The sequence below is a fragment of the Corvus kubaryi genome, unplaced genomic scaffold (assembly GCF_017639235.1).
Source record: "Corvus kubaryi isolate FWS band 111438036 unplaced genomic scaffold, C.kubaryi_AGA036_p1.0 37398, whole genome shotgun sequence".
NCBI lineage: Eukaryota > Metazoa > Chordata > Aves > Passeriformes > Corvidae > Corvus > Corvus kubaryi.
Window position 1 is genome coordinate 36,410,112 of NW_024581137.1, and position 71,124 is coordinate 36,481,235.

General features: G+C 40.6%; 3 protein-coding genes across 7 annotated transcripts in view; all 3 read right to left on the bottom strand.

Moving 5' to 3' along the window:
* CDK14 (cyclin dependent kinase 14) overlaps window positions 1-5,078 on the bottom strand; it is a 331,737-nt gene extending 326,659 nt beyond the window's left edge. For 2 of the 4 annotated variants that reach the window (XM_042044160.1, XM_042044159.1), the window contains exon 1: window positions 4,616-5,078. In XM_042044160.1, coding sequence (XP_041900094.1) covers window positions 4,616-4,706 — 91 coding nt within the window. In that variant the 5' untranslated portion in view covers window positions 4,707-5,078. The remainder of the gene's footprint in view (window positions 1-4,615) is intronic. The other 2 variants (XM_042044158.1, XM_042044163.1) reach the window with 2 other exon arrangements.
* A 17,243-nt stretch (window positions 5,079-22,321) lies between these two features.
* On the bottom strand, window positions 22,322-48,375 carry LOC121671625 (pituitary tumor-transforming gene 1 protein-interacting protein-like). 2 transcript variants are annotated; one of them, XM_042043628.1, is made up of 7 exons: window positions 48,203-48,375; window positions 45,982-46,034; window positions 43,506-43,614; window positions 40,698-40,806; window positions 37,041-37,106; window positions 30,652-30,698; window positions 22,322-23,858 (listed from the first exon to the last, which is right to left on the bottom strand). In XM_042043628.1, exons 1-7 carry the CDS (start codon window positions 48,315-48,317, stop codon window positions 23,809-23,811), a joined length of 549 nt encoding a protein of 182 aa, XP_041899562.1. In that variant the 5' UTR covers window positions 48,318-48,375; the 3' UTR covers window positions 22,322-23,808. The 2 variants fall into 2 exon arrangements, with proteins under 2 accessions (XP_041899562.1, XP_041899561.1); XM_042043627.1 differs by having other exon boundaries at window positions 37,041-37,109; window positions 48,203-48,374.
* Window positions 48,376-62,627: 14,252 nt separating this feature from the next.
* Window positions 62,628-71,124, bottom strand: CLDN12 (claudin 12). Its single transcript, XM_042043581.1, has 3 exons — window positions 71,073-71,124; window positions 68,698-68,765; window positions 62,628-66,595 (listed from the first exon to the last, which is right to left on the bottom strand). Exon 3 carries the CDS (start codon window positions 66,571-66,573, stop codon window positions 65,836-65,838), a length of 738 nt encoding a protein of 245 aa, XP_041899515.1. The 5' UTR covers window positions 66,574-66,595; window positions 68,698-68,765; window positions 71,073-71,124; the 3' UTR covers window positions 62,628-65,835.

Below are 71,124 nucleotides of genomic sequence, written 5' to 3' on the forward strand. Positions count from 1 at the left end.
GGGAAAGAGGGGGAAAGAGGGGGAAAGAGGGGGAAAGAGGGGGAAAGCTCTCAACCTGTGGAACACTTTTTAAGAACACACTTTTAATCTTCTCAATTACCATTCAGGTCACAATGACATACAAGCTATAAATTAGTAAATGACACACCTAGGCCATGCTGACAAGCTTTTCTCCCTTACCAAAACACAAGATTTTCACATGACCAGAACATTACAGGAATACCCAAACAGATAGCTAAACAAAATTCACAGTCTAACAGAACAAGAAGAAATGGGAATCTGTGGCCCACTGCATATATATGGCTTGTCTTTAGCTTCTACCTTTGACTAAAAAAAGGACTTTTAAGAATCACCAAAAGAATATAAGCGTTCTGGCCACCCATTTAATGAAATTCTGCTTAATAATAATATCACTCTCAACCCATTCACTACATAGCATCTCCAAAAGAAGACATCAAAGACGTTTTAAATATTTTTTTCTCCTCAATGCAATCCTTTCCTTTTTAAACTGTTAAAAAAAAAGTTCTGCTGAACTTAAAAAAAAATAAACTGTTTACAAATGAACTTCTCATTATCTCAGGTATGTGAACTATGTGGATGTACATCAGAGGAGATTAGTGGAGATAACCTTTGCATCAGTGAGGAGCTAGTAACAAAGCCCAGGGATGCTCAGAAGGGCCACAGACTGCTCTCAGCACACTGTGATCAATCTCACCAATGTTTTCTCTCTTTCTTTCTTTCTTTCTTCCTTTCCTCCTTCCTTTCTTTGTAACCTGGTGTTAGTTTTTGACTAAAGAAATTGCATAAGAAAACAGAAGTTAAATGGCATGAGCTGAAGAGATCTCAAATATGATTCTGGTACTATACGAACTTCAACAAATGCATAGCTAAGAACTCTTCACATAACTAAAAGATCACTATTAATTTTATTAAATTATTCACTATTAATTTAATTACATAATTATCAAAGTGCAAAACTAAGAACCAAACCTAATAAAGGTTTAAATGCTAAATTAAACAATGACTCAACTGAATCTCTGAAAGTTGGTTAACATACAGTTATGGTGTGTTCATTTACATGGTCAATACAGTCTGTAAGCAAGGAAACCAAATTTTTAAACTAATATGGATGATGGTATAAAAATGGACAGGCTGACAGAAACTTATGAATGAAAAGAATTATGTATGTTTTTCAGATTCTTAGCAATATAAGTTCTTTATTATGAGATAACTTTTAAGAGGGACATTCCTTGAAACACCAGAAAATTTCTGCCAGGAGAAAGGGCACCTAAGTTGCAAAGATAGCTCATTTCTCTAGAACTGGAAGCATGTAATTTCTACAGCAAAGAGCCACCCTGTAGCACCACGGGCCACACACATTTCCTCCAGCACTCCACAGTGCTGTATCATCCTCTGCCAGATTTGCACATAATGGCACAAAGCGAATGCTCAGGAAAAGGCTCACTGAATGGGCAATTTCACACATCACATTTTTCAACTCAGCAAAATAAACATTTTCAGTACTAGATACTCTGAGAGTTACAGGACCAAGCACAGTTTTGCATGATGAGGCAGATCTTCATCACCCTCTTCCAGGAAAACCAGTGGCTGCAAAGCATCAGTTCACAGTTAAGAAAATGGGTCAAGTCTACTTGAGGCTGCTGTTAGTACCCTTTGGGCCTCTGCTGTGCCCCAGGAATAACTACACTGGTTTTGTCTAGAGGTGGTGGGGAAATAGCTTCAAACGTTACCTAACATATTTCAGTACACTGCAAAAAAAAAAAAAAAAAATCTTATAAATTAATTGCAGATATAACTTCTCAAATTGAGACAATTATTTGGTGGGGAGAAGAGGGTCTGAAAGACAGTTCATTGAGTGCTAACCTGCAAGCTCTAACAAAAAAAGCTCTCTGCCAATGACAATCAGGATACATTCCCACCACTCTTAGCCAAGAGGCTAATATAAACTTGGCTATCGAAATCTGGTTTCAAAGTTTGAGGTCTTGCAGTATTGAGAGAATTGCATTTGGTAGATGGAATACTGCCAACACTGGGGGAAGGTGTAGCAGTACTTTATCATTTCAAGAATGATCATCAGATCTTCCCTACTGCAACACATGAAGGTTTGATTTTAATGACTAATTATTTGATGCAAACACCATAGTACTCTCGCATTATTTATATGACTATGCTCAGGATATCATGTCATGTACTTAAACCTATGAAAACACAGAAATTGCAGCAGAACATAGAAAGTTAATACATCATCATTGATTTATAGAATCACAGAATGGTTTGGGTTGGAAGAGACCTTAAAGATCATCCCTACCGCCCTGTCAAGGGCAGGGACAACTTCCACTAGACCAAGTGGCTCAAAGCCCCATCCATCCTAGCCTTTGCCACTGTCAGGAATTTATTATTTATAATGAATCACAACTGAACAGAAGACCGACAAAATTATAGATTAAATATGTATTAAACTTGTAATTTGCTAACCATTCCAAGCAACCAGCTCTTACAAAAAGAGCTTTAAAACCCTGATGTCAAATACCCAGAAAGACTTTTTCCAATGAGGTTTTGGTTTTCCCTCCTTCACTTCAGTATAAGAGTTAAGGACAGCACATGCTTTAACCAAGGATTTCCTGGTATGCAAGTTTAGGGTTTCTTTGCTTGGGCTAATCTGTGGCTCTGGTATCAGGGAGTGGACTATGTCCAAACCTCATACAGATAAATTAGAAGGTTTTTTGCTCAAAGTGCAGTTACCAGAATGATGATCAATATATTTGAGCATCTGAAGATTGAACAAACTTGCTGGTAGCAGCTGTGTTTTAATCACAAATCAACCACAGCAAGCAAACACACCGCATACCAAACCACACTCCTACACTTCTGCGCGTATGCACATAGAACTGGAGGAGCTTTTAGACATAAAAATCCGTGTATCTAAAACCAGGCCAGAGCTCTCAAGGAAACTAAAAGCTTGTTTAATTTGTGCAAAATGACAAAAAGAGATGATCACCCAACCGAGCCAACTAAAACATGCAGAAATTACCAGCCAGAGGGGCCATGATCCCTAAAGGGCATTAACAGTCACTGTTACAACAAAGTAACTGTCACTGTTACAACAAAGCAGCATCCTCATTCAAAACATTTTCTTTGTTAATGACTTCCACCATTAGTAAAACCCTTTCACAGTTCTGTGGAAGAGTGTCTCTCTATTTATACATGTACAGAGACATATAACAGACCAAACACCTGACTGCTTTGGTTTTTTCTTCTAATCAAAGAAAGTTAAATGTATTTTACAAGTTTAAGACTGATGATAGGTAAAAGCTGTTTTCATATGGGGACAGAGATTTGTAACAGTGACTTGATATTTGTTTCACAACTGTAACTTTGCATTTACCCTTGAAACTCTTCTGGTTTTCAAGTAAGAATGAGCTTTTCTCAGTTTTTTTCTTCCTGGAGCAGGACAATAAAAAAAAAATTCAAATGCAATCATACATTTAAAAGCTTGCAGGCTTTTAAAGCTAAAGGTGGTACGCTGAATGCATACACAGCGTGTGAAAAATTAAAATGCCCAAATATGCCAGCACATCTCCTAGGTAGGGTTATTGGGGGAGAACCAAATGCCACAGCTCCTGTCTGTGGCACAGGCACTTCACATCCTCTCACTGGGACAAAGCAGCTCTGAGAGTTGACCCATGCCTGCCAGCCAGATGGGCTGTAAGGGAAGGCATCCCAATGGGACAAGACATGAGTAAGGACTGTGGAAGGGCCCATACAGAAGGTCTGCAAGGACAGGGGCTGCTGCATCTGCTCTCGTGTGTCACAGGACTAACTCCAGCTGCTCTGTCCCACCAGCTTGGGGATACCTCACAACTCCTCTGAGGTACCTTCTCTCCCTGCTCAGCTGCGTGTTGATGATGTCAGTAGGAATTAATGCTTTAAACAGTGAATTAAGCAATACAGTGTGCCAAAGACTAAGAGAAACACCAGTCAGAGCAGACCAAAACTCTTTGGCATTGTTCTCAATAACAAATTCAACTGCAAAATAAACTGGTGTCAAAACCAAACACGGTGTGGTGGCACCGGGAGGTAATACGCTTGGCAGTGGCATTCAGATGACACTACCTCAGGATGCTTTGTGTCAGTGACAGAGTGACAAGACTTCCCAGCAGATGACAGATAGACTTCTTTTGTCTGGCCCCCTAAATCACTGGGCCACTGTTACCTGCTTCAGCATCTCACACCACAACTAAAAACAACCTGCAGCCCGTACAAAAAATAAATTACCAGACCTGCAAAATTAAAATAACCTATTGCTTTCTGTCGAGGTTTCTCTTTCGCAATGGGGACACGTGAGCCAACTATCATTTACAGTTTGTTCTTCCCAGCCGATTTTGGGCTAACTCCATCACAGACACATGCAGCACTGCTAGGGCTTCCAGAGTTGTTTATTTCCCGAGCTTTCTTCCCAAGAAACGTTTTTCGGGGACGGTGTCGGCGCGGGTGTTTCCAGCCTGGCAGCGCTGAGCTCACCGCACCCCGTCCCCTCCCTGCCGGGACCCCCGGGTGCCGGGCAGCGCTGTCCGGGCCCGGGCGCGGGACTCACCTATTCGGCCGAAGCTCTCCGATAAAGTTCTCCGCAACTTTTTCATCCTGCTGATCTTCTCGGCGGACTGCGAGTCGATCATGTCACACATCGGGGGGAGACCCCCCCGTCCCGCCGGCCGCTACCCCCACTCCCCTGGCTCCGGGGGAGACACCCCTGCTCCGGCCCCGGGGCTCTCCCCGCTCCCCGAGGAGCCGCCGGGCGCCGCGGGACAGTCCCGGTCCCGCCCGGGAAAGGAGCCCTACGCCGCGGCCGCCGCTGCCGCTGCTGGTGCTGCTCGGCTCCGTGCCGCCAGCGCCCGGCTCATAGCCCCGTCCGCCCCTGCCCCGGGCTGCCCCGGCACGGCCGGACGCGACGGGCAGGGCGGGGGCGACGGGCAGCGCCGAGGAGAGATGGAGGAGTGGAAGCAAAGTCCGGCGAGGGGCTGCGGGCGCCGGCGGCGGGAGAGAGGGCGTGAGGAAGGGAGGGAGGGTGCGCTGAGAGAAAGGAGGAGGAGGAGCCTGGGCGGGCCGGGGAGCCCCGGGGAGGAAGGGCGGCGGCGGCGGGGGCGTGAGGGGGGCAGGCGAGGAGCGCTGGGGCCGGGCCGAGGGATGCGCGCTGTCTGCGGCGCGCCCCGGGAGCAGGGAGCGATGCGGCGATTCCCATCGGGAGCGCTCGGGGCCGGGGCAGCGCGAAGGCGCTGGCGGTGGCGTTCGGAGGGGCAGCGGAGACACCGTGTCCGCCCGGGGCTGTCCGTGCCCCCGCTGCTGCATCGCGGTCTCTGGGGACGCGCTGCGGTTCCCCCGGGCCGGCGGGGCCGGGGCTGACCGAGGGTTTGGCGGGGCAGGGAGGCCACCCCCGGGGCCGGCGGCGGGTGGGGCACTCTGGCCCCGCTGCTGCGGTGCGGTGGGTGGGGACAGGGTACCTCGCTCGTCGAGAGCACCCGGCCCGTCAAGTTGAAACTTGGGGTCTCGTGCGTCTCCAGGCACAGCCAGATAATGTGCCTTCAAGTGCCTTAGCCTGCAACTTAATGAGTGTTGGGAGCTTTTGATCTTGTTAACTCAATTGAACCAACATTATTGAAAAATAAATCAGTTTAACCCAACAAAATGGATGGTCATGTCTAGTCTAAAGTATAAAGTAAGTACTTTTCGAGAACAGTATGTTAGGTAAGATTTTCAAGCCCAGGGTTTTGTGGTTCAAATTGTATTTTAATGCACGTTATCTGGTTAAAATGAACTTGAGTTTTAATGAGGCTAGCTAACACAATTTACTGGGATTAGACGGTGTCTAAGCTCAGTTTTAGAAGCATATTTGTCTAGACAAGTGTTTAGGTGAGTTGGGTGCAAGCCATCTGCAACTCTGTGCTCTTGGATTGGGATTGAACCTTTCTATTACAGTGCAGCAGGGATGGACAGTATGCAGCATCTTGAGTTGGAAGTCTATTGCAATTACCTATTTTAATCTACTATATGTACATGTATCTCTTGTGGCGTACAAGATAAAGGGAACTTGTCCTGCTATATAGCAGTACAGTAATGCCGGTAAAATGTCTTATGCATAACCCCTGAATGTACAGACAGCTTGATAAAAAGGTTTTTGGAAGTGTGAATCCTCTTGACCCTGCTAGCATCTTTGAAACAGGAGCTAAAATGGCATTTTCAGTGTTGGCTATGTCATGTTATGGAAGGAAATTGAGAAAGGGTGGAAACTGGAACATTGCAGAGAGGAGTGCAGGGAAAAGGAGGAAAAATAAAAATTAAGAGGAAACAGAAAAGGGCACTAGAAGGAAAAAGGGAGGGAGGACACAAGTACTTAAAGATGTTTAACTCAATCACTTCAAAGAAATTACATTTAAGTCCTTAATAATAGCTGATGGTTTGATCTTTGTCTGAATCTGACATTACTACCCCTGTTCCGAGTGGAGAGAAAAATGCCATCATCATAAATAAAATATTCTGGTCCAGGCGATGAAACTGAGTTTAGCATTCGAGCCTTTTGCATTTTCTGTGTGCACCATTCACTCCAGGTAGCTCTGCTGTGTAGCTGAGACATGTACCAACACTGGTATAATTCAGTCTGTGACTTGCTTTCAGCAGTTAGGGATATCATTTCTGAGAGCTTCTCAGGAACCTGTAATTAACCATGCTTAATTGATAGATGCTGTCTTACCTAGTGAATTAGCCTAGATCCTAGCACCTAGTGAATTTGGAATGATATTCCCTTTTTCTCCCTATGTCTCAGTGAACTATCACTTTATCGCTTGTGAAGGACAAGTCTCTGCCAGGCTACTGCAGTGGGTTCTGCTTTCTTTTACAGAAAAACAAGCAACCCAAAATTTCTGAGAAGCATCTGGCTTTGCAGCTGCTTGGGAATGATCTATGAGCATATGTCAGGATCTTTCAAATCAATGAAAATTTTGCCTAAATTAGACACCAGTGTGGTGCCAAGCGAGAGAAACCTAGGTCTCGTCTTCTGAAAATTGTACAACCTCAGGATGCAGACATGTTACACAGATGTCTCCACCAGAGGAAGGACAAGCTTCCAGCTGTGCACAGATTTGCCAACTGCACCCTGCAATTTGTGTCATTCTTCCCACTGGGGTCTTTATTTGGCACAAATATTTCTGTGAAAGTCCTTCTTTTTCCTCTCCCCAACCCAAACTTCTTCCATATCCAAGGGCAATAATTCATTGAAAATTCATTGAATTCAGGAATGTGGAATCACTTTTGTAGCTTTGATCAAGCTCATAAGCTGGTGGTTCTTATTTCTTATGTCTGTATTTCCACCACCCATCTCAGGAAACCCGTAAAGCAGAAGCAAGCAATTAGCAAACCACAGAGATAGCAGCTACTCTGATGATGACGTTTTGCTTCCTTCTAGGGACAGGATTTCAGCTCTGTTTTAAGTCTTGCAGTTTGTGGCATAAAAAAATTAACATGAAAAACATTCAGAATGATATTGTTATTTGCTGCCTTCTTCCACAAACCTTTATCAAGTTAAAGCATGTTTGCATTTAATGGGGCATCTGTTTTATAAAAAGCCAGGCACATTATTTACAGCACCTTTTCTTACATCAACTCTCCAAAGAAACACCCTGAACGAAAACTGCTTGCAGTTACTTTATGACCCAAGCATCTCCTTGCCTAGCTTTGGTAAGAATTCACTACAAATCCTGGCCTCTGCTGCTGACACTGAGTCATGCTGAATCACTCTGCAAATATAAGTATTATCAAGTGCAGGAAAAATAGTTGCCAAGATATCACTTGCAAGTTGGACAAGAGCAAACATTCGCCTCAGTGTATCCTGCAAGCCAGGAGCCTCATCGTTTCAATGTTTCACACTGAGGTGTGGGTTATTTCCAAGGAAGTGGAGAGAGCAGGGCTGGCAGTTTGTTCATTATTGTGTAAAAGAACATATTGTTTGGAGCTCCAAGCAGCGTGGTCATGGGCCTGGAGCACAGGGTGTGCCAGCAGTCCCCTTGCCGCAGATGGAGCAGCCACGGCTGCGCTATTCATTACTTGCAGGGTAAGATGAAACGACAGAAAAATAAATCCGTGATGCATGGTGCAGATGGTGGCTCAGTGTGTAACACAGATCGGTGCACTCTCCAGATCTCAGGGCACTTGCTGTTGATTTTATGGGGCAATTTTATGTGGTCTGAGCCCTCTCTCAACCCCAGTGTTTGCCATGTGTCCCCCCACCCCACCCCCAGCCCTGTAACACTTCTCCTTAGGGGCTCTTGAAAGGCAGTATACTTAAGTTACATTCCTGGGCCAAGTGTTTGAATTTCAGAAACCTTAGGAGCACATAAACAAGCAGTGTATGTTTGTGGAAGAGGTAGTTAATGCCATTGATTTGGAGTGTTATGTGGGCAGAGTAAGGCCTTGCATGAAGTGGTCTGCTGGAGGAAAGCAGTAACGCTCTCTAGGGAGATGGAATAGTCAGTGTAACTTCTCTGGGGACAGCACTGTCTTGCCAGGCCTTCTGCTGTCAGTATAAAGTAGATTTTCATAAATCTCCTTGGCTGGAGACGTTCTCCATTAGGCCAGTCTGCTCACCTTGAAAAGATCTCTCTGCTGCAGCATCTGGGACCTGAGTGCTTGGAGCTGTGTTGCTTGTTAACACACAGCAATCCTTTCATGACCCTGCGGTGATGAAGATGGATGTAAAGTCACATAACACACCCCCCCCTCCTCTTCCCCCCTCCCCCAATCTCACTTTCACTTGTCCTCTAATAATACTCAATCCAAGATGACTATTATCTGAAGAGAAAGCCAGGCTCTGCTAACACAAATGGTGCCGTATCCTTAGGGACATGACCTTTAAGCTCTGCTAGCAAAATGCATTAGTGACAAAAATTAAACTTGGGCAATAGCAGAACAGTACCTGTGTAATCTGCATCCACATCATAACTTGTTCCTGCAAAAAGTTCTCAAAGCTGATGTATTTTATGTTGCTTTATTGGTGCTTGTCATTAAATCCCAGTTTTTATCAACCAGTGGAAATTTTCCCCTTGTTGATATTCCATGCGTCCCTGCTGATGAATGGAGGGCAAACAGGCCCAGGTATTGCCTCTCCAGCCTGGCTGCTGTTGCCAAAGCCTGCTCTGTGGGGTAAGAAGGGATGAGTTAAGGTTCACACACATGGTTCCAAAGGCATAACAGGAAGAAAGTGTTTCTCCTGCTGCCTTATATCCGACTGCTGGTTAGAGGTGACCTGCTGAGCCACCCGTGGTTTTACACTCTAGTACCCTCTCGTGGTCACTTTATTTCATGTATTAGCATATGGGGTGACTTGTTTTCGGTCTCATTCTTACTTTACACCATCGCATCAGGGGTGAAATGGCTGCAAGTGAAACACAACATCTTTAACCTTGATGTGTGTAGTTCCTGTCCCTGTTAGGCAGCTTCCTTGTGGTGTTTGTGAGCAGTTAATTTCCCACGAAGGTATGGATTCTTTTTGGTTTGGCCGTGACACGAAGTTGTGGGTTAACCCCTGTAGGCAGCTGAGCACTGCACATCTGCTTACTCACATCCACAGAACAGAAAAGTAATAGCAAACACAAGAAAACTCATGAGTTGATAATTTTATAAGCAAAGAAGTGGAATGAGAAAGAAAACAAAAGATAAGTGATGCAAAGGCAATCACTTGCCACCTCCCACAGACAGAGAGATGCCCAGCCTGTTCCCGAGGCAAAAGACAGCCGTCCTACCCAAACACCACTCCTCTCCACTATATTGCTGAACATATTGTTATATGGCATGGAATATCGCTTTGGACAGTTTGGGCTGTATCTGCTTGTATCTCCTCCCTACCTCTTGTGCACCCCTGATCTATTCAGTGGTTGGGCAGCAGGAGAAACAGAGGCAGCCTTGATGCTGTACAAATGCTGCCTAGCAATAGCAAAAAGAGTCTATATAGCAGCATTGTTTTGGTCACAAATCCAAAACCCAGCACCGTACAAGCTGCCATGAAGAGAATTAACCCCATCCCAGCCAGACCTAGTGCACACAGATGGAGGAAAAATCACACTGAGGATACAGCATGCAGAGAAAACAAATCATGAATGACAACGTATCAGAAACCTACCTACTTCAAACTAACAAAGTAGCATAATTATTAATTATGACCTAAATCTTTTGCACTATATGCTTCTGTATAAATTGTGTTATGTCAGAGATTCTTCTGGGCAAGTATAGGTATGTTAGATTTGCAGGAATAAGCTGAGGTGCTTTCCAGTTTAAAATCACCTGGCTACCTAGCAACATAGTATTGATGCTGAATGTTGTTCCTGTGAAATACGTGGAAACGCCTTTGAATGAGCTCATTTGCTTATGCCATCTCGATAAAAGTCTAGTAAAAGGGAAAATGGGATTTAGTATGTGGCCTCAACCACTGCGATTTTAGATCCCAATGTTTTGAAGTCAGAGAAATATTCAACAAATACTCATGAGGAAAATGATGCAAAATGAAACAGCAGGAGGGCTGAGGTTGATCCACTTAGATGCACTCAAAAAGCATATGTGAATCATGTCATTTTATCATAAACATTGAATAAAGGGTGTTTACTGTTACAACACAAGTTTTGTTTGCAGCAAAATCTCCTCAGCACTGTAGCATTATTAGTGCAACTCAAAGGTCTGTGCCTCTATGCATACAAAGCCCAACTGATTTGGGCTGGGAAAATATGATAACTGGCATACACAGCCTGGGGAAATTTCTCATGGGCAAAGGTCCTCTTGTAGATAACCCATGGTTTAGAAAACACATAGGCACACAAAGCCAGTTGTTTCTAGGTGTGAATATTTAAGCAACAGATGTAAAATTAAAAACCCATATACTAACATCTCTTGGAAACAAGCTTGAAATATTAACCCTACTTTATTTCTAAGATATCCCAACTTGTTCTTCTTCTGCTTTTGGATTTTTCTCCCCATTTCTTAAGTAGTTAAATCATTTGCAATGGCTATTAGAGAAGCATGCTGTAGAAGCAGCTGGAGTTCATTTACTCACATTTCTCTGTACCCTTTTGGACTGCTTGAATCTGTAGGACAGAGTATAATGGGAATGTTATCTCCCTGTGGAGAAAGAAACTCTCCCTCAAAACTAAAATTTTTGCAAGAATTACACATGAAAGGCTGCTTTGTCAAAATGGGGATCTGCCCTCTTAACATGAAAATCTAGATGGGCTTCAGGTATGCAGGAAAACATTGCTTGTTCTTTCTGCTCAGTTCTATCCCAAAATCAGCACCAAAGCCAGTTAAAAACAGTCCAGCCCACATGGTAGTCTGCTGAGGGAAGGTTTGAGAAACTGTACCTTACAGTTTTATTTAGTTCCTATCACTGTGGTAACGAAGTACTGCACAAATTAAGTGCCACAAATTCACAACAGAGTACTGTCTCTCACTACCAGCTTGCAATATAGTTGGTCTTCACAGAGTCAGCACAAATGAGTGCTCCTGATTTCTCAATCCAGGTCTTTCCTATGCTTTCCTACAGTGCAGCATAGGCTCTGTTTGCTGTTTAGGGAGCTTATATAGTGATAAGGAGCCTCAGAGAAGTGATATCTGTGCAAGTAATGCAGGTATGGTCTCTACACAAAATTGTTGCCATCAAAATTTACAATGGAGGATTGTCACAGTAGATGTGACAGTTGAAGGATGGCAGTACCCATCATCTGCAAAATGAGTCAGAAGCACAAGAAACAGCAAATTAGCCACTATGGAGTATAACTCCCAGGAAATACTTGATTTTGAGAAAGATGAAAGAGAAGCTTTGTGTTTGTTTAAAGCCCTGCTTCCAGGAGTTAGGGGGAAAAGTATAGACATTTTAAGGAAAATTCAACTAAAGAAGAGCTGGAAACACTAATTAGAGGCAGGGGTTGGTGCCACCACAGAACTTAGGAAGTGCAAGGATTTATGTAATTAGGAGTTTTAAAAGGAAAGAAAAGGTGGGGGTGTTTAATGCAGCAGAAGGTGGAGAGGCAGCAGAAAGAAAAAGTGGGAAAGAGATACTCAGGATCATAAGCTGAAAAGATGACCTATAAAACAGATTTTGGAAGCAGGATACAAAACCTTTGTCAAAACTGAAGGTTAGGAGCTTCTGGCAGCCAGCCTGTGAGATGAAGAGAATTTTAGTTGCATGGAGAAAGAGGAAAAGTCACTCTGCACAAGAAGGAGCTGCCAGATTTAAAGTGCCTGGACCTTTATGAAAATTAGATGTGACAATTTCCTCCATTTTTTTTTTAAATAATATATGAAGTAAATGCTAAAAGGTGAGACCACCTCCAAAATTAGGAGGAGAAAAGCCCAGGTTATTGCAATAAATTTGTGATGGTCTCCAGGCACACCAACTAATTATGGCACTTGTGACAGTCTTGTCAGGACAGTGCTGTGAAAACTCGTGGTGGCTGACCTATAAGCCAGTGGCAACACAAATTTTAATGAAGTGTTGTTTCATACAAACTAGCAAGAAACCAGTCAGAGCAGAGAGCATCTGCATTAGATTTAGTGGCATCTTCCTTCAGCTCACTCCTGTAGGCTGTGCTGCCCAGAGTCCCTTTCATGCATTGCCTGGGCACTGTTTGACCAGTGCTGCACAGCAACAGCCCCCACTGGGACCCCATTGCCTCTTGAAAGGGTTGTTTGTAAAACATACAGCTGTCCAAAGGCGATGGAAAATGGAATCATGAGCAAACATTGTTGGAGCATGGTGCTAATGACACCAATGCCAAGGTGGGTTCGATCCCCACTCACTTAAGAGCTGGACTCGATGGTCCTTGTGGGTCCCTTCCAACTCAGAATATTCTGTTACCCTGATTCTGTGAGATGTGCTGGATGGAGGGAGTGCTCTCCAAGGACTGAGCAGTCTCTTTGAAACATGCATTTTTGAGGTGCCAGAGCTGGATGCAACGAGGCACAACAGACAGGGGTGGGTGAGAAGATGATGTGAAGAGGAAGGCAGTGGACTAGGACGATTCAGCTGGACACACAAGAGGAGTTAACAGAAGCAGGTTCAGATCTGAGCTGAAGGAAGTCAGTCTGACACAGAGAGAAAGACCTTTGAGTCATCCCTGCAAAGCTGGTAACCAGAACTGCACAGTGTCTTCAGAATTTCGTGGTTAGAGGTCCTAGTATCCCACTGAACTCTCAAATTAATTATTGTTGTTGGTCTATATGTAACCACAGATTATTACAAGATAAATCTGCTTGCACCAGTAATTAATTGATCCCAAAACACATGCAATATTGCAACTAACTTTATTCAGAATTTATATCCTTTGATTACATATCTTACTGAGGATTTAAAGATCAGATTTAAAAACCCACAGATTTCAAGCCTGGGATACCCTCATGCCCACTCACCTCAAATTTGAAATTAAGTACTTAACGCCTTTGTCTAATTGATGAAAATAAGAAGTTGATTCACAGTCCCATTTTTATTTCTAAGTTTATATAATAAAAATTTGCTCTTCACAAGCTATTCTAGCAGGACTTCATTTACTTGTACAGAAATTTCCAGAATATGCAGACTTTATGTTTCTCCTTTATAAGAAGAAACATATAAAATGTGGTAAAATGGACAGGACTTTCAGTGTGATTCAGTTTATTACAGTAAGAGGTTAAGAAGTAAGTAATCCCACATTACTTGCTAAAGTATTCATAATATTTCTGAAATTCCTCTTGCAGTTACAGTCATCCAGAATGGATGTGTCATTAAGATTTATAAAAAGTGGTATACAATATAAATAAGTGCATATACCCAGGGAAAAAGGTCCCGGAGGAGTGATTTAGAAGATAAATTCACTGCAAAGTAATTTTTTTCTGGTGGAAGTTTCACTTGACAGAGTCCCTGCTAAGAGAAATCTCTTGCAAAAAAATAAAAATACAGTGATACAGTCCTAAGGAAAGCCCTGATAATTCCAGCTTCCTGAGTTCACAAAACAAGGCTCTCATAATTGCACATGGTGCTCCAGGCATCCCAAAGGAGGTGACACTAAGCCCTCATTCCTCCACACCGATTAAATGAAACAAAATCTCTACCATGTTAGATCCATCTTTTCACCTAGTGCCTCCAGTTCATAGACAGCTACTTTGCTACAGAAGAGCCTTATGCTGTATGAAAATATTTCAGTCAATTTTCTCAGTTGTCGTTTGGAACACGAAGGGTAAAGGTGGAAAACCAGTAAATCAGAATAACTGATGCTGTCACAAAAAACTCCTTTTAATAAGAGCAACTGCAGAGAAAAGAGACTATCAAGCAGAAGAGAGGGGAGCGTATTCTGAATATTCTTCAGGGTAAAACAGATTAGGAGGTGTAGGACAGGGTCATTCAAGGAGCAGGCAGATATCCTCAGCTGCATCAGAATGAAGAAAGGAACTTCTCAGCAGTGATATGTACCTCTTGGGTAACCTCTTGCTATTTATTTACTGCATGACAGAGATACTCCTGGTGCTGTCTCTCTCTAGACTGTGGGTCATTTTGGACTTTCAAACCAGCAGTGTTTGTGCCCAACCATCACAATAAACCAGATCCTTCTGCAGTGTGCTCCAAGGCACAGCAACCACAGACCTCCTGCTGCTCTCAGAGGGTTCACTGGATTCTGCAGCTCCAGATACTGTCCAGAGATTAACATTTTCTGTCATTTAACCAAGTTTAGTGTTGGGTGGTGTCTAAACTCAGGGGTTTTTTATTGTTTACTAAAACCAGGATGATTCCACAGCATCACTCTATTTTTTTTCAACTTTTACACCAAGGATCAGAGGCTGGCCTTGGGAAGTGATAGCTGGTGACCTAGCAGGGCTTTCTGTGGTGCAGTGTTGTTCAAAGATTATCTATCTTTTCAAATAAACAACTCAGCTGCTGTGATTCATGGTCTGTGTTTGATGTCAACAAGAACATTGGCCCCAGTAATGACAAACAGCTCAGGCTGCTTCCAGCCTTCTGCCCAGCTGAGCAGCTTTCATGATGAGTAAATGAGCACAGTTTTGTATCATAGATCTTCAGAGAATAACTTGAAGAGAAGACTTGCTTTACTATGTGCAAAACGAATTAAAAAGATACCTGATACTTTGTTTTTTGCTGCAAGTCCCAGTTCCCAAGTTATGCTCCTTGCTTCTTCAGTATTCTCCTTCATTAAGTGTATTTTTGTCTGTCTTAATTTGGCTGAAGCCAGGTATCTGTATTTTACAATAAGAGTTCATCAGGTAAGGCAACTAGGGAATAAAAGGAAAAATATATTTTTAATCTATTTGGTGTACTGAAAAGAATGTCAGGAAGGAAATTTGTAATAAAAGACAGTTTTATGGCTCCTTTTCTTGCTTCACAACGTGATCTAATTATGTACTCGTTCAAATGACAGTTCCCTTTTGATTCTCATTTAAGAGAAGTGCTAACCAGTGCAATGATCAAAACCAACACTGTAGAACAATTCCATCATATTCAGGATACAAGTCCATCACAGGACTGTCTGATCACCAGATTTGCTGGTGTCTAGCCTGAGGGCATTAAATACCTTCTCTGTCTGACACATTTATGTCTATTTGCAGAGTCTATCTATTCATGTTTTCCAAAGTTTAAAAATCTGTTCTTTTGAAAAGAAAAGTCTTGCCTCATGAATTTTCATTAAGCCAGCACCGTGCTTTTTTTCTACTGTCCAAGCATCCTGGTAGTGCAGCCAGGCCATGGGCAGGCAGCTGGAGCACCCCCTGCACGGCTGCAATCCAGCACTGGGGCTCGTGTGCCTGCCCCAGGAGCAGCAAATAGAGGACACTGGCTCAAGGTTCATAGACAGCAAAACTCACCTTAGAGTGTAGGTGAGCAACAGGAGTTGAAGGGTTTCATTTATTTACCTCCCTACTCCCCCAGTGGTTTCTGAACTCTATTCTCTGAGGGTGTTTGAGTTGCCAAATTCAGCAATATATGTCTGAAAACATCACTGACTTCTTGTACTCTACCAAATGAAAGCAAAGAGATTTCTATCTTCCTCTGTTTATATCTGATTCCTAATACAGTTTAACAAAGGATCTAGAAGCATTTTAAACGCCATGTGAATATGAGCCGAAATTCCTGTAATTCTTTGTGTTCTTTTTCATTCCAGTCTGAAAAGCTACACCGATAACATACTAAATAGATAACATTTTTAATTTATTCACTATATTCTGATAATTTTTCATGTAAGTAATTACATTAATAAACTCAGCATAGTCCTTTGAAGTTCAGTTTAGAAAGTATCATGTTATCTGCATGTAATAAACCTCGTGTATCTATCCTCCCTCTTCTACTATCATGTCTAGTGACTATTATTACAAGCTTTTTAAAATATTCCTCTGCTCAGTTTAATAGGGGTTTTTACAGTATCATTACACATTCTAATTGGGCGATTAGGGGTTTCATGCCACTAATCGAAATGCAGTGAGTGACTGAACTAGTGTAAATTATGTAAAAAGAAATGAGCCAAAAGGACAGTCCCAGTTTTACCTACACCGGGTAACAAAATCCAGAGTCAAGTGTCAGGCATGGCTGGCACTGCAGCCCAGAGCAGGTCAAAAATTAACCCATGGAAAAAGGGATTCTCCAAATTTCTCTGTGAAGATGGGTTTGTACCATCCCTCACTTTCAATTTTGAGGCCCAAACCCCCTTGTGCTAAAGGATTTACCGCATTCAACCATTTTATTGCCCATTTTGGAATATCTTCAGCATGGAGAGCTTTTGCTAACCATGATATCCTACATTTGATGAGGAGGCTAGCTCAGCATTGGGATAATCTTGAATTCTCCTTTTTCACTTTCATGGCCCCACGTTAGAGCACTAAACAGCCTCTTCATCTGACATAGGGGCCCATATGAATGGTAAGCTCTAGGGGAGAACATTCACTATTTTTTTGTAATATCAAGCACATTACAATCTAATGAAGCCGGTGCTTCCGATATTCCTAGAACCTGGACATTTAATAAAGACAAGAGTCATTGTGGCTGAGGGGTTCTACCTTAGGAATATAGTCCTATGTTGATCTGTTTGTTATTAGGAACACAACTTTTTTTTTCATATTATTTTCCTCACAGATGGGAATGGCAATTTTGATAACAGGGAAATTGGAGATGGGCTTGGATCCTGATTACCTCAGGATAATTTGGGTATTTCCCCCTTAGAAGTCACAGTCTATCTGATCCCACTGACTCAAATTCAACCTACACCCAGTTGATTCACAGTCCTGTGAATCAACTTCATTTTGAGGACAGAGCTGAGCACTGAAATGAAGTCTGTGTTTCAGCAGAAGCTACTCAGAGCATCAGCTAGTCATGACTTTAGCAACCCAGGACAGATGTTCAGTCTGTTTAAAAAGATAAAAAGCCACTTTCTAAATGTTTTTATTCTTTTTTATTCAGGTATGAAGCTCCCTTGCAGCAGCAAGAGACACTCAGGAGGATGACATTTGGATCTTTGCAAAAATTCCATCAGACCAACATTTACCCTTGAGGGAAAACTTGGGGATATAACTGAGACCAGGAAGTCTAAAACCCAGCAAGAAGTTGTCCCTCCTAATCCACAGCATCTGATCTCCGCTGGTGAGTATTGAAGAACAGAAATGCTTTTCCAGACCACAAAATCTATCAGGAGCCCACTCTGCACATGGTATTGCATCTATGGGGAGCCCTGAATGAGCCATCTCTTCACCAGCTTGCCCAGAAATGCAGCCTTTGTCCTGCTCGCTCTGGCCGTGTGCTGTTCAAATAAAGCATCAAAGCATTGCTCTGGTCTGTTGCAACAAAGTCAGCTCTGCCACAAACCATCTTTTTAAAAATAAGCTACTCAGTGCTCGTAAAGAAAATTAATTAGGAGTCAAATGGATTTTCCCTGTGTGCTCACTATCACCTTCTTACAGCCCAGGAGGCAGGATTTCCCTTTGCAGATGCCATGCTGACATGGCATGTCATGACATTCCACAGCAGGCTCAATTGTCCAGTGCAACTGATCTGAATTCACACCATAGTGATCTAGGTTATTGCAATTTCAAGAACACACGTGAAGAAGAATGCAGCATTAAAGAAAGCAAGGTACTGCAATACAACAGGAAAAATTGTCATCTTGGAGATCACCACCTTGAAATGCTGCAAGCCCTCTTTTGCCAGGACTGAGAACTTAGGTTATCTGGTAACAAGAATTGTGACTTTCATAAAAAGGAAAAAAAATGAAACAAAGTAATGGGAGCTTAAAGGCCTCTCCTTGAGGGCAAGAATGTGTGATTCCTGAATTGATGCATGGGAAATGAGTAACTAGGGCAGGTCTGCAAACACCAAGTGCCAGATACTATTTCAAGACAGGTGACCATCAGGGATATAGGAAAGGTTGCCCTTGGGATGCAAGTCAGAGAAGTATTGAGCTTAGTAACTCTGACAGAAACAGTGGTATGAAAATCCACATCAATTTGGGGTAATTAAACATTTCCTAATCCTTTTTGCCATGCTGCTACTTCACAACTCCTAGCAGAGATTGGACTGAAGGTCAAATTAAAAAGAATGAAAAACAACCACCAAGCCTCTGGACCAACTGTAAATATCTTTATCTTCTTCCTGCATCTTACTTCAGCATGTTAATACACAAACAGATTCAAGCTCCCAGTGACTTTGCTTAGTCTATCACCCATTTATCTGCCATGCCATCACTTTACTCAAAGTGACAGCTCAAAAACTCTGCCCTCTATTACTTTTTCTTGTTTAAAAGCAATTGCTATATCAGCAAGAGAAAAGTCACTCCATTTGATTAATAATACATACTGATGGTCGAGACATCCAGTCAGAAAACTGATAAATTGTTAAGCTGCTGAAATCCACCTGCAAGTTTCTTTAGGCCTAGACTTAGCTTCTGACCTTCCTGCTTTGTGGAAGCTCACTTAAGACACCACTAAATATTTTCTCTGTAAACTGTGTAAGATAGGAAAAAGGAAAGTTTGTGATTTTCAGCCAGCCTTCCTATAAACAAACACTAAGCCTGGTTATTGATGCAGCAAGTGAATCAACCTGGGAATTTCTGATGTAGCAATACAGTGTAGTTGCATATTTTCATTTCTATTAAAGTTGACAGTACATATGAAAATACAAAAAAGCAAATTTCATCAAAGGTTTGCAAAGGAGAACACCATTTGTTGATCACTGCTCTACTGTTTTCCCACTACTTGTTCCCTTTTGCCTCCCTTCACAACTCATAACTCTTCCAGTTTGTGGATGGTTTGGCTCATTTACTGCTTGCACATATCCCAGCCTTCACCACTTCACCACGGCTTAAAACAGCAACAAGGAGTCAAACTGGAACAAAGAATTTTGTTCTCATCTCTGATATTTAACATCTCTTGTAGGAACTCAGCATCAGAAAAGAAAGCAGAGATTGTTTTTCTTGATAACTAAGGAGTGTTGTTGAGGACAAACACACTTGAACTCACACAAAACCAGAGACACATGACAAGACCCAGCCAGCAGCTGATGCCAAGTTGACAAGATAAAACTCTGGGCTTGAGAGCCAATGTACACTTCTACACATTTAAACATTTGATCCTCTCATGCCAAGTCAAAAGCCATAATGATGCCACAATAAAGACTAAATGTATTTGCTCAGCCAGATATTGAGTATAAACCATGTGAAGCCATTAAAATAAAAAAAGGTTTCCAATGTTGTTTGAAGGTAGAATGAATCATGACCCTTTTTTTAAAGTTTGTGCAAAAAAGCATTTGAGGAATGGTCTCAGAGGATTCTGTCAAGTGCCACCAAGCAGAAACACAGCTTTAAGAATACTCTGGAGATATTTATACTTCAGTCCTGACATGCCACTTTCTACATACTTTTGACAAGTTCCTTCCTCTCTGCCCTTCAAGTGGCTGTTCTAGCACCCACAGAAAGGATACATCGATCAACAGCAAGCTTGGCCCTGCTGCTTTTGGAAAGATGAGAGAGAGCCTGTGTGAGCCTTGAAAAGCTTCCACCCATGTAACCTCCTCAACTCATGCTTTGAAGCACAGGCAGTCAGAGATGCTGGCTGATTAGAACCCCAAAACCAAAGGTGATAAAGCCCAGATTCAGACAGGAACTGTGGGCACAGCCACATGCAATTGCTGCCCACTTCACTGTCTCCCCAGACTATTGACTTCCCCACTCCCCATCATTTCTTCTGAAAGTGTCTTTCATCCTCTCTGTTCCCGTTTGGCCCCTGACACTCAGAAAGACTGCAAGAAAAGCATCCTAGCTGTTTCTGTCCCACTTCTCTCTGGACCAGCTCAAATCTAGGGAACTGCATGTTCAGCAGCTTGGCTGGTGCATCCTAGGGTTGCAAGCCACCAGCACACAGCCCAGAGCCACTCCTCATGCACCTGCTTGGCGTAACAAGAAGCGTTGAAAGGATACATGGTGAAATCTATGTATGGCAGTCTGAAACAGATACCCTAAGAAAAAAAAATTTACCATTTTCCAAAATTACTTTTGTACATCTACTTAATAATCAAATAACAATTAAAAAAGACATGGTAAAGACAACTAAATGGAGTCATCATCAAATCCAAGATTTCTGAAGTGACAAAAATGTTCCTGCATTAAGACAAGTTAAAACAGTATGCTTCAATCTACTAAAATTTTCTTTACTTATATAAATTACACCCAGCAATATAACTCTTATTAAACCTGTCCCACTTGAGTTTTGAGTATTGGGGGCTCTATTCTGCAGAAAGATAAACACAAATTTTAATTTTTTGCTTCCCAGACTTCTGCTGTTTTCAGAAAGCAATACCTTCACTACTAAAATTAACAAGCAGTAACCACTAAAAGTGCAAAAACAGAGGAAAGGGAATAGTTTGTGAATGAAGGGGCAATCAGAAAAACATGATAAATAGAGATACAGCTCTAAGGCCTAGGTTATGCCGTTACTTTTATTCTGTTATTATGTTGCATAGCTTTTCTTTATTGAAAAAGTGTGGAGGAGGGGAAGCTCACAGCGAAGATATATGCCTTTGTTCATACACCTGAGAAACAAAGATACAATGATACCTCTTTCTACAGCTGTTTTCCCAATTACTTGTGGCTACACTGAAATACAAAGGCAAGCAACACTTCTAGGGGTAAGCCAACATAAGAAATAGTGACATACAGAAAAGCAGAGAAGGTAATTAATATATTGAAATAAGGGTATTTTCCATCCAATTATTTGCTCCAATGAACACAGAAAAGAAAGGTTAAATAATCTGAAAAGTCTGGGGATTTTGTGAGGATTTTTTGCATTTTCTATTAAGCTCTAAGGCTGGTGTCCACAGGAGTCTCATTAAATAGTCTTAAACTGTGTAAGCAAAAATATACCATATTAGATGTCCAGGTTAACATTTTGTATAAGCTACAGACTAAAGTTAAGGCTTAATATAGGGTAAATTTGACCACAGTCGTTACCTTTTTATATCCACAACTGCAACTTAAGAATGTTAATTCTCCTGTTCTCTTTTCTCAAAATATTTTGGTTCTCTAAATACTTTACCATCTTTGAAATGGTAAGAAAGGTTGTCCCTCCTCCCCTTTTTGATAGAATATATGACAGCCCTTCATACATTGTAGCTGGGGCTGAAGAAAAATGCTTTTCTATTAAGTCAGGAATGTCACTACTTGGGTCATGAGACAGCAGGCAGACCTTCATCATATTTGCAAAAGTTATCTCCAGGGAAAACCACCAGCATGTTCCATTTCCACACTATCAACTCACTCTTATCACAGACCATCATTCTTCTAAGACAGGCATTTGAATAACACTTCAGATTTGACAACAGCTGACAGACAAACACAAAATTAAACACAGTGCGTACGAATAAAGTGCTAAATATGAGTTAAGGAAAAAAGGAAAAAGAAAAAACAGACCAATATTTCATTAACACTAATTACAATACAGATTCAGAAAGTGGGAACCTATTTCTAATATAAACTCTGTACAGAGAAACAGTTTGCAGAGGTAAAGCCAGTGAAAGAACACTGTAACAAACCAGTGGTAAGTGATATTTACTAAGCCTTAGTAGAGGCAGGTTCTTTGACATTGCAAGGAATGGCAATTTGCATCCTCACCCACAGGCATAATCTAATTCCTGCCACAGACTACCAGCAAAAACGCATCTTTTTCCTTCTCCCGAAGTCATACTGGGTAACTTCTTTGAAACCAAGCTAATTTAAAATGGTATGGAACAACAGAAATACACAGAATCATATTCAAGATGTTAAAAGAGTTTATTTTAGGAACGTGGACAAAAAATAACACAAACACCTTCAATACTGTACATTTGTTTAACAGATAATAAACAGCAAGGGAGGTGATTTAAAGTGTACAGAATAAATGGGAATGTACAATTAGACTGGGGGCACAGAGGAGCTCTTTGCTTGTCACATACTTGTAAGCTACTAAAAGTGCTCAAGGAAACACCTCTATGAAAAGAAAGACGGGAAGTAAATCACATTACGGAAATATCAAAAGAACAATAAAAGCTTAAAAAAATACTGCCTTCTTACTGTATTGGGTCTGGCAGGGACTGAGGTAACTTTCTTCATAGCAGCCCTTACAGTGCTGCTTTGCTTTGGATTTGTGGCAGGAACAGTGCTGGTAACACACCAGTGCTTTGGTTTTTGCTGAGCATTGCTTGCACAGCATCAAGGTTTCATTTTTCCCCCACTCTACCTGCTCCAGCAAGTAGGCCAGGGATAAGCAAGAAGCTGGGAGAGGACACAGTTGGGACAGCTGGCCAAAATTGACCCAAACTGACCCTACTGCAGGCTCACCAAGAAAAATGGAGGGGAGGCTGGGCAGAGGTCTGCTTCTGGGAGGTGGCAATTGCCTTTGCAGAGTTTGTTCCCACTACTCTCTCTCACTTACCGCGCCTTTATCTCAACCCTTTGCTGTTCCCATTCCCTCCCGCATCCAGGGAGGAAGCAGCTGGGCAGTGCTTAAGCTGCTGGCCAGGGTCAGCCCTGGTAAACTGCAGAATATGGGCAACTTAATACTTTTTTTCCAATATACATTAAGTTTGCAGAATAAAGTGTTCACACAGACTGATGTTTCTTAAATTTAGGAACACATAACTATGTTTGTTTCAAGAATGACCTTCTTCCAATTTTGCTAACTGGTTTCTCTTTCACATCAGTGCCATATCCAAAGTACTTATGAACATTCCCACAACTGAATTTAATTATTCAAAGACAAATATGCTCCTGTCAATCCTTACACATTACACTCTTGGAAGATCTTTTTCCAGGCAAAAAACCCTCCACCCACAAGAATGGGCATGATGTATTTTTCATCAACTATTTCTGCTATGTGGAGCTGTGCTTCCATGTTGCTTTTTATTAGATATATAATCTCTTTATTTAGGAACATGAGAACAACTGCTTTAAGTGGCAGTTAAGACTGAACTGAAACACATTATTGTAACTATTAACCACCTAAATCAAGTAATAAAATATAGATTTAAGAGCAGGAAAGATAACCAACATAAACTTCAGTAAACATTTATAAAAAATTAGTTCTATACAGGTAGAAGATAGAAACGTGTTATTTCAGAAAGTCTTCAGCTGCTTCTAGTTTTACAACCAGGAAAAAAAAACTTTGGAGACAAAAAAAATCAAAAGTGAAAGAACACAAAGGGCAAATGAAAACAGTCTTCCTGGATTCTGAAGTTACAGCTCTTGTGAAAGGTGCTCATTTTCATTCATTCTCAAATCTGCTGTAGGGGTTATCAGAATCCTGAAGAAGACCTGTAAAACCAAATGGGACAATATTTATCATTTTTTTACTACAGAAAAACTTTTGAGTTGCTGACTTCACTAAAATAGGAACTGCATGTAACAAATCCAAAAGGCAATTCTTGTAACAGTTGATCTATTACCTTAATACACAAGTATTACAATAAATTGAAAGTGTTCCTAAGCACTCTTACTTCTCAGACTATAATAATGCATAAGTATTTAATGATTTAGCAGGGAGAGAGCATTTGTCTATGAAAAATTACTATGGAAAAAGCATTTCTCATTTGTGAGGTATATTCCAAAAAATGCACTTGTGAGAATCAAGTGGACAAAAACCTAAGCATAGAGATGTCTCAAGAAGAACAGATTCTGAGCGGCCAGTTTATAAATGCAAGTGACTATAAGATCACCATCCTTTTAAAATGTAAGATGCTGCTACTTTGACTTAGTTCTACTTCAGTTATACTCAACCATCTGCCACATTCAGCCACTTACAGCTTTTCTGCAACAGGACAATAACCTCTAAGAAGAAATGAAGATCATTTCTTACATGCACTAAAACCTCCAGGGACCAGAACAAGAGCATCACTTAATCCAAGTTGCAGTATGTTTCCATCACAAAGATTCTTAATGACTTTATACTAGAATACTGTCACAGAAAGCACTGCAAAGCCATCCAATTATGGTGAGTGCCTGGATATGCAGAGCATCCTCTGTGAGGGTTAGCCAAGCAATCACGGTTACACACAGTCATTATTTCTGAGAGACTTTTAAACCACACTTAAACCTGAGGTAGGCAGAAGACTGAAAATAAAGGAGTCCTGTAAGAGTCCAGAGGCTGACCTTCTGGTGTGAAAGGAAAGGCCACTATTGCTATCTTTTCTGCCAAGATTTTTATACTGCTGTATGACAAGGACTCCTCTCTAGCTCATTTGTCTAGGCATGGAAACAGAAGACAGTGCAGCTGAGCAACCCCAAATCACAAATGTTCAGATACACAATAGTGAAAAAAATTTTTTTTCTAGTCACTGCCAAACCTTGTAAGAACTCCCCTCAGTCCTTTTCACACCATACCTGCTTTCCATGTGTGCCTGCACACAGACATTGAACATTCATTGTTTTATCTGAAAGTCAAAACCTAATGGTGCTGTAGGCGGACTACACTTTTTCCTACCTTGTGCAGTTGGTGAGCTTCATTTGAACTGCCAGGTTATTTTAAGATGTCAATCAAGCAGCACAACTGCTCAGTGCTGATTACTGTATCAGTTACTGCAACTAACTACCTGATAGGGAACAGTAAATACTTGGAATAAGAAATAAGTATAAAAAGTCCTATAATCACTCAAATAAACAAGATTACCAGCAGTCAACTCGTAAAATGTTAGTATCAAAGCTAGTCCTCATATATAATGACCCTTACTTGTCCAAGGAGGAAGCCAGTCACATTTATAAAGCTTCAGCCAGGTAACATGACATACAGTCTATTCACCTGATATAGGTGAATAGAGGTATCAGAGGTACTATCCCTTTCTGTAATTGTTTTTGAAAAAATAAAAATTTAAGCATTTGTGTAGTAAGAATATGCTTAGATGCATAATTGTCAAAAATAATCTACAATATTTTCAGATTTTGAAATTTTTATATTTTTAAACTTTTAGAAAGTGGTTACTTCTCAAATTTTAATCTTACCTTTCATGCATTTAAACAAAGAGCTGTGACGTCCACTAAGTCTATTCTAGCTGTCAAGTAAGCTAATACACAATAAAAAAACCCTGTTATCCTTGGCCTGCCATTCAACCTTTAGTGCCTTCAGGTAACATTCCTGCATTAATTTAACCGCAACCCAAAGATAGAAGAAACATGTATTTTACTCCCAGACCATCACCACCCCCTCTTCCCTCCTCCAGACTTGTTAATACTTTGGCAGTTAGGCTATATGGATCCTAGTATGGTTAGCTACCTGAAACACAACTGAGTAGTCCAATTTAAAAAAAAAATTGCAGTACTTCTGTATTTCACCCCTTTGAAATACAAAACACATTTACACAACATTTACAGAAAATCAGCATCAACAGTAGAAATTACCATTATTATTACAATTGCCATTGCATAAACTCCTGGCACTCATAAAGTTCCATTTACAAATAAATGCACCTAACTTCAAAAAGCTTTCCACAAAGTAGCAAGAAGTGGTACCAGATTCCCTGACAAAATGAACATAGCCTGCAGACTTTTCTCTATAGTCTGGCAAGTGCTTATTGCATTTTTTTGGTATTTCATTCAGGACACATACTCAACACTTCACAGGTCTGAAAGTAGCACAGTAAAACACTAGATACTGTTCTTTACAGCTTGAACAGCTGAAATGCAATGGAAAAGATTGTCCACATCCAGTAGTGCCAGTTTCAAATTAACCAGAGGATTGTGTAAGAGTCCTGATAAACCTTTCCTATACCATTCTGAGGAGTGAATATACTTTTCTCTTCCCCTACCCCAAAACACTCAGATAAAAGCCATTTTGGAAACTACTTCTCGTATTTCAAGTGAATGTGTCACTTTTACTCCTCACTGCAAATGCCATTCCCACTTTGGGAAGCACTTGCTTTAATTTCACTGAATTATGTCTAGGAGTGAACAGATATAACCACCACCAACCAGGCATTAGTATGCCTAACTTGAAGTACTCTCAACTGCTTCATCACAGAATACTGGAACTAAATGGGCTTTAAGAACTATGGGTCAATCCAGCACGAACACTATTGGTTCTGACTTCAGAAATCGATCTCCCAGAAAAATGGACTCCAAGAGAAATGGCAAGCCCTCCTTCCAAATGAAGATAACCAGGGGTTACAATACCTGATACACTTTGCTTTCAGCCTTGCTCTTGAAACTCCATCCAGAGTTTAAATTTCTTTTATCCTCAGCATTTTAAGTATGTCATACGATTACATTAAGTAAGAGGAGTGAGACAGCAGCTCATCACTTGCACCAATTCTTTCTGAAGAAGCATCAGGCTCAAGTAAATGGACAAAAACTATTTGGAGAGACATACAAAAAAAAAGGGGCATGACAAAAAGCTTCTGTCAGCTGCCACAGCTGCTCTGCCAGTGCCACTCCAAGGAACTGGCAGCCCATGCTAATGGGGCAGCATGTCTGGTTCAGCTGAAGCTCCTGTCCTGCCTTGAACCAGACAGGAGTTGCCTCTCAACTGTTTCCTGTCTGACATGAGAGCCACTGCCCAAGCTGTCATTTACCCTCAGGGGTTCAGAGAAACCAGATGTTTGTATCTTCAGGAGCCTTGTTTGCAATCAAGTCCATTACATATTACTGGTCAACTTGAATATTGACACACAGGTCACTTAAAAGTTCTTCTATTTATCCTCATTTTGAGGTTAGTGTTTGACCTACTTAGCAGTATCTAAGAAACACTCAAAAATTTGGAAGGTATAGTAGTCAAGTATCTTTCATTAGCTTGTATGAAATAATGAGGCATCTTATTAAATATGAAATGACAAAGCAATGGTCAAAAGAAATTAATACCTCTTTCCAGCATATTGATTTATATTGTATACCATCTAACTATGCAGGTCCCCAGTCATTGAGATCTAAATCTCATCATATATCAACACGGCCCAAAACAAGAATTAACCAGTGAAATACTAACAAGAGACTGTGTATGGCTGAAAAAAACCCCCAACCTAGTTTGTTGCATGTTTTCACCCCTTATTAAACTTTTCCTCCTTATTTTTAGCCCCCCCAGATTAACAACTATATTCTTAAAAAACAAACTAAGTAGCTTTCAGTGTTTGGCAATGCAAGGCTCTCCTGCCCTGCATTCAGAACACTAAAGAAGGTCAAGGCAAAGTATCTACCTTGAACAGAAGAAACATTTACTGTGATAACTATTGAATATAAAAATCAATGTCTCACACAAAATAAACGAGATAGGATTGCATATTAAAATAGCTGATCAAAACCTTTGCAGAACTAAAGCAATGAAATGGCAATCATTTTGCAAAAACTAAATGAAAAAAATCCTGCCACTGATACTAGGCAAAATCCTGAAATAAATAAATAATAAACCAGCTTCTCACTAATGCTATACTGAACACACAATAGAAGCAAATGCAGCAGGAATTAAATTGTAGCTCCTTTGTGTACTACACAAGCTGCAAAGTACTCTGAATTCTACTTTAAATTTTTCCTAAGAGTCAACGTATAATTTGTGTAATCATATTGCATTCATATATGTGAGCAAATGAAAAATACTATCAAATTGTGCAACAAAGAAATAATTGAAAGTGTGTACTCCTGGTTGCTAAAGCTCTCTATTGCCTCCAATGCTCCCAAAGGATTGTGGCTAGAGTGACACCTGCAGTGCATTATAAATGTGTAATTACCATTTAAATGGGGTATGGAAAGCTGTGGGATGAAATGGGAAAAGGCATTCCCTTACAGCCAACCAAATACTGAAATTTCAGGCATGATCATCTTAATCTACAGAGTCAGGTTAACAAAGTCATTGTCATTCTGCCACTCATCTATGCCTACTTAACTGAGAATCCTCTCCACAGTGTGTAAGAGTGCAAAATAATCTAGTGCCTCCATAATTATTTCCAGCAATTTTTATTAGATTATGTTTAATATGCTAACATCTGTATTTTCCAGACAGTAAAAAATGTGAACAGAAGATCCAAGTCTACTTTATGTCTCACTGAATTATTCTGACAATTATTTGCCTGCATATTATCAGAATGCAACCTTTATATACAACAGCAATTATATTTCTGGATTTCAAAATTTTTACATACTTTGTATTTCATTTTTCCTCAGTTACATACATCCTTTCAGGATGTGCTATTTGCTTACGTGAGACTTATATTTTTCTTTAAGACAAAAATTAACCATGAGATTCCAGGCCTCAAATTCATGTATATGATAATATAAATTAATCTTTGCTTAGGCAATATGGCAAACCTGTCAATCAACTTTATACAGAAGTTTGCTAATAAAATTTAAGTTTTATAGTCCAATTGCAATCTTGTGCAGGTAAGCTGCACTGCAAAACATAACTGCACGAAGGCGTAGGTCTGACTTCTTACCAGAAGGAACACTTTCCATTAACACAATGAACGTACAAACTTGTTTCTCATTAATTCATTGATAGTGGAGGAAAAATGACATGAGCTCTCCAATGACGGTGTGCACAGTACAGCTACAAGCAATACTTGATTTATTGAATGTGATGTATGTATTCCAGAGGCATTGCATTATACAGTTTTCAACTTCGGGAACTCAAGTACTCCAACGAGATCCAGCAAAGCACTCCACAAAGGTCTGAAAGTTAAGCACTGAACAGACAACTGTCTTCAGTAAAATGTAGGGCCATGCAGAGACAAGTGAACTGGTTTCACAAGCAGAACATAACTGAATGCAGCTTTCACATCACCAAACCCCAGTGCAGGGCTCTGATACAGGAACTGTGATACCACACCCAGGACCTGCACCTTGGCTGCATCCAGGAGATGCAAAGGTACGTCTGCACTGAGAGCTGCAAGTCATTGTGGGGACACAGCCATTGCCCTAAGTTCTTCACCGATCTTTCCCAATGATTCAAACTTGCTGAGATTGACTGTGAGGTCTCTTCTAAGGAGAATCAAACACAAAAAGCCTCTGTTGTTTTATGTTGCACTTGGATTTTGTTTGCTTTTTTTACATCTGGACTATTGCTGTCAACCACGCAAACACTTCTTGAAACTGAACTGTGGTTGAGATATAGGGTTAATTATCCTGTAAAATACCACAGAACAACTTCCATGACTGATGTTTAACAAAAATTACTTCCAGTTTCTACAACATTCTTTCTCCTGAAGCTCAAGCTTCACAGTGTAGTTTTCCTGCGTTACAGCAAAGGATTATTCTTTTACAAACGTTCTCCATGCAGAGAATTCCCTACAGAGTTTGTCCATATCACTTCTGCATCAGGCAAAGGGCAGGCTGCAGATTCATGAAGGCATTCCTAGACTGTGCCAATCAGTTTAACAAGAGGATGAAAATTAGCAGCTTTGACTGACTGTTCAGACCCCTAGAATCACCTTCTCTGACATTAGTGCAATTTGCATAATAAAAAATGCAGCAGAGTTTTAGCAGATCTGTCTCTGAATACGCAGTACTATTAACCCTAGGAACAAATCAAATGAAAAGTGCAAGCACTGACAAGCCTACATAGTAAGAGCCTTCTATACAACACAGCAGGTCCTACAGTCTTGTGATAATTCTTCTACAACTGGACCACAGCTCCACTTAAAAACAAAGAAAAAAATATTTTATCCCTACATGAGGCTGCATCTTCATCCCTTCTTTTTCAAGCTTGATTTAAAAAGCTTGCCATCTACTAGTCAGTCTCTCCTCCTTCAGTAGCCATGACTCCAGTAGCAAAGTTCAAGTAGGTTGATTTATCACATTCAATAACAAAAAAAAAAGCCCTCAAACTCACTCTTCTATTTTAGGAACAGATAGAATGAACCACTTATCTTAATCAATGTATTTAAATGCCCATCCCAAGCAAACACCCCATCCAGAACACTGTCTTCTTGCCCAGTTGGACAGTCAGTGCAGGAAGAGAACAGGAGTATAATGTGCTGAGATCAGGTGTTCAGGTGTCAGAAGACAGGCACCCGTAGAAAACTGGGCTTGATTACTTGCACCGCTCATAAAGAGGCTTATGTCTGCTGTGAATTTTAACAATAATTAGGGTAAAGGAATCAATTTAGACACAGTATCAAAACAAGATGACACATACCATACTTCTTACGTATTTCATCATGCTTCAGTTTTCTTTCATGTTTCCTGCAAGAAATAAAGGCATCAAAAGAACAGTCAGACTCTTCTGAGCTGTAAGCAAACTGTAATTACATCCAAAAAAACCAACAGCACTTTTTACATTAGTATTAGTAATTACACTACAGATTAAAAAAAAAAAAACCACTTAGCAGTTATATAATCTATTTACACTATCTGTGGGTATCTACATACACTGTAAGACTTCCCATAACTTCTCACTGATAATGTGAAAATAAGATGTATAACAATAAACAATAAGAAATACTTTTCTATATGAAAGTAATGCATCCACATATATGTTCACATACACACACTAAGGTGTTCATCTATACATAAGAAGCAAGGCACTACACTACACTGGAAGACTCCCTAATGCTTTCCAGCAGGGAGCATAATTGTAAAATTTAGCTGTGCACAGAACATACTTTGGAATACTAATTCAATGTAATAATTCTAAAAAGATAAAAGGTGCTATTTTGCTTAAGATGTAGAGCAAGTGTAAGTGAAAACTACTGCTTTCTAAAATCCAGCATGGCATCTAAGCAGAGAATAAATTAAAATATTGTGCTAAATATAAACTGGTTTTTATGTTTTCTGACCATAAGACAGTTTTCAAGGCTGTATCTAATATTACCAAACTTAAATTATTCACATAAACTAAGTGTCTGATGAGTCAATTTCTCCTTTCCTTCCGCAAAAGTGAAGGGGGGAAAAATGAAAGACATTTAAATGGAAAAAATTCCATCTTTTCTCAGATGGTTTTCCTGTATTACAAAGGAAGGATCTATTTTGCTTAGTTTAAAAACCAAACATAAAAGCTCCTACAGAACTACTTCATGAGTATGCTCCAGGATCTATATATTTTGAGGGAAAAACATAGAATTTGGCAAAAAAATGTTCCTCTAACAAAAATAAAAGAAAAAAATTAAAAATATAGCCTTTGCTACATGCTGTCAAAATTCAACCCAGTTAGACAAGTTGTGACTTTTGCCGGATTCCAATTTGCACGTATTCAGCAGAAAGCTGTAAAGCAGTGACAGCTTAATTCACCAAAGATCCCATCTGCCCTATGCATATTCCACCTACAAACAATTCCTACTGCTAATCAGATCCTGTGGGTCCTCAGAAGCAATTATCCTGCTTCCTACAGAGCTGAAGGGCTGAACTGGCCTTTTCCAGCAACTGCACTTCCAGAAAAGCATTCAGATAAAGCATGATGAGAAAAACCATACAAGACAGACAGACTCAAAACCTTCTACTGTTTCCCAGAGATACCCATGTCCATTACATCTCTTTGCATTATTAAGCCCAGACAGCATAGTAAACAAAGCAACCTGGCCAAAATGCAGGAAGAGGAACTGGAGAGTCAGGGTAATCAAATTCATGTAGAAGAAGAAAGTCAGGATTGAGATACTGAAGAGAACAGAAAAAAGAAGAGACAAATTTACCCATTGAAGGTAACCTGACAACAGGATTTCTCCTTTCTGTGGTACATAAGAGGAAGATATATGGGGCAAGGGATCTCAGGAAGAGAATAGAGAAATTCTGCTTAAAGCAGCCTTCTGTATAAAGCTAAACCTTTCTACTGTATAGTTCTCACGTGACCTCAAACCAGGTTTATTACTGGTGGTACTAAGGGCATTTCTTCATTGTTTTGCATACCCTGTCTGAAGTAATGGAGACTCCTTGCTGCAGTTTCAGCTACTGAAACCTCAGTACTTCAGCAGTCAGTGTGAATTAGTTCCAAATTCAGAAAGCGCCTGCTTGAGAAGGGCATGGGGCAAAATCAGGCTGTGTAGGCTCTAAACCTCAGAAAGACTTTAGGATACTTCCCCAGGCTATTCAAAACAAACCACTGAACAGCTAATTAAGTTTGAAGGGTAAAACCACTAATATCAGTGAAACATTCAAACTCTAACAGGCAGCCATGACGGCATCACTTCACCCATGACTAAATCCTTGCTCAGTTAAGTAAGGCTTAGGTACACACAAACCAGAAGAACCAGACACAGCTCTGAACACGCAGTCCCTGCATCAGCTACCCAGAATTACTGTACCACCCACATCTCGCATTAAGATCAGCTCAAGCCACTTCAGTCTTCCAGTTTGGTTCTGTTTCTTAATACTACTGCTATTACTCCATCTTATACATGATAAAGTCTTGGCTTCTCATGCAAGTTGTCCCCACTGCTGTAAACTGAGGAAGTATTTTTCCCAATACTAACAATTCACATAATAATTTTCCATACTTGGTTCTTCACAAATAAACTGCCATCCTTTCTTTCCGTGGCCTGTCTCCTTGTTCTCCCTTATCAGTACACTACCAAATTATACTTGGCACTGGATCTCATTGCTTAGCTTTTGTTTATAAACTTTTAAAATAAATAATGATTTATAAATTATATAAATCTAACATATAAATATACCATGTATTGGAAGTTGTAAATAATTTAGTGTATAGAAAACTCTTCACTACTCAATGCTATGTTTAAAAATGATTTTTCATGTTAGAGATGACGAAGTCAAATAAAGGACTAAAGCTATGCAATAAGATACCTGTTTTAAGTAAAAAATTAAACTCCAGACATTATTCTCCTCATGCACCTCACTATAAGTGCAAACTTTAACCACCACCACCAGTGATTTTCAACCCTCTTAGTAAACTGACAGCTAGTTTCATCCTTGTGTAGACAAGCAGAGAGCCAACATAATTAATTACCCTTACTTTTAATTTTACAGGCATCTTCCAAAGAGACACTTAAGTATCCATAATTAACTGAATTTTAATGCAAACAAATATTAAATTTAAAAAGCAGACTTTTACAGTGTACCTGAAAAGACAGAAAATACCAGGCGCTGCAATCATCTTAAACCTTCCACAAAAAACATTCCATGGAGCAAACTATGGAACTTAGGCCTCCTTACTTTGTTTTTACCATTCACTAATGGAATCATGAAATGAAGTCAGGCTAGTCCTGTTCACCTTCCATTGCCAACTGATATGAACATCTGTATTTGAAGTAGCTGTATCCCACAGGAAAAAAACAACACGTAAGGTGACAAGAAAAAAAGCAACGAAACCAGATAGACACAAGGTCAATGCTGTGCCTATTTTCCTCCCATGATATTTATCTGAACATCTGTTCAGCTATTTCCATAAACTATGTGAAAACTTCACAGTAAAAAGGAAGGACTACACAGTACAAGGTAGTGTCTTCCTCTGCAGGTTGCTTGTCCAAAATGGCTTGGTGAGAATATTAATTTGTTCTACAGCCTGCTACTAGCAATGCATCCTCCAAAGGTCTTAGAGGAAGCAAGCAGTGGGCAGCATGAGGTGCTCTGATTGCTGGAAGTGGCTCACTCCTTGTGTTTTCCCATGACCCCCAGCCACACACACAGTATGTGTGCGTGTTCAGACCATGGAAATACCCCAGGGCTGCTGCTAAGCTCTCTCCTGCAATTAAAACAGTTTCTGTTTTACAGACACGCTCCTGAGACAAGCTGGGAAAGAGGAATGCTGCTCTAAGTAAGGCTGCAGCAATCATTCTGGCAGAGCAGTCTGCTCCCAGTGAACCTTGCTCCTAGGCTAAATTCAAGGTATTAGCTCTGTGTTGCTAATTGCCTGGTGCAACACCACTTGTTCGGTGTGTGCACAGCACACCTTACGCTCCAGAAGCGTCAGACTTCCTACAGATTAACTGTACCAAGAATTTAAAGCTGATACACAAATCACAGTGGAAAGGTTATGGAACACAATCATCCCCTATTACACACCTAGTCAGAAGTCTTTGCTTTATAACAAACACCGGTAAGTACTGTCTTAACTGAACAAAGTAGCATAATTAAGGATGTACATTTCACCACAAGGCACATGGTTTTGGCATACAAAAAAATGTTGATATTCTCCACTGGAACCCTCCTCTTTAGAAATAAAAGCATTATAGGAGAAACATCACATTCATACTAGCACTCAGCCTACTGTGCTGTGCCTAGTTATAATTGGATTAGCAGGTAAAGAATTCCCCCTTTTTTCTGATCCATTGCAAATATTCAACAAAACTTATCTGAGAAACTGTGTGTGAGCATTTTTCCTAAATTGGACACCTATTTCTTACCCTTCCACGCACATTCAAGTCTGACATTTTCAGGTCACAAATTAAGATGTTTATGAAAACGAAGTTGCATCTGTTCTCTTCTTGGATAATGTTTGTCATTACCTTGCAATGATGAAAGGGCAAGTCCTTCCTACTCTGTCCCCAAATAAATGCTTTCTTTGCTTTTCTCCCAGCCCCAGAATCATTATGTCCTTGCATCCTGTGGATCCCAGCAATCTTAAGGATATATGCTGAGACTGTTCACTGAACTTATCCACCAGAATACAAACCTCACAGAATCAAAACCCTCATGGAATTGCGAACACCTTTACGTAAAACAAATTTGGCATAGCACTGGGTTAAGGAATGTTGTGCCTTAGGCATGAAAAAAATTAAGAATGCTCTTTGCATCAGCAACTCTCAGTTACTTTAGAAGCAAAGTGCATTTACACACAATCTAAAGTGATAACTAGTGTCACTATTACACTTGAGAAACACATTTTCAAACCATTACTTTTGGCTCAACTACACTAGAAGACATCTAATTCTTTTCAGAAAGTTACTTTTAAGCTTACAGTTCCTTAAATGACTACAAATGCAGAATATGCACTATTGCAACAGTAAATCTGTGCTGTTAAAATCTGTGCAGAATAAAAATAATCTAAGTTCAAATTTGGAAAGTTTAAAAGCTACAGAACTGTATTATACCACTAGTAGAAAATGGAAATAGTTATATAAAACTGCCAGTATGTAATACTTGGAAGAAAAAATAATTACAAACCCAAACACTTATTGTTTGAACTTTGCACTTCATCGTGCTCTGAAAAATTATTTGGTTTACATCCTTATTGTATCCTATTCTAATTCTTTCTATTGCCAGCAAGATTAGGAATTTTGTACAAGGCTAAAGGACACACCAATTTAACCCATTACAACAGGATCTGTTCTACTTCTTAATACCACAGTGCTACTTCAGAGTCAATCACTATCAGATTCAGGGCAAAGCGCTGCTGTGTTTGCTTATATAACCTGGCAGTTCAGAGCAAGTAAACAGATGCATGGAATTCAGACGAGTGATTCTCCCAGCTCCTGCCAGTCAGATACACAAGCAACAGCAGGTACATCTGTAAGATCACCGTTCTGACTCCCATTTTTGTGCCTAGTCAGAAAGATACCTGCCTTGTCTTCCCATGCACGTTTGTATAGAGAAACTTAATGTCTTCATGCAAGAGCTCCCCAAGAGTTCTCATGTGGAAGCATGCCTTGCTCCCTGCCTCCCGCTCTTACTAACAATCAATCTGAGGAGAAAACAGCAGGCGTCAGCAAGGCAGGGAAGGTGCCCACCTGTTACTTGGCAGATGAGTCTTTAGAGAAGTGCAAACCTAATTAATTTCCTTGTCAGTGCATGAGGATTCAAACCCACATGCAACAACTCCAAGACTGCCATTCAGTTAGGACACCATTGTCTCGCTGAAGCTGTGAATCTCCAAAATAAAGACCATGAAAGGAAGTATGATTCAAAAGGTACACCTTGCCTGTACTAGACATCACCACCCTATCAATAAAAATTGTTTATCTAAAGAAAAATTTAAAACTCATGAAAAGTCACTGTAAAACTAAGGTATAAAAACCTACCAAACCAAAAACCTATAAAAATCTGAAGGAATGCTGATCTCACTGAGAAACACTATCATGGATGACTCTTGCACTTCTTTTTACACTGTGCTATGCAGCTTTAACAGAAAGGATGGCAATATGAAATTAAGGCTAAAGTGAGATCTGAGCCAAAGTTTTCCACTTCTTGACCAAGACTTTGAATAGGTATCTCACTATCAACTTCTCTACTTTTCCCAGACAAATTTTAAAAGAAGAAAGAAACAATTACCAAATGAATTCAATAAGTGGGTCTCACCTCTGAATCCCAGCTCACTTAGACATTAACTCATGGCAGAGGCAGACATTGATCCAGGAGAGAGTGGACACATTCCTTCTGTTTGATCCTGACTGGCACAGAGCACTCATGGTACCTGCCACACTGAGCATCAACTTGTTTGCTCTCTGTCCACTTACAGCAACACAGCTCCTAATCAGGTTCATCACTCTCATAATAAAGCCCTGTTCTGTAAAAACCTGACAGCGTCATGCCTAACTTCACATGCCTCTTTGTTCAGTACTCCACTTACTTCTCAGAAAAGCAAAATACTCCTACATCACCAGGAAATGTATAGCTATATATCAAGCTGTCAAGACTTACCTCTGAAGAGACTGTAGTCTTCGTTCCTCTCTCTTCCTAGCTAGCTGCTCCTCTTCATCATCTAGTCTGCTAGAAAAATAAGGAGGGAAGGAAAGCATAAGAGGAAGAAAAAGCCACTTTATTGCTAAGCTATCACTATTTAGTTACTTTACTTATTTTCAAAAAGAATTTATAGTCTGACCAGAGATACGACTTCATAGCCATGTAAAATTTCCCAGCTGAGTTAGTATAATCGACAAGTTTGTGTCATTATCCTTTCACATTTTTTAATATCCAAATGCTTTAGTCATTGTAGTAATATGCCCTTCAGTCTCCACAGAACTATTTACAGCTTCTCAGGAAGACGATGCAGACTGTTCCAGAAGCAGGATTCCTAACTGCCCTTTTCCTCATGTGTCACACCCCACTTCAGAGTCAGTGTTCTGCACATGCACAGTTAAGTCCATTGTTGCCTCTGGAGGAAGATTGATGGTTCATAAGCCTTTGATGCCAGAACAATTTATCTTTCCAAAAAGCATTACTAACCAATCTCAAGCTGCCCCCAGGGAAGCAGTCTGTTCTGGAATGAGCAAGAATTTACCTGAGTATCAGCTGTGTGATTCTGGGAAATGCTGAATCTACACAGTACATCTGAGCCGTGCATGTGCAGATATGCTCTACTGAATGCTCTGTCGCAGTTTAGCTCTGTGACCTGCCTTGGAGAAAGCTCAGCTTCACTTAACCATTACATAGACTGTGTAAGACTTGCAGGACTCTAAAGCCAATGTCAAACAATTTTTCTGTTAGTTTTTCCCTGACAGAATTTATGATGACTCTTTGGGATTAGTAATGGACAACTGCCATGCTTGCCCAAGTGCTCATCATCTTCCAAAAGTGAATACAGTTCTCGAGGTGTCTGAGATGTAGATTTACAATATTAATACACCTGAACAGTTGCATTACCACACATCTGCAGCCACCAATATCTAAGTTAAGCAAGAGTGACATCCAGTGGTTAATTACAGCATGTCAAACGCTTTAATACACAAAAGTCAGACACATTCAGCTCTGGAAATATGAATTCAATTCTTTCATGTGCTCAGACAGTCCACATATCTCTCTGAACATTTTAGTCATTTCAGTACAAGCCAGTACTTCAGAATTCATACAATGTTTCACAAACAAATTTTTTAGTTCCAGTTTTTTCCACCTAAAGAATTAGAACAATCTTGGGAGAGCAGGAAACACATGCAACAGGTCACTTTTATTTTAAAACAATGTTGGACCCTTTTGGAAAACTAATCAATTCTGCACAGCAGCATGTCTAGCAAGACTAGAAGCTCCCATTTTTGGGCACCCTCCTGTAAAACTGCTTTACTGGAGACCCCACTGTCTTCTAACTATGCAATAATCTTCACAACTGGTGCTGCAAAATATGAAAACTTCAAATAAATAAAATGCTGCTGTATGATTCAGAAAATACATTTCTTCCCTGTAATTAAAGGCCATTAAGTACCTTCTGGTTTCTGGATACTTTGAATTAATTGAATTTTTCTTCCAAATTCAGAAAGTTTGAGACTATACAAATAAAAACATGGTTGATAACTGAAGTTCCTGAGAGTCTATTCAGTATAATTTCATGAATAACAGCTGTTCATGAAACTGTCTCAAGTACGTGGAACCAGACTCTCAGAAGACCAAAAACACAGGATAAAAATAAAAACCTTGCACCAATATTCCTGGAATTTCTGTGGCAGGATGGACATGGGTGAGCCAACTACATTACTGATGTGGGGGTTAATGCACCTAATTATTCTCTGTGTTCAAGGAAAAGGTAAGTGCTGGCTTCTCAAACCCTGAAACACCACAGCTTAAGAATGCCCAAAAGAAACACTGATACTTCTGCAAAACAAGGTGCAAAACACCTCAGATCTCAGATAATACATCTAAAGAGTCAGTAAAACACATCTAGTACTACATTTGCACAACCTTTCCTTCCTCCTATTCATGAAAAAAGAAAGTTTATTTTGTGGAAAATGAGTCCCCAAAAATAAGGGAGACGAGAGCAAAAGAATTCCTGCTGAGAATCAGTGGGCTTAAAGCCAATAATGTACCAGGCTTCAGTGTAATAACACATTCTGAATCCTCCTCAAATAAGCTGGACCCCAAATTGACAAGACCTTTAAATCCTCTAAGGGTCACAAGATTAAGCTTGACACCTTTGGAGTCTTGGCATAAGATGACTCTCAACTAACCCTCTATTTTTAGAATTAGATGTTACAGTACTGATTGACAACTTAGCTACTAAAACTGAAGTCTGGCACAAATATCTCTTTTCACAGGATTCAAGCTTTATTTGCTGACATGTCAGCCACAGGGGTCTACTCAGTTGTTCCGCAGAGGATGTGGCAGATCTTATGTAAGATCTAAACCTCTTCTTTACATCAAGGCTTATCAGCACAGGGCTAAAGAGTACTCATTTTTGCACTAGGGCAGATCTGGTATACCAATCTACCAACAGAACAGGTACGTGCTTCTTCCTCAGGGAACAGAGAAAGGAATGAGATGTTATTTACAATTATTTTCACATTTCATTAAAGCCACACATGTACTGTATTTCTCTGGCTTTAAGGTCAGCACTAAACTTACGTAAGTTATGTACAGTTACATAAGTTCTTTTAAAAAAAATAAAAAACAACCCTCAAACAAGAACAATGAGTCAAAGGTACTTTAAAAAGTACAGAAGTCATTTCAGACGAAGAAATAAGGTCCACATCTTATTCACATGAGAAGCACTGAAGGATGAAAAGAACAGAGCTAGCTGAAACTACACTGTCCAGAAAGCTGTAAAACTTGAGTGATAAAGGGTGAAAAGGAAGGAAGGAAGTGTTAACTTGCTTCATGGCAGCATGTTGTGCTGTTCCACTTCACACTGTAGTACTGACATACCTACTTTATCTAGTCATCAACTACTTCCCTCCTTTTAATATTCGCTACTTAGAGAAGCCAGTTTAAAAAAATCTTTTTCAAGTTCTCCAAGATCAAGAACATTTAATTTTTGCAGCATTACTTTCCTTGAAAAGAAGTAAATCATGCTTAGTATCTTAGAGCAAAGAAGTATTACCTTACATTTAGAATATCTTTTTGAATTGGCAAAGACAGCTAACTCCTTAGATACTGACTGCTGACAGATCCTAGAGCAACTCTGAAAGATGGATACCAAGTGCTGTACAGGACATTGTTGCTCAGTTATTTGTTACTCACCTGGTCCCTTTTTGCTGTACCGTGAGCTTGCCTTGAAAGAAATTATTTATACCATTATCACAAGAAGCAAGGATTTATTTGGTCATTGAAAGATTTCATGTCCAATGTTAATAAGAAAGTGTAAAATGTAGAAGTATAAAGCAATAGCTTACCTAAAGTAGAATGCATCAGTGCTGTTACCACTAGAAACATCACTTCAGTGGCACTCCAGCATCACTTCCAGTGTCACTAAATATCTCTTCCACCTGTCACTAAATATCTCTTATCTTGTTGTCTTTCTCAAACAAATAAAGCAAAGTGACCAGAACTGCTTCCAAATGAAAATACTCTTAGTATATTGGAGAGTAAAAATTGTAGGTAGATAGGAAAGATGAGGACTCAGTGTTAGTAAAGGAAACAAATAGATGTATTTACCTCCTGGAACGCTTTCTGCAGTAACAGCAGTAACAGCAACAGACTGTTATAGACACCAGAATGAGTCCAGCTACCACAGCTAGGGCAATAATTAAAGCCTCGAAGTTTACTGAAAAACATGAATATATTCAACTTGTTAGACTCCATCAGTAAAATTTATCTTCCTGATAATTCTTCCCCTCCTTCCCAGACATTTTTTCATCCCTATATGCAAAAACCTCCATAGTATTCTGTTCAACTACCCCAGATAAAATGCAGTATACCACATTCAAACATTGCTGTTATGCATAATCTACACTGAACAGACATTAAGTAAAACCACATTTCTCATTCTGTTACTTCCGTACAAGTTACAAACGATTAAATATACTTCATCCAGCAAAGAAAAAAAATTCGTTTTAAACAAAATTTAATTTTTTAAAAGGTATACTACTTAACTGAAGCAAAGAAGATTTTTTTAACCTATTAAAGTGCAGGAAAAGACTTGTCAGTTGTCAGGCTGCATATGTGTCATCAGTACCGATTTCATCTGGTTACTATTCATGAAAACACCCAAAACAATTAAGCTACACTGTTCTTTGTCACTTCACTCTGGTTAATAATCTGTCAACACATCTTATTAATATAAAATTGTAACTGGAACAGTCATTTGTTTTTGACTTTGAAAGCTGCAATATTCACTTTCATTTTCAGCAATGGTGAACAACATTATTTTCTTAATTTTATTTACTCAAAGGAAGAAAACACCATCACCACCACCTTCACAAGTTAATTAATTTTCCTGCTGTGTCTGTAGGGGACACTCTCAGTAAGACCATATAACCCAAGGCATGTTGCCACCTTTCATTTGTAAAAAATCTATTAAGGAAATGCCTATTTGAGGGGGTTTTCGTTGTTGTTTTGGTTTGGGTTTTTTTTTCCTACTTTTACTTTTTTTTTGCTGAGAATGTGCTCCATTATGAAGTTTTCATTCTGTGTTTAAGCTAGAGTCAATCTAGAAACACAAATGGCACCCAAGCTAGAAGCCATTTCCACAGCAGCAGTAAACTGTCAAGACCACCCTTAGTACTAGTAGAAAACAACATGTGTTTCTCTACTGGTGTGTTTGAGAGTGTTAAGTTACTCCGTGGCAGCTGATTTGATGCTGTGTTTTGGATTTCTGGCTAAAACATGCTGGTAACACACCAATGTTTTGGTTGTTGTTGAACAGGCTTGAAGGACACCAAAATATTTTCCCACCTCCCCCCCCCCACCCCCCCCCCTCTGTTCCCCGCAGTGAGCAGGGCTGGACATACGCAGGAGACTGGGAGAGGTCAGGAGGGGAACAGAACACTTGACCCAAACTGGCCACCATATAATCTCATGGTCAGCAATGAGATAAAGTAAAAATAAGTGGAGGGAGTAACTGGCTTCCAAGGGGAAAACCAATTCCAATGGGAATTTATTGTTTGGGGACTGGCTGAGCGTCAGTCTGCCTGTGGGGGGTGGGGGAAAAAATATCGCCTTTTTTTCCTCTCCCTCTTTTTCCTTCCCTTTTTAAACCACCTTTATCTCAATCAAGAAGGTTTTTTGCTCTTGTTCCTTTTTCTTCCTCCATCCCACTGTGGCCATGGGAGAGACGGAGGAAGCAAGCAGCCGTGTGAGTACTTAGCTATTGGCAGGAGTCAACCCTCTGCACTTTCAGAACAAACTCTGCTAAACATTTCATAGTAAGAGTCTTTACTATGACTGCAAGCCCAGTTTTCTTAAAAGTGTGCCTTATCACTGCAATTATATACTTAGTGTACCCTAAAAAACTCCAACAAAAGTCTAAGCATAAATGCCTGTTCTCAGAAAACAAAGCACAAAGTCCTTCTGTAAGAATATAGAATTGATAAAGCTCATCTGTACTGTTTAATCTAGTCACTCTGCAGCAATCATTAAGTGGTAGCGTTCAGAAACTTGCATGTTCCACTTTAACAACACTTTTCTACTTCTGCTACCCTAATTTAGACTACTGCATAATCTCTCTGCACTAAGCACGATAACTTTCTTCAGTCAACAGTCACTGACAGTGCATCCCCACTTGATTTTGTCCTTTAGCCTGCTGGTGTCCATGCACAAACACACGGAAAGCAGCAAGCCTTTGCTCTGCTGGACTGAAGCTGTACTCTTGTTTCATTTGAGAAGCTTTCCAATGCCTTAGGTGTTCTCTGCTCCAGTCTAGTCTGAATTTAGATCTGTACACACATTATTGCAAAACCAGCTCCAAATATTTCACCATGATGGCGGCATATGCTCAGTGCTGTATTTTGTAGTAAAACATGAAAGCAAATGGAAATTGAAGAACAATTAAATGATGCAGGATTACAACCTACAGTGGCACCACGCATGTTCCTTTTAAACCTTATCTCCATTGCCTTTGGTACCCATCAATTACACTGTTATTTCAGTTGTTTAAGCAAAAATAGCATTCAAGAATTTCTGTGTGACTCTATTTGTGTGACTGTGGTATTGGTTCGCCACTGGAATATAGTAAAACAACTGTGGATCTAGACAAATCATCCAACACTTTCAGAAATTTTAAAGAAGGTAAAAATGTTTTAAAGCCATTGGATCAGCATAACTACACTGCCTGTTCACAAAGAAACCTTAAGAATGACTGTTTCTAAGTCCAGAAGATGAGAGATATGGCTCAAAATCACAACCACTGTCTCCTCCCCCCACCCCTCCAAATAAATTATCAGGAAACAGCTCTAGCAAGTGGTAGTCTTACTTCAATCATACTCATAAATAATTCTCTACAGCAAAAGTAAAATTAGTACCTACTCCAGCAAACTCCCCATCGAGCATTTGAGAGAGAACACAATGAAGATGATGGAAGAATACTTCTTACGGGGTAGTCAATACAAGTGTTGTTGGTGTAACACCAAAGGCACTGTGCAAAAGAAACAAGAAAAATCCCAAATTACTAATCTTCAAAAACAGCTAATAATTTAGTGCACCACTCCAAAGACAGATTTCTTACATGAATAAGAGAAATATAAGTACTTTGTATTATAAAGCCTACAGAAGTCCTTGTACAATTTCTCAGTAAAACCTAAACCGAATTGTGAGTAAGAACATTTTGTATTTACAGGTAACACTAGCCTGAAAATATTTGGCAACATACTGCCAAGTAAGAGGTATCCTGCATTCTTGAGGGTAAAATAGCTTTGAGTTTAAAATTATTGGAATTAACAAGAAGTACAAAATCAGAACGCTGATTGTTCCGAATTTTAAAACATCTCCTATCTTTAAGGAATAAAAATATAATCTTATAATCTTACTTCAGCCTTGTATTTGATTATCAACAGAAGGAAAACAGTAAAGAATCCTTTTAATTCTACAGGAGTTTTTGCTGCAAGGTAATGAACAATACAGCCTCATCCAATCTGTGCTGCAAAGTACATTGAGTACAGTAATTACACACACTTAAATACCTGAATACTTTTAAAGTTTTTATGTATATTATAGTTAAAATAGCAGCACAACATTTCTGCTTTTAAAGTCATCACTAAGTATCAAGCTTAGGTTTTGGTTTTCATTTTTTAAAATAAATATTTATTTAGAAGTTGTTTACTACACAACTCAAACAATGAAATAGTTTTGAATAACAGTAATAGGAATCTTTAATAGAAGAAGAGTTTTTTAGGATTCATTATAAAAAGAGTTCAGACAGGAACTATGCTTTATCTAACAGTACTATCAAGAACATCTCTGTCATACATCCTCAATTACACAAAGCCTGTTATCTTTCTCTTAATGGATTACAAAACATTAAATTCAAAGGAAACCATTTGCAGCAGATTCTGCTTTCTTGAAAAGTGTGGATAAAAGAAAAATTTATTAATATTTTGTAGTTGCTAGACTGTACAAGTTAAACATACCCATAAAGACACATCAACAAAAACAACCAAGAAAATAGAATACACTTTGCAAAAACCGTGCCCTTTTAATTAAGGATGTTAGATGAGAATATGCTTCTTTTTGTGGTTCAAATATTTAATAAGAATTAGCAGTTCAAAAACAACAACTAATAGGGGGCATAGTAAAAGTCACTGTTAAAATTTGAATGTAATGTTGATGTGTTTTGAGTAGGAAGCTGGATTAGGTGGCTCATGAGGTCTCTCCTAAGCCGAATTACTGTACACTGTTGGTGACAACTGGAAGCCCAGAAAGGCCAGCTGTATCACTCTGATGGAAACCCCTGCATCTAACTACTGAAAACGTGTCTAGCCCAAAAGGCAATACCTGACACAGCTACTGACTGGAGCAGGTGTTGAAGTACATGAAAATATTTCAATTGACTCATTTCCAATGATAAAACAATCTGACAATACACAATCATCAATACGATTCAATTAATATTTTTCCCTTACAAAAGCCAAAACATGCATAAAACAAGCAGGTAAGTTCAGGTATTTCTCAATCTTCCCTAGTGAAAATGTAATGGAAACTTATATGCAACTTAAAGACTCCTGAAATATTTATTTTCAGTGACATCTGAAGTTTGAATTTGAAATAATCTCTCACTTCTGCTCTGCAGGGACTAATGCCTTCTGCATGTTTATCACAACCCTTATTGTAGAGCTAAAAAAGTTTTCAGCAAAGAACAGAGAAACAAATTCTAACATTTTAACATCTGCCTTATTGCAATTTCATTGCAAATCTAAACACTCTGCTACCGACAGCGGCCCAGCCTGGCAGTCTTAAGCACACATGGTCTGATGTAGTCAGTGGAGGGACCAGCACACTGAACACCTGCAAAGCACTGACACACTCTGCCTCAGTTACAGGCACTTCTTGGGGCATCTTTAGAGAAAGGCGCTTCCAGTTTATTTACATTCATGTCCCAGTTTTCCTAGCACAATACAAGAAAAGCAAGGCATTTTACCTGCCTAAGACTGAGCTTATTAGACGGACGTTTAACTAAGTGCTGCCCCCAAAATGAGGATGAGTCTGGGGTAGCAGCAACACCAACTCACTCAGCTGAGCTATAAAAGCCCTAGGCACACACTGACACTGGAAGCCTGCATTCAGTCTGTCCTCTCCAGACAAAGCACAGGAACACCCCAAGTGACCAAATCATGGAGCAACCCTGGCAAAGTGAAAGCACATTGGCATCAGGTGTGACAGAGGGGCAGCAACAAATCAGTTGACTCTATCATTTAAATAAGAAACAAACAGCCAAAGAAAGCCTAACAATTTGATTTCATATTAAGTGGAAATCATTATCAATCAAAAAAGATGTTAAAAATCTTACCGAAACATTTTTGAGACATTCTTCACAGGACTTCTGGGAAAGTGCTGAACATGCTACAAAAACAAACAAAACCAGAACATACAGAGATTATGTATTTATTTTTATTCCATAAGGTCAAGCATTTATCATAATATTTAACCTTTTCTTTTTTCTAATCCCAGATACAAGCAATAATTTTGACTGAATAATGAAATCTCAGTAATTCCATTTGAGGAGAACTGCAGCAAACAGAGATAAAAAACATTTAAGTTCAATCTTAGACATAGGGAAACAATTCAAGCTTACCTTTAACCTCTGCTTGCCTTCTCTAAGGACAACACAGAAGATATAACCCAAGAGCCTCCCTGTATCTCTGCTGAAGTTCTAGAACTTACACACTTCAATTTAGAGAACATTCCAAATTTTGCAGCTTTGGAAGCCTTGCAAAAGCTGACCCTTGCTTAGGATTTATCCCCTTCCAAAGGCATTAACTTTTTTCTGGGAGAAAAGAGTTTTTAGAAGCTAAAGCTCTCCAAATAATATGATTTTAAATAACAATAAAAACCACTTCCAAATATAGGACACAAAGTTAATCTGCAAGAGTTCAATAAGAACTTTAACAGAAGCTTGACAAGCCAAGTGATGCAGACGTACTTCATGCACATTTTCTTTGAATTTAAAAAAAAAAAAAAAAAAAGAGACATACTTATTGGTGTTCACATTTACTTTTTTTGGAAGTACTCCATGTTTATCATCTTAAGACAAGTCTTTTTTTATCCATAACTCAGACATAATTTGTTGCCCACAGGACCACGTACATGCCATAGTCTTGACCTAGATGAACTACTTGAAAGATGAGGGGGAATCTCCTTTCCTAGTCTGAATCTGGATTTTTCTTCCAGTAACTGTAGCTCCTATGATAATTTTTTATACCATTTAATGAAACAAGCTTGTCCTTATTTCAGTATCACAAATACAAGAAGAAAAGATCTCCAAATCAAGAATCTAGTTCTAACTTTAATGGAGCATTAGTCACAGGCAGTTGTCAATTTGAGCTAAGTTACTTGCTTGTGAGACAACTATATATTTCAGTATTTTCTTTTCATAATTCAGTATTAAATATTTCTGTTACTAATTCTTAACATTAAATACATTTTATGTACCAGTATATTTATCTTTAATTAATATATTCATATAGAAAACCGCCTTACTAGTTTATCCAGTACCAATTAAATTGTTACAGGTACCAATTAACAGCCTAAGGTAAGGCCCAGGTACCAATTCATAAAAAAACAACATGAGAAGCAGGTTCAGAAAGAGTTCTCAGTTTATACTCAAAAATTTTCAAACGGGATTATTCAACACAGAGTACCACCATGCTTATTATAAAAAAAATACTTCATTACTTTTTCAAAGTCAGATTTAAATCACCCAAACAAACAAGCTTTCTAAATATGAATTACCGAGGCTGAATTTCTTCAAGTTAGTTGTCTCAAAAAGCTGGAGACTCCCTTTTCAAGTATAAACCCTTCCCTAAAGGAAATGAAACATCTCTAACTGGGATCTAGACACACCTGCCAAGGTGCACTTGAGATACCCTAATTTGATGCCAGCCAACCTGACGTGCACCTTTGTGGTCACATCTGTTGGTGGCAACTAAATCTGAGGCGGAGCTTCACCAACTGCCTGCCAGAAGCAGGGAAGAGAGAAATGATTCCAACAGAACAGGGAGGGACGAGCATCTCCGCCAGCTTCTCCTGAGCCACACTCCTCATCATCACCCAGGGTTGAGCAAACCCTGCTTGAGCAAGGGAGGTTGGGCCAGGTGACCACTGTGGTCCCTTCCAATCTGCCCTATCCTGCGGTTCTGTGAATGCTATCTCCGTGCCGCAAAGCTCCCGACGCCCCCACGGCCCCGCAGGCCGGCAAACCCCAGCGCCACCAGCCCGTCCCTCGGCCGGGAGCGGGCTGTCCCCTCTCGCCCCACGGAAACCAGCCGGCTCCGCGCCGGGGGACAGCACCACGGCAAGCCCCGAGCTCTCCGCAGCTCTCCTGAAGGCGCTTCACTGGACCCTTGCAGGCCTGGGGGCGAGCTTGTGCCCGTGCCCGCTGTCGTGCCCGCTGTCGTGCCCCTGTGCCCAGGGCCGAGCGCGGACCCCGGGCAGGCCCGCCCGGGAAGGCCGCACCCGCGGGACGCACGGGAAGGAAAGGGAGCGACGCCGCGCTGCCCGCCCCTCCTTACCCTGCGCTGGTGCCGGCGGAACCGTGGTGCGAATCTGCTCCAGCCCCGCCACGGCGCGGCCCCACAGCAATGCCAGGCCCTGCAGCCACAGCGGCCACCGCCGCGCCGCCTCCATCGCCGGGACGGCAGCGGACGCGCCCCGCTCACTCCGGGCACCAGCCCCGCGCAGGCGCCGCCAGCCCCGGGGGCGGAGCGGGCTCGGGGCGGCGGCTGCAGCTGCGGCCGTACCGCCGGCGGACGCGGGCGAGGGTGGGCCGGGTCTCGCCTTCCTTGCTCAGGGGCGTGGCATGGGGGGCCGGGCTGTGATACCGCTCCCCCGCTGTCATTGTAGGGCCAAATCTGACGTACGTTCGGCCTTTTCCTCTCCCTTCTTCGTTTGATGCGACATTCTTTTTTCCTTCCTTTGCAGTGTGGACTTTCCGGTGCCTGTGAGGGCAAGGAGGTGGCGGGGATCCTGTGTCCTGGCTGCTGCTTCCTAGTTTTGTTCCTTAGTGAAGATGCCCAGCAGGCTGCCAGAGCCGACGGAGACAACAAAGACATATCCCCAAGCCAGGGGTGGCCAGAGAAATTAATAAAGGGATGGAGGCAAACTGAAAATTTGCCATGACCTTCCCATTTAAAAAGACTAACGAGTTGTTGATTTTGCGTGGTGACCCACCTCTGAGGGCCTTTGGGAAGCATTTAGCACACTTTTGAGTGCCCAGGGATATACAGAATGCGCAGATCAGTCTGCAAGATGCAACACAGGCAGAAGAGAAAAACCCCAAACCCTCTGAGATGGCAGGGTAAGCACACAGGACATTTTGGGCATCTCAGTGACCCTAGAGAGCTGTAGTTAAGCACCAAATCGAGTCCTTAATGGCAAATGAAGTGACTTGCCATGCTGTGACAGCTAACCTTGCTTTAGCCAATCGATCCTACTGCTGAACTTTGTTAGCTTCTCTGTGACTTCTTTAGGAATGGGAAGTTGGATATTTGGCAATCAATAGCTGAAGTACCGGTGTAGGTTTTGTTAGTGCTCAAAGATTCTGCTTCAAGTAGGAAGCAAACACACCTTCCAAATAATGGCACTGTTCAGTCAGTAGTGACTCCAGCTGCTTGTGACCTCCCTTCTCAAACACCCCTTCTATTTGCATCATTTTTATTACTCTTGTGTAATAAAGCCATTGTTGCTATTGAAGGTACTGCAGTTGATATGTGGACACAGGGACAGCAGATCTGAGCTGAGAGGCTTTTGTAAATACACTTGAGCCTTAACAAATAAAAGGAATGTTTTTCACAGTGCTTGACATTGCCATCCTATCTGTTTTTAGACACCTGATTCACCTTACTGCAGAGATTAATCTCCCTAAAATCCCACATAGTAAGAGATGAGTAGCTCCCAGAAAAAGTTCAGAGGGAATTAGGATAACTGCTAGTAACTCTGGCGGCTTAGGCCAATGTGTAAAATTGAAGGGATCAAACCAGAGTAAGGCGCCATTACCTTAAATTAAGTTTCAACCTGTGCATTAAAAATATTTACATTTATTTTTGTCTGTGTCATCCTTGGATTTTTGCCAGCAGCACTAGAGTTCCTGCTTTTTGGTCTTCAGGGATATTAGAAAAATAAAGCCAAAGTGTGGGTATACAGACCATATGGAGACAAAGATGGTTTTTTTAACTGAGATTAAATGTAGGACAATATTATCTTGTGACTACAGTGTGCTTCAGCTGACGGAATCATTGAATGGTTTGGGTTGGAAGGGACCTTTAAAGGTCATCTAGTTCCACTCCTCTGCAATGAGCAGGGACATCTGAAGACCATGTTTTACCATGTGTTCAAGTCTATAAATCTTTATGCTCTGATAAATTTTTTTTCTTGTTTCTTGGAGTCACTTGGAATGAGCACTTGGGATAGCAGAGAGACACAGGTGACAGATGAAGACTGCCAAAGACAAGGAACTGTTTACAAGTAATAATTCAATAGAGTATAGATAGGGAGACATATGGAAGAGATGTATAAAATCATGAAAGGCACAGAAAAAATGAACACAGAGGGACTTTTTTCTAATTGAAAGAGGGCATTGAACACAATTATCATGTAAAAGACTGGGGAAAAAAAGTACTTAGAAGAAAATAAAGTGCCTTAAGTTGCAAAACTCTGGATATTAAGGACACTAAAAGTTTAGATTAGGCCAACAGTTTGGATTTTTTTCCATAAATGTGTCTGTTAACAGTTATTAAATACTAAGGTATTACCTCTGGTTCAGAAGGTCCCTGAACCACACTGCTTGAAGCTGTGTGCAATTCCTGAGGAGGATGCATTATGTGATTGCTTTATTCTGACATTCTTCCTTAGGCATCTGTTGTTGACTGCCATTTTAGGTGAGACACTCAGTTAAAAGTGCCCTTGAAATGACTTTATAGAGCTGTTCTTATTAATTTTCTTTTTCTTCAAAGCTTATGTTATATTCCGCCTGATTTTACTGAATTATGTTTGAGGCAAAGGGGAAATCCTCTAGCTTTTTTTTTTTTTTGTAACTTAGTTTTGGATGGTTTTATGTATTCAGTGAAGTTTGACTTCTCATAAAACAGCTCAAATTCCAAGCTTTCTGGAGTTTGCGTATTTTCCTTGAGTTACTTCTAACATGGTTTTGCTAGAGGAAGTATTGAGCTGGAACCAAGTGGGAGAGGAGGGGAAAATAGAATTTGATGAGAGCTCTTCAGAAGTACGGATACATCCATCTTCTCAGATTTAGTTTTATTATTCCTTTGGGGGAAAAAACCCATTAATATAATTTATGTACAGCTGTGGCAATTCTCTCACAATAACTATTCCTACAGTAATGAAACATTTTTTCTTGGTTAGGTAGCCACTCCCTCAGCAGACATAAATTCCCAGGAAATGGAGTGTAGATGACAAGAAAAAGGGATCTACCAAGAAACTGACTTTGGAACAAGCCATATATATGTATTAAGATTGCAAACAAAAATAAAATCTCAGAACTTAAACCAGAATTTGATTATTTTGTAATTCCATACAATTTTCAAATGATAAGGATTTTTTTGTCAGCTCTGTAGATTTTGCCTGGGGTTTTGAACAGTGTTCCTACTCATGCGTTTTCAGCATAACCTCTGGCCCCTTTTCCTCATCTCTGCTCCAGCTCCACCGTTGTGATAGAACAGCTCAATGAGCCATTCACTGGGTATCTGAACAAAGAACAGATTTGGCTGACAGAATCTAGTCTTCCTTTTTTAGCTTGTTTATTTTTCGTTATCACCAGTGATAACAATCTCAAATGTGATATATGGGTTACAAAGTCTGTGTGTGTTCAGTTGATTCTCTTAATGGCAGCATTGCTTCATCACTGTGACAGTTTACCCAGCTTGCCTGATTGCAATATGTGAAAATAATTCAGCTGATGAGTCACAAAAGTGATTAGAATGTCACTTTTTTTTTTTTTCTGTGTTGGGCTTATGAACATAGGCCCTGGTAAAAGACATTTTACTGCAGCAATATATTGTTCACAAGGCTTTTTTTAGTTTGTGACTGGCTGGAGCATGAACGTATCTTGAGGTTGCAGTTTGGTGTGTAATTAGATCAGTGTTCCCACAAAAAGCAGTCTGTACTTCTTTCTCCCTGAATATTTGTTCTTGCATCTGAAAAGCACTGCAGCACATGAACAAAAACTTATCTGTAGTCCTATAGAGAACTGATGCAACTGGAAATTAGTCTTTCAGTGAGATCAGTTATACTCTATGGGGTTCACTGAGCAGGAGACCGAATTCCTGTGCTGGCACAGCAGAGGTGGAATTGTACCCCAGGGGCTCTTGTTTGTTTGTTTGTTTTCTCAGTTGCAGGACCAGCTTAAATGTACATTGGCTTCATATAAAGGCTTCGTGGCGTTGTTGAAGTCATGTGAGAGGGTACATGTGAGATCTACTACTTTGTTGAAGTACTAAGTGATTAAATACCTACAGGGAGCAGATCTGCTGAATAAGGACATACACCTTCATATACTCTTTGATAAGAGTGTATTCAGATTTTAATAAAATGATTGCTAGAGCTGTCATCTTAAAAATATTAATAATACTATTTTACAGAGCAAAATGTGCAACCATGAGTTCAGGCTGTTTCTTAAGGTCAGATACAGAAAATTACATCTTTCAGGTCAGTGTCCACCTTCTGTCTTATAATAACCAATCTTCCATAAATAATCTTTGATGAAACAGAACTCTTAGAGATCCTAATAATTAGAAGTGGTAAGTATCACAAACAATCTAGCTCCGGTCCTGAAAATACACAGATAGCAGATATTTGCAGAGATCAGAGTAGTGTGGTTTATTCAAGGTTTTTGTGGGTTTGCTATAAATGCAACAGCCCAGTTTCAACTTTCAGGCAAACCCTGGGATTAAACCAGAGATTGGCTGTCAAATGGTATTAATAAATTCAGACATGATCAGCTGAGTACTGCTGGGACAGTTAAAGTAAGTCAGTCTTCTCAGCTGATGTGGGCCTTTGCTGTCATGGCAATGGCACCCACCGTGAGTTTTCACTCGTAAAGAGGTAGCCTAGAGGAATATACAGGATCAGTTCAGTGTTTCTGCTATGGGTGGTGGTAGCAGCTGATTGTCTTTGGTTTTCATTGCACAGTACTCAGGTGACCACACACAATGTTTAGGGAATAAACACACTTTTCGGAGGAGTATCTGCATAATTCCTCAATTTTCTTGTGGTTATATTGAGAAATAAAAATACTAGTCTCATCAAAAAAGGCATACAGTGAAAATTCTTGCTTTCTGACCTACATGTAACAGATCCTGTTACATGTAGAGGTTTTCTTTGAAAAGGAATAGTTGACAATTATGTGCACTGTTCTGCAGAATGGTTAATAGTACTGAATTTCAGTCACATTGAATTATAGTCTATTGTTAGATTTATTGTAATACTACTATGACCAAAATGACAAGCCAAGTGCTTCAAAACTTGTATTTCAAATCAAAATGCACTGCCAGTCAAATCTGGCAGTGCATAAACAGCTGTAAACATTTAGTCTTTCTAATATTTCAAACAAGAGAGAGTAATGAATTTTCTAATATATCATGTACCGAACTGATCACTCCTAGCAGGGCTAACTAATTTATTTTGAAAAACACCGGACATATTGAGACAAAGACTAATTGTTAAAAGCAGGATTTCTTCAAGGGCTGATTTGGTTTTTGGCTGAGCAATGTTGCACAAAAAATGGACAGAGGTTCAAGTGAAATAGTGTGTGGGGCCTTGGCATAGGCTATTGCTGAGATCTCCCAAACAGGCCAGTTGGTTGCAGTCTGGGTATTGACAGGAGCCGCTGGATATGGGGAGACTCCCTTAACTGCTTCTCTGCTCAATTCTCACATGTGTAGTGGTTTGGTTCAAAATTCTCATTACTGTTTACCTTCTGTGAGATAAGAATTAGGAGAAAAGCAAAGCAGGCACCAAACTTGAAAGAATATAAAGAAGTTTATTAATCGACCTAAAATAAGGAAAAAGAAAAGAGAAAAAAAAATCATACCACACCTTCAGAACACTTCTCCTCCCCCCACCTTTCTCCCTTCTCCCACTGACAATGTAAAAAGACAACCCTTGAGATGTTCAGTCTGTTTACCACTTCCATAATAACCTTGTTCAGTTCATTTAGGAAGAGGAGTCTCTCTTGCCCATGCTATGAAAACATTATCACAACGAGACAGCCGCCCAGGTTGGTTCTCTGCTCGCATCATGTGAGAGTCCCTTCCCCGACTTGCAGCTTTTCCCACAACCGCTTTCGAGGGTCCACTCTTGAATTACTGGGGTACAATTTTAAGGTTGAGCCGTTCAGAAACAAAAGTTCTCTTCACCCATCTCTGGGAGCATTTCATCTCTAAGAACAGAGGTCCTCCTCCTTCCCTGGGAGCAAAGGGTCTTCCTCATCTTCATCTTTAGGACTATCTCTGGGAGCATCTCTAGGAATTGAGGTCTTCTCCTTTTGGAGAAGTCCTCATTTGGAGCAAAAGTCCTCATCACTTCCATCTCTCCCTGTTCAAACTTCTCATGAAATTACAGCTGCTTCAGCATCTGCCTATCTCAGCTTTTGCTCACAAGTACAAGTTGAACGCTCCACCCCCCCGTGCCTTCATGAAATTACAACGGGTACTCTGATACATCATAGCTTTACAACAGAATTTCAGCTTTAAGCATCTCCTCTTTCTCTTCCCTCAGGTTTTCAGCTCTTCACAGTACTAAAAGGGTTAATCTCACCTAGGTCTTGCAGCTGGCATTTCGCTTATCACTGTTGCTCACATGATCTCTGCCGGACAGCGGTGCAGCTTCAGCTGAATCTTGGCCGCACTGGAGAGGGGGGTGGTTCCGAGCCACTCCGGCTGCCCACAGCAAGGCTGTGGCGGGGTTCCGCGGATGGAACAGGTCCATCGGCTCCAGGATGGCTGTGGCCCCTCCCGGCCTGGCCCGAGCAGGGCCCGGGCTGGGCCCGCTGGCCCCCGCATGGGGCCCGCAGCCACCTGTCCCAACACTGGAAACAAGAGAGAGCTCTGCCCAGGGTTTGTCGATTCTTAAGTGTGGATCACAGAGGCGGTCACAATTTTCAGTGGCTTAAAATATTGTCCATATTCAAACTAGCCAGGTGATAGGTTCTGTCAGGTCATAGAAGAGCTGTAAGCACCCCTTTGCAAGAACATCACTTCCAGGACTATGCTTTGCTAACCCATGACAACGTGCCAGCTGGCTCCTGATCCTGTGTAACTACACAGGATTATCCATTGTTGTAGAGTATTTTAAACTAAAACATCTTGCTGTATTAACTGTGTGCAAAAAGACTGCCCTGTGTGACCATGTCTGCATTTACAAGAAGAGTTTCTACAATTTACATGTGTCCTACCTGCATGCCATCCCATCACTTCTGCAGTGGGAACCACCAGAAGGCTCTGAAAGGACCGGATTCTTCACCCAGGAGGTTATGGGACAAATTTAGGTGTGGAAATTTGTCTTGGAACCAGCAGAAGCTGCTTGGGAGGAACCCTCAAGACTGTCTGAATTCCTCACCTGAAGATCTCTTGCAATAGTTAGTCAGATCCTTTTATTGTGGAGGTGGGGAGGAGCCAAGTCTGTCACTTTGCCTTTGCTCAGTTGAGTGTCTCTTCTGTGCAGGGACTAGCTGAGGAATTCCTGGAGCACCCAGGGAGGTAATGAGTTAGGGGCACTGAGTGTGCACACAGGGACACCCCTAAGACCCAGCTACACCACAATTACAACTAAAGGATAGCTTGACTTTCATCTATATGTCTCACACTAAACTTAAATATCACAGCTCCTGCCACAGCACCTCTGTAGTTGAAAACCTTACAGAACAGCATCCATCCAGCTGTGAAATAAGATAGGCAGCTCGTGATTTCCTGTGGGTGTGTCTTGAGGCTTAACCGGGCCCAGGCTTTCCCTGGGAACATGGCTGTAATGCCACGCAGAGCATGCTGGTTTAAATTGCTGTTGCTCTCTAGAGAAATCTGTTTCCAAGATTCTGCTCTTTTCCCCAGAATGAGTTAATGCAATGATACTTAATTGCATGTTTTGTATTTATCATTGGCTCTGCTGTATTAAGTCTTCCCTCAGTCACAGCTGGGCAAGAGGGACATTGTAGTGCTACAGTCACTTGGGGTAAGGTAAATGGGAGAGTCACAAAACAGCCCAAAAGAGAAGGGTTCTTTTGCATTCCAGAAATTACTAAGTCCACTTGATTTAAGCTATTGGTTTAACAAACTGACAGATAATATCCCTTGGTTGTTATTTCCCAGGACTTATCTAACATCTGAAAGACTTCTGTTGTCCAAAACTGGTAAAAATCTGCTAACATTTTAATGCCAAAGAATGGAATAATTATTTACCCACACAGCTGCTCTTGTTTAGTCCATTTTCTAAACTGTGAGGGGACCAGATTTCCTCTTGGCATTTCACAATCTATATCATATGAGTTACCAGACTGTTTCAGTTGGACATCGGATCTTTTCCTTAATACTGTGTATTTCCTGGCTTGTCAGCACTTCACTTTTCTTTCCCCTGCTGCAGACTTGGATTTGGTTCAGAATGCCATATAGCTATGCAAAAACTGTAGCACTGAGATCTCATATGTCTCTGTTCTGATTATTTTCAATGCAAAGTGCTAATATAATTTGCTTCTTGGATCAGCTCAAGTAATTCAAGAATCTTAATACCAAAACATCCTGCTGTAGCTTTGGTCTATCTTCCTCTCTCCATCACTTTAATTCAGACCAATTAAGAAATAGTATCTGTATCTAGTTATTGTCCAGGAAGTTTGTGCAATACCAGTTCTACACCATCACGGAAAATGAATCTCTTTTTTCACATGCAATATAAAATTCCCAGCCATACTTTGAAATGGGAATGTATCATTCCAGCACACATCCCCAAATTACCTCATCTGGAATTTTGACTGTAGCAAGTGCTTATATCTTGCTCTTTAGAAGAAATTAAGATACAGAGAAGATACAGTTGATTGCCCTGCTTAGTTTCACACTATAGACTCACCTGTGTTAACCAAAGCAGAGAACTACTGTTTTAGAAAGTAGTAGCTTTACAAATGTTCCTGAGAACACAGCATCCTGTCCAAATCTCCTTGCTTGTGTTACTGCACTGTGATGTTGGTAATCTGGGAGTTCACAAATGTCTGCCTTTACATCCCAGACATTTTCAACACAACTGTGATCAAATCCTTATTTTGATTTACAGATAATTTCTTTCTAGACAGTGGGTGACATACTTGTTTATAGATGAATCATCTACTGAGTGGGGCTTTTCAATTTAACCCCAAATTTAAATCCAAACTTTAAGAAGTCCAAACTTCTGATATTTTCCTTCACGCCTGTGCCAATGGAAAAGTAAATCCTGCTTTCTCCTACATTCTCCCTTCTTATGTCCAGACAGAGCTGTGCACTTTGGACAAGTGAAATGAGACACAACAGGCACAGTGGTTGGATACAGACACTATTTTCAGGAAATATAATAATAATTTAAAGACACAGAAGAAATTTTAAGAGCTCAAGAAATCAAATTGATAGCTCTCTGCCATTAGGAACTTGTGTTTATTCCTGTTAGGAGAAAGATGTGACAGCAGGGCCAGAAATAAACCCAAGAAAATGTGTTTAAGTACTACAGTAGAGGCTAATAACAAAATGAAATGCAAAACATTGTAAAAATAGCTGTAAGAAAAATATTTTCCAGAACCAACCTAGGAAACATGATCAATTTTAGTTTGCTAATTTATAATAATATTGAAGCAAATCTAGGCTTGTGTTATCTATGACAGACCACACAGAAGCTTCTACAGCTCCTTATGCCATCTCTGATGCCCTGAAAAAATAATGAGATGTCACCTGAGATACTGTCTTGTAAAAAATGGTTCCTTGAGGGCTGCTGTGAACTTCTGGACACAGAGAATTGACTCTTGCCCATGCTAGGAAAGCAGGAGAAGGATCCTGTAATTCTTTAGGGAATGAAGCCATCCATGAAACAAAGAGAGTTATGATGTACATAAAGGCTCGTAGAAGAAAAGGACAATTTTCTAGGGACAGAAACTGTCAAAGGCAACCTTTCTTCATCAATCAACATTTCTAGAAATGGTGATTTACTTGGCTGATGGGAGAGTCAAACAAAAGCTGCAGGGTTTTAGTACTTTTGTATGCACACACAAGAAGCTCAGAGGCATATTTCATCAAATCATGTTGTTTTCATGCTATCTGTCTAGTAAGACCCTTTTGAGTTCTTTTACCATGTTTCAAACCAAAAAATCCTTGTGATGTGTTTGAATCTTACCATGAGTAGTGAAATTCACTCTGAGCAAATTCTGTTCTGCCAAGTGTTCAAGATGTTCTATAGCAGCTCTAAGTAGATTAGTGCTGAGAGCCTGAGAGAATTAGAGCTCCCAGAGGACTTCTCAAGTGAGGCATGCAGGCATCAGCTGCCAAGATTAGTGGTTCTCCGGGTTCTCATAACTCCTTGCCTAATTAAGGTGCAGCCACACAGCGTTTGAAAGTGTACATGCAAACTAACTGGGACTGCTGTGGCTTAATGAACGATGAGCTCCATAACAGCTGACACAAGAACTGCTGAAAGCCCCATCAGCATCTCAGCTAAGCCACAGTATTAGAAACCTTGTGTTGTGGCTGCCAGTGTCCCAGTGTGCCACCAAGCTTGCAGAGCCAGCTCTTTCCCAGTTGTTCAGCTGGCTCTCCCAAGTATTTGCAAGGGAAATGTCCTCCCCTCTGCAGTTGTGGAGGTCAACAGTATTTGGTCAGAGTTGCAGGTAACATGAAGGTGCCCTCACCTAATAAAAGCAGAAAGGTGAGTATGTTTTTTTGATGACTGGGCTTGTATTCTCAAGGCTTTCCCCGGGAGATGTATGATTGAATCAAACAGAATAGGCAGCAACAGAAGGCAGCTACATTTGTGCAGTCTGACTTATCTGAAGTTGTACTGTAAAAAACATGCCCTCCACTAAGCCCATTTTGTGAGAATGCAATTCCTTGTCAACTGCTTCCCAAGATGATATTTTGCCAGGAAATTCAACCTGTCTATAGAACACCTCAGCACAACAGTAGAAAGAACCTAAGCATTTCATTTTTGCTGACTTGATTAGAGTCAAAACAGTGAAATTATAGTAATCCAGGGTGCTGACTCTCTATAGATAACACTAAAGCATTCACATCTAACCTATAAGGTAATGTAAATACCTTACTATCTGGCACTATTAATCTACTTAAAAATTAGCTCTTTTTCTTATTAATATCGTTATCAGTTTCTGCATACATAGTCTAAAGCAGTGTGATCTTCAAATTCAATAGAAGTCAACTCCTTTTTGTGCTTCATTACCTTTTTTTCTTGCCATACTGTCTTTTTCTGAATGGATTAGGATGAAATGAAAGGAACAAAGGAATAAACTTTGAAATGTTTTGAAACATGGGGTTTTTTGCCTTGCTAATAAATGCTCAATGTTTTTTCTCCAAATGCAGCATTTTTCAACAACTTCTACAATTAATAAACACAAACCACCTTAAAAATTTTTCAGAGTAACAGAATCTTATGCAAATTGCTCACTAAGTGAGAAAACAAAGGCATCAAAGTGAGGCTTCGTGAAGAATCAACCTAAGACTGCTGTCTTGCCCTTCTTCCACTCACATACTCCCACTGCCTCCTTTGTGTTGGCAGCAGAGCTTGTGACCAGGAGGCAGACCAGATTAGCCACCAGGGGGGCTGAAAGCTAAATATGCAGAGAAGATAAATAGCAAAAGAGCAATAACACATGATTTCATCTTCTGGTAGCAGACTATATTTACATCTGCTTAAGCCCATAAAAAAAATCACATGCTGAAGCCTCTTGAATAGTGTCTGCAGTAACTTAAGATAGATCCAGGACCTGTTTTAGGAAACAACTTATTTTTGACATAACTGCTAGTTATTTATTTAAACTCCAACATGAATTTGTAAATGATCTTACACACTTGCTTATAAATAGGTTGTTGCTTTGGCAAGAAAACTAGCACAGTATCAATATGTCTTGGTTTGAAAGACAGGTGTCTGCTAAGGAAGGCAGGAGCCTCCCTTGGAATGGAAAATGTAACCCCCTTCCCTCCAAATTATTATAATTTTGAAATTAAGAGGGCTTTTAGGCAAAGATATGAGAATAGGAATAACAGTTCTTTACTATTATATACCTATATGTGTATAACCAGTCAAACAAACAACAATAACCATGGCAGTAACAGCGAACAATCACAAACCCAGTCCCAGCCTTCTCGGCTGTCGGGCCCTTTCCCCTCGGGTGCAGTTCCGCTCGCAGCCGGCAGGGGCGCTGGCGGCTCCCGGTGAGCAGGGCAGGTGCGATGGTTCCCCCGCGGCTGCAGGGGGCGCTCCGGAGCGAGCTCGGGGAGCACGCGGCACCGGTGCCCTGGGATCCCGGGAAGGGATGGGACAAAGGCTTCACAAACCCCTGGGCAGCTGATCCCGGTGTCCGGCCGGACTCTCGGGAACAGCAGGCTGGAACAGCAGGAATGAGCACAAAAAATCCCGGGTGGTGTACGAGATGTATCAAACTCCGGAGCTGCAGCGGGAACTGCGGCACATCTCAGCAGGCAGGGCGTGCGTGGCTACAGCGTAGCGAAGGCTCGGAGCAACGGCAAAGAAATGGAAGGGACAGGGCAGCAGCGGCCTGGCTCCCAGCTGGGCAGGGAAAAGCGGGCCTGGCCTCTGAGGGTTTTTCCTTTGAGACACCTGAACAGATGGTGAAAAGGTCCCTCTTTTAGTGAGGTAGGGTGTTAAACAGGGTCCCAATGAAATGGCCGCTCCAGCGAGCAGAGCTCCACTCACGGTAGAAGAGAGGCAGCAGAAGGCAGAACCCTGCAGTGGTGATGAATTCTCCCCACAGCGACTGCAGCTTCTCTCCCCTCCGAACACAGAGAGAACAAGAGAGCACAGGACTCCCCCCAACCCAGTTTTCCAAGTCCAAATCTCGGGGCATCTCTGCCCTACACGAGAAAACCCCCGGTAAAAGAGAGTAGCCAGCTGGACCCCTCCCCTGAGCTATGGCCAGGTCTTTCGTCTCTCTTAAGTATCCAGTCGTTATTGTCTCCTAGCAACACAGATGGGGGAAAATTCCACAAGAGAGAAAAAACAAAAGGAGACCTCCTAAAACAATGGTTACAGACCCTCTGACTGGTGGAAAGGCTGTAAAATGGGGTGATAAGATCACAGAGAGACTGGAGAGCTCCAAGCTTAGGTGCTGAAATGTCAGCCTTGGCAGTGATGGTTACACAGCAGCTTCTGGCATGGCATAGAGTTAGGAAATGGTACTGAGCATTTGGGTTAACACCTGTGGTCCCCAAGGTCACACACTGCCAGGGCAGTACTTGCATGCTGTGTTTTCAAAGTTTGCTTATATTCTTCTGGGAGTCTTGGATGTCGAGTAAAGCTTATTCAAATACTTAGAGCTTTAATTATGTATTTTTCTCTTTGTTAGAACAGAAACTAGGACAACAACCCTGCTTTTGGAAGTCCAGCTGTCTAGTCTCTCTCCTCAAAACAGTTAATCACTTGTACCCTATACAGCTCAACATAATTTCTACTGCCCTGTTCTCAGCCTTTACCTCTCCTTGCAGCTGCCACACCCAGAAGACAAGGCCCCCATACCGGGCAGTCTGATACCTGAGTAACCAAATTGACTCTTCGGAACATAGACAAGAAGCAGTTTTGAAAGCTGTAAATACTTCTTATCCTCCGATGAGGCCTCTGTATGTCCTTCTTGATGAATACTGATGCAGCAGTGGAACAAAAAACTTACAGGAAAGCTTATGGTGCTTCTGAGGTGCACCACTGCTGAGTAGATACATGAAGGGATAAGATTACACACCTGATGAACCACACATGTGAACTCAAGTCCTGTGAAATAAAACAAGGCAAAAACCTGCTGAGATATTAGTTTCCAATGAGCACAAATAGGTGGGGTAGTTTTTTAGGAATTTTGATATGAAAAAAATAAGCCACTCCCACATTTTGGGAGAAATGGAGTTTTCTGCATCCCAGTACTTACGTCAACATCCAACCAGCCCCTAGGTTTATACCAACTCATAGAGACAGGAGGCCTGTCTGAGAGTGACAGCAAAGGAGGAAGTGAACTCACTGAAGCAGAGATTATAAAATCATTTTTCCACCCCCTCAAATGAGTTGTGGTACTGGCAACTGCTTTTTACTGTGCCTACTCCACAAGAACAGTTCTCATACAAACTATTTCCCAAAACAGATAAAAACCCAATCTCCTAGAATGCTGGTTGAAAAGACTAGAAATCCCGAGGAATTACCAGCAAGTCTCACTCTGTTCTGCAAAATAATTCAGGTTTTGTGAACTTGAACTATGATATCAACATTTTTAACACTCAAAGGGTTTTTGTACTTCACCCTTTAACAATGGGGAAAGACTCAGTCCTGAGTTACCATAACGCTAAGCTGTAGTAGCCAGGAGCAGCACACAACAGAAGTGAAGCATCAAGAACCTCGACCATCCTTCCAGACTGCCACAAGTCCCTGGGATGCCCAAATGACTTTCACAGGTCAGCAGGCAGCACATTCTCCAGCTGACAGCACATCCTGCACAGCAGAGGGGAAGGCAGGAGGATGGCTTATCCCCCCTTTTCAGATGGGTTGGTTTAGGGTTTTGTGATGCTTTTAAAAATTATTTAGTTTTGCTCAAAGCAGGAGTCCTATAAAATTAGGCAGCTAAAATGCAGTATACAGATTTTAAACCTGTTAACGCATCTGAACTGGTCTGATGATCAACACTGAAAGGTTAAGTCTTCCATATTCTGGTAGCTACTGTTTTCCACAAAATCAATCAAAATAAACTGCATCTGAATGAGACTCTTTTATTAAAAATACATATCTTCTGTTTCACATAAAAAGAACCAACACTTAAGTAAACACAATTTAAAGAAGTTGGACAGGAACTACTAGAAAAAATACAGGTTCCTGTAATCCCAGAGCACCCAACCTTTGACTGCACAAGCTACCAATTAAAATCTTTCTGTTCATGACCCCAAGTGTTTGTGCTGCATACAGCAGTGCCCAGGAAGGTGCAGCTGGTCAGAGGCAGGGGTGCTAACTGCTCCCCAGAGGCTCTTCCCTGGCGGACACACCTGCAGGATACATGTGTTCTCTCCAAATCCAGGGAGGCCTGCCACTCCCCAGCCCTGGCGCTGGGCATGATGGCAACCTTAGAAAAAAAAAAAGTTGGAGTGGCACAGGTTGGCCACCTCTTTCTGTAACAAAGGAAATACAGCACAGCACTTCCAGGTAATTTCACTTAGGATCCAGCAGAAACACATTAACAGCATTGATAAAAGAAAACCAGCCGTGCTTCGGTGATAGAACATGATACAACAGTCTTTTTGCTAACTAAAATCTATGCTGGAATCCATTATCTTCTGGAGCCCCACTTTTTTGTAACTCATTCATCTCTGGCTTTTGAAAAGACAGTTTTCAAAGCAACAAGTTATCAGCTTAAGCAGCAGCAAATACTAATGAAAACTTCTGTGCATAAAAGTCAAAGTCAGAATACAAAAGAGCTGTCAGAGGCATCTGCTATTAAAGTGCACAGAAAACAACACTGGCTAAACTTATATTCTTGTAGAAAGCAACAGTTTGCCAGGCTGTCATTCTTGTTCTGGAGATGCTGAAAATTCAGCTCCTTTTTAAGTCACCAAGAGACATATTCATCATCTCTCAAAAACGATCAAAATGCTTTGCGAATTCAGGCTCAAAGAGCATATCAGACACTGACTGTAACATTTACTGGCCAACTCATAACTGAAGCAAGGCACAAAGAAGAAAAGACACTGAAGTGATGCGGAAGCAAGATGACGTTAAATCACAAACCAGTGGCCCCTTTGCTTTGACCTTAACAAGGATAAGGGCAGCTAAACCAGCAACGGTGTTGGACAATCAGAGTAACAGTAAAGCAAAGATCAGTTTTGAAGAAACAAAAAACTGGCTTGCATGTCATTACACATGTTCTAATCCCATGCAAGTCATGATCTGATTAAAAGATACTTCATACTCTCATACCTTGTAAACCTAAGAGAGTATGAAACTCTCTTGTTTAGGCTTTTAGAGGCATATCTTCTTACATATTCTTTATTGTGTACAGCGTGAATTCCTTAAGACCGCTGTTTAATCAAGTGCTCTGTCTTAAAGGCCTGTCACTTTACTGACTATTCTGGGAATTATGACGGAGATCATCTTCCTCCCTCAGTCCACTGAAGCCTGTGATCTACCAGCTAAAACACAACCCTTCTTTACATACTGTTTTTTCACTGATTTTAACAGAACAAGATTTGCCCAGCACAGTATTTGTTTCTAACACACAAAGGAGGAAACTAAATGGTTTTCAGGACCTTGGATGAATTTTTGGAACTGGAATTAAAGAACTTGATTTGATTTTTTAGAAAAACTAATTTATTCTGGGATTAATGAAATGCAAATATCCACTAAGCTCCAGAATGCCACCAATTGAAACAACTTTCCTTACTGGGATGACATCTTAAACATAACATCTCAATTTACCAAAACCTGAGAGAATCAAATGCTTGCCTTAATTATAGCACTCTTCAACTCACTGTCATCAAATTTTCAAGTAATGTCAAAGCCCATATTGAAGAGGTTTGATCCTTAGGGCTCACCTGCTGCTCTGCATTTTAGAAGGAAAAAAGTAATTCAAAGACATCCCAGGTCGGGAATTTACAATCCCTCCTCATCCTTGTAAAGCTACAAGTTGAAGCTCACAAGTAACTCAAAATCTCATCTTATGGAAAACAGGAATAGGAAACTTTCTGCATTTATGAGGTGGCAGCAGAGGAAATACTGGATTTTAAAACAGCTGAATTTGAAAGCTGTTAAGAACAAGGCTGAAAAGGTTACATCTTCATCAGTAATGAAATAAGCTACAGCATGAAAAGTCCATCAACCATAAAGACCAACTCTGAAAAACACACAAGCTCATTGTTTCTTGTATATACACTTTAAAAAAAAATCTAGATTAAAAAATCTCTCCCCAGGGTTATAATTCCCTTTCAGAGAGATGTTGTTATAGCTTGTATACAGTGTTTCAAAAGAATCTTTCATTGTCTTTAGGATTCTTTATGATTTTCCTAATCCTTTTTGCAGTTAGTGACACTTCTCTCTACAACTGAATACTTTATATCCTACTTGAAAATCCATTTTGAAGAAGGCCTTCAAATAAAACATTCAAGGTTCTAACCAGAATTTTTAAATACTAGTATTTTTTGTTTTAATCACAAAATAGATCTAGTGAATTTGCTAACTTAGTAAAAAACAGACTAGAAATAAAATTCACAAAAACTTTCTAGCCTCCAGTAACTCACAAAATGCTATTACAGCACAGAACAACATTCTTAGTTAAATCAGTTTTATTCCTTCTGATAACTACTTTGAAAATAAAGGGTAATTTGGCACTAATTCTGTTACAGAAGTTCCTAAGCAGGTATCTGTGTGTACAGTGAAAAACAAAGACCAGTGCACAGAACTGAAGTAGTCTGCCAAACACCCTTTTCAGACATCACATATTACAACATGTGTGTCTGGATGAACAAGAAACTCGGTGAATCCCCTATACCCAGTTCCATTGCCTGCTTCTGGACAATGGGTGCAAGGGTTCTACAATGGGATCAGAATCTAGGAATAGCTTATCAAATTTCAAAGAGGTTCAAACCTGCTTTAATATCAGTAAGCAAAAGGATGGATACATACTATTGTTAGTGTTCTGTTCCAGCATTAGCAGCAACTTTGACTGTAGTGAGCTCAGTGTTAAAAAAAAAAAAAGAAAAAGAAAAAAAAAAGGAAGGGTCATCAGGAAGTAACAGGAAGTAACAAAGAGACAAAGAACAGCAACAGACTTGCTGAACTTGGGCCTCCATGGCTTTGAGCCTTGAGAAACTTGACCCTACAAAGTATTATACTCAGTGCAGGGCAGCACAGAGAATCAAGCCTGCAGTTTTCATGGCTTGAATGAGCACAAGAACTTGGCTTCCAAGGCTTTGTCTCCTTAAGATGAATGTGTCACAACAGGAATGTCAATTTCTACGGCAGAGAGGCGAGAACGTGCGGAGTACGGCTGAGAGGCATAGCTGTGCATGCTGGGGGCGTGGGAATACAGGGGCTGCCAGAAAGGAGAAGGGAGGCTTTTGCATGCACAGTACCACAGGAACAGCAGGATGGAAGTGAAAAACAGACCGCCGGCACTGGCAATGGCAATAAATACAGAGATGTCAAAGCTAAAGACAGGCTCATATTTTCTGTTCAGATAATTGTTATAAAAAATGACCCAGATGGACGGAGTGAGACAAATGGCACAGGCAAGCAGGAACAAGAGGCCGGCCACGAGATGGCAGCCCGCACTGTTTACCAGGCACTTGGCCAGTTTGACATTTGGCACACTCGATACAAAGGCTGTGTTACACATCCCAATCATGCAGAGGAACAGAGCTGAGACAGCAGTAAACATACTCAGAGGAAGGGCAAACTGAAGAACACGCAAATCCAGCTGATCGACAGCTGTGTACCACTGTGGGTCATAGATCACACAGTCTCTGCTCCCATCAAAGCGCGCACACTTAATCCAGAGTCCGGTGTAAACGGTCACATTCCTCTCATTCTTGTTGTATGTGTACAGTCTCATTTGCCTCCAGTTTGGAAGCAGAACTGCTGCAAGGAGTCCAGCTACTGAGGCTGTTCCACTGAGAAAGGCCAGTACAGTCGCTGCATGAACATCCCGGCAGCCCATATTTGCCCACAGAAGTTGTTTCCTGCAATTAAAAAGAAAAATATAAAAGAAAATCATGGACACAGGACTAACTACAGTTGATTTGTGCCAGGTTCATAAACTTAAGATGACAGCTGGCAGGCACTAACTCTCTGGCACCTTCTTTGTCTGACATGCTTAAGACAGTGGTAACACTACCACATTCATGCTTTAATGAAGCATCAGATTATTTACAGACTGTTATGACTTCTCAGCTGACAGACTGCTAAAGTCACTGTGTTCAAGATGAAAAAGAAAGTGTGAGTCTACGCAGCCTCTCTCCCTGTGTCACTGCATGGATGATGTTACAAAGTCCAGGTGAAGAAGGTGAATCGCTGACTGAGCACGATTTAAGTTCCCCTGTCCTGAACTGGCAGCTCCCTGTCTTTAGCCCAGATACAGTATCAGAGTGCATGCTCACTCCTACCGTGCTGCTGCGTGAGTAAAAGGGAGAGGCTTAAATTTTACATCATTAGACTGGCAAGGAATGCATATGTAGGCAGTTATACACATTTTATATAGGCCAAACTGTTGATGAGAGCTGCGAGATAGTGGTGGAGGCTCTGTGGAGTAATTTACTATGAATTTTTCAACAGCAACTAACAATTCTTCCAGACTACTCCTGCCTTTCAGAATCAACTGTCCAAGCACACAAACAATTACAGAAAGTAGATGACTTTTCAGCTTTCACATTTTCTACTTCAGAGCAAGTGTTAAACCTTGCTCGCTTGTTGAAGCTTTCTTTTCAATATAACTACTGTCTACTTACCTACTATAGCCTCTTGCCTGCAGAGATGCTGAGAAACAGTCTCAATGACAGGTCTTTAAGAAACAAACAACTAAAAATAAAAGACTCAACTCAAGTTATCCCTTCTCTGCATGCTCAAGATATTCTGAAGATGCCTAATACATAACAGGCACTGAGCATTCACCCCAGAGTGTACTTGAAGCTGGACACTAAGAATTATAGTACTAAAAATGAACAGATACTTTGCAAATTCTCACTGAGTGCCATTCAGTTATAAACTCCTCCTGAAATTTCTTTCAAATCATTATACTGCAATGTGCGTATTTGTCTAAAGTCATAAACCAATTCCTTAAGTACCAAAAGTTCTACTTAATGCATATACAAGTAGCAAGTATCTGTATGGTTACAGACATGGTTGCAAACAAAAAGGCAACTGGATCTGATCCCTCACTCTCCTTTTATATCTGCAAACATCCAGGGACCAGGGAGCTCCAGTTTTCAGATAAGGAATTCCCTTGTACACTGGAAACACAGTAAAAGCATTACCAAGCCATACAGCTAGCCAGCATTCTATTGATTTATAGAGAAATAAATGAAGCCCAATTTGTTTCCTAAGAAACCATTAGGCAATTATTTTATGCCATCTAACCCTGAAGAATTGCAGTGGAATGTGGGCACCATTAAGTGCTGATCACAGTTTTCGAAAGAAGCACTCTGGAAAGAAATAATCACAACCACATTTATGCCAGAAACTACCTTATTAGTAAAAAGATGGCATTATATTGTTGCTAAGGATAGCTGAGCGTGGGCAAGCTACTCTTCTCATGGCAGTAAACTTTTCAGATGGTGGGTCATTAACAGGATACCCCCTGAGTAGGGGGACCAGAGAAGTATTTCCATCATGATTATTTTAATATGATGCTTAACCCTAGCTTCGGTGAGGTCAACAAAATCAACTTGCAAGAAAATGGAACTATAACAAATGAACTTGAGGGGTAAATCTAATACAGGATAAAATTTTGTTCTCCTCAAGCTTGATGCTTTTGATCTTCCACCAAGAGCTTGCCTTTACCTGGATAAAACTTCCATGCAGACAGTGCATACTCCAATACAGAGCTATAGGAGAACCAGCTGGAATAAACAAATGACTGATCATTTTCAGAAACCTGCTGTTTGTGAAAATTCATTTGCAGTAGTAGATTACTGAAAATAGGTAAGTTATTCACAATCCCTTCTATCAGAGGAGACCTATCCCATCTTACTTCTGGCTTTATGACTGTTATTATAGCTTCAGATCCCTGATGAAGACAGTAACAAAACAGGTATTGTCTTAATTAAGATGGCTCCAGCGTACTTACCAGCAGTGTCCTCAAATCAAGAGAGACCTTAGCAACTTCTCTAAGTAGGAAAAAAGGTGTTACTGGATCTAAGAAACAGAACAAAGAAAGAGTCAACATCGCATTTGTTTCATGCAATTTCAGCAACAGCACTTACATTGCAATTCAGGAATTAGGAATATCAGATATGTTTGCATTAGTCCAACTCCATCATCTTCTACAATTTCCTCTTTTTTAAAAAACAAAACTCAAACTACTCTTTTTTTTTTCTTTCCTCAGTTTTTTTCTCCATAGCTTATTATCTATCTATTCATCTCAACAGATAAGAAGGATTCAAAAAACTGCTTTTCTTATGGGTGTTCCAAGACATTGGAACGTTGGCATTTTGAATTTTAAGTTTTTAGCAAAAAATCCATTAGAAGTCATACAGAATGATTACTTCAGATGTTAGGTTCAAGGGTGCACTTAAACAGCAGTGAGGAAAGGGTGCAATGATTATTTAATGTCAGAAAACAAAGCGCAGGCTCTCAATTGTTTATATCCTTGTGGTTCTCTATTCCTTCCTGCCTTCTACACTAAGGTTTCAAAGAAATGGGAGAAAGACAGGAAATAATGGTAATGCCTTTTCAATGGCTGTCCAGCTTTTCCAGAGGAAGAGAAATCCTCTTGTGGATTTCCTACACCCACATTTAAGTCCCAAGATCAACTCTGAAGATCATACATAATAGGTAAATCACTTTACTACTGGACAGCATCAGACCTCCGACTATGTCAGTATGCAACTGTTAAAAGCTACAACCTAAAGGCGAGTTTGTTGGGGTAACATGTACAGTTTATTCTAAACTACCCATATCAAACCCTGAAATATTATAAAATTCATGTATGAATAGGCTCCATCACCTACAACAATATCAAAGAAATTCTTCTATCAAACTATCTAGGCAAGAAAGAGACTTTACAACACAATCATGAACCCAAATTTTTTCACTTAAGTGAGAAAGAGGGCATCGGATTTGGAAACTCATTAATATGAATGCTATTGCATATAAGACACAGAAATGCAGATGCACAGCTAGGACAAGCAGCTTTTGTTCACTAACATTACTGACTAATTTTCAAGCTTTCTGTGCACTTTGCAGCTGAAGCCAAAATAAACACACAGACCTCCCTCTGCAGGTTCACGCCCATGAACAACCACAACAGCATAACTAAGTAGAAAATTAGTACAAGCAAGCAAAGCTGTCAAAGGGAGCTGTGCCCAGCCCAAGAGTCCCTCCCATTAAACGATGAAACCTGTGTTGTAATAAAAGATACTGAGCAGCTATGGAATATTCCACAATATCCAACTCATTTCTGCAGACATGGAGTTTCTTTTGATTTTCTCTTCCTCGCTTTAGTCCATATGATTTTACTGTCTATCCCTGGTGGTGTTGAACAACTAGAGACCTCAACCACTTCTGAACTAGTTGTCCAAGGGAAGAAAGCATACTTTGGCTAGATAAAACCCTGCCTTGCCTTAGATTCTCGGCTTCACCTTTTTCCATTCCAAGAATTTTACAGCTGTACTGTGCAAGGCTCTTGTATCTGATCCACAGAAGTTACCAGTCCTAACAGCACTTCAGGGACGGATTTTACCTCCTATTCTAAAGACCCATGATGCTGTAACAAGAGATGTTGGCTGAAGCTGGTTAAAAATTGGTAAATCATTAATGTTCCACGAGATAAAAAAATGAAACAAAGACAAAAAGCACATCTACTACAGACATAATTCAGAAATGAGTAAAACCAGCTCTGTTCCCTTGCATGGCCTTGGGAAGACCACAGTCTGGGAACCCTGACTGTTTTGGAAAGCCCTCTAGGAGAGAGACCACAGTACAATTTATCAACACAATTTATAAATAAACGGATTATCTAACTATCCACAACAGTATTAGCAGTTTAAAATTTATTATGAGTTTTGGGTAACTGGCCACGAGAAACTGGAGGCCTAAAGCTCTCCAGTTTCAAGGGACTGGTTCAGAACCAGTGCCACCACTCTTTTTTTTAATTCTGGGAATCAATCATGCAGTTCTACACTCTACAAAACTCTTTTAAAAATTAAGTCTAGGTGTACCGGCTTAGAATTAACGATCCTAGCTAACAGTTTAGGACATTAAAGAAAAACTTGGAGCACGGTAATTATTTTACCGACTGAACTGGAAAGAGCAGCTGACGCACGGAGAGAACACGCAGGTCTCCCCGGGGAGCACTGCCGACCCCCGCCCGCGACAGCGCTCGGAGCCTGCCGCACTGCGATCCCGGACTCGCGAGGGAGCGGGGGGAACCGGGAAGTGCCGCAGGGACCGGGATCGCCATCCCGGTGCCGGGGCCGTGCCCACCCCGCCGTGCCCGCTCACCTTACTGCCGCGCAGAGAAGGCGCCATGCCCGCCGCTCCCGGCCGCGGGGCC

Coding starts and splice junctions, on each gene's coding strand:
- CLDN12 (XM_042043581.1), bottom strand. CDS start 66,573: ATGGGCTGCCGGGATGTTCATGCAGCGACTGTACTGGCCTTTCTCAGT.
- LOC121671625 (XM_042043627.1), bottom strand. CDS start 48,317: ATGGAGGCGGCGCGGCGGTGGCCGCTGTGGCTGCAGGGCCTGGCATTG. Junction 40,807..43,505: donor TCGATGGGGAGTTTGCTGGA/GTAGGTACTAAT, acceptor CATGTTTTTCAG/TAAACTTCGAGGCTTTAATT. Junction 23,859..30,651: donor TGAAATACGTAAGAAGTATG/GTATGTGTCATC, acceptor TTGGTTTTACAG/GTCTTCTTCAGGATTCTGAT.